A 72,089-nucleotide genomic window follows, 5' to 3' on the forward strand; every position below is an offset into this window, starting at 1 on the left:
ACAATGTGTGGACATTCGTTTGTGGGGGTTCACGGACTACACTGTACTTAAGAACCAGCCTGCATCACCTCCTGAGAAGCTAGGCCTTGATTGCTCGTCCATTGCTACCGTAATAGAGAATCTTGGCTGGGGTCTTCTGTGCCTCTCCTCTACCATATAGAGAGCAGAAGTACAGACACACCCTACCAGTCTTTACACTGGTGGCAGCGGTGGGATGCTTATGGTTTTAAGAATCAGTGTATAACCATGCCACTTACAAAATATCTGCACTTTATTAAATTAAGGTTTGGATGTGTACAAAATAACTGCATTACAAGCAATGGAGTCAATTGCAAATGGTAAATTGACTCGGATGAGCTTAGAGGCTCTCCAGAGTGCTTGTGAAGCCAGGGAGTTAGACTTTGTGGATAAGTCTAGGGCTGAGCTGATAGCTGCCCTGGTGGACTACCAGACCGATGGTGAAACTCTTGACGAGGGGGGGAATGCAACCAATGAGGACTCTGCCCCTGGGGTTTCTACTGAATCTGTTTCTGGGAATGCCACCATTCCTGCTGCCTCTATTCCGAACCCCAGCAATTCCTTGGAGCTTGAGTTATTAAGAATGAAATTGGCCTTTGAATATCATAAGTTGGAAATAGATGCTGAGCTAAAGAAGGAGTAGTTGGCTCAACAAGTTGAACTCAAGAATAGGGATCTTGAACTCAAAGACAAGGACACTGAATGTCAGAGAATCCAGCTAGAGAAAGCTAGAGTGGAGACTTCAGCGATACCCAGTGAGAATGTCAGGTCCCCAGCAACTAAATTTATGAAAGATTTGGTTGGTGTGTTTGTGGAGGGTTCAGATATCCTCCAATGGATTGAAGTGTTTGAAATGGCTTGTGCAATTCACGATGTTGACAAAAGAGATTGGGCTAAGTGTTTGCTAAGCAGAGTGCCCCAGACTGGGTATGACTGTATTCTGACGCTGAGTGTGGAAGAAAGGCGTCAGTATGAGGGTATGAAATCTGCTTAGATTGCCAAGTTTGGCAAGACACCTACCCGATATCTTAAAAGGTTCAGGGATTTTAAGAAAAGAGAGTATGTGTCTTGGGTTGACTGGGTGAGTGCTGCGCAGGGTGGATTGATGGTTACAAAGTGAAAACTTTTGTTGAATTATCCCACCTGTTGTTTTTTGAGCATTTATCTGAAGCCTGTTCACCGGAGCTGCATCAGTATGTTGCTGACCAGAACATTTTTGATCCCTTTAAGCTGGCTAGGTTGGCTGACAAGTGGGTCTCCCACCAGGTGTCCCCTAAAGACTCCAGTGGGAAGGACAAGGACAAAGAAAAGGGGGCCTCTCAGAAAGCTAAGGAGTCCCAAAAGCAGTCACAGTCGAATAAACCTAAACCCTCCTCTCCGAAGACCCAAAGATCTAGTGGGGATAAGTCATCTGTGGGTGGGAATAAGAGTAGTGGTCCACCTGCTGCAAAGCAGGCTCCCGGTGGTTCCAGTACCGTATCCCGCACTCCCGGCACTTGTTGGGACTGTGGGGCTCTGGATCACAAAAGGGGTGACTCCAAGTGTAAAGGTAAGGCACTTGGAGTACAGGCTGTCAGCCTGACCTAACCTTACCCCATGTCTGAGGTGGAGGCCTCTGTCCTCCCCTCCTCTACAGGGATCACATTTGGTGCTCCTGTAGAGATTTCCTTAGTGTCCCTTGGGGCCTGGGACCAGTACGCAGAAGTACTGGCGACTATCCCACAGAACATCTGTAGATTTTTGAGAAGTGTCCTCCTGAATGGTCAGCCTTCTACTGGTTTGAGAGACACTGGGGCAAGCATGACAGTGGTGGACAGGACCCTGCTCAAGCCAGAGGACTATGTAGATGCTCCTCTGAGAACCACCAGGTTAGCTGGTGGGCCTCCCAAATTATCACCTGTAACCTTAGTCACACTCGTAATTGGAGACAAGACAGCAAAGCTTCCTGTCCTGGTTCAGGACAATGTCCCTGCTAACATTATGTTAGGTAATGATCTAGTCGAGTTGGGATTGATCTCGGATGGTCTTCCCATGACTGCTGCTGCGGTCACTAGGTCACAGGTGACCCCGGGTCTGGCTGTGAGTCAGGTACCCGAGCCAAAGGCGCGGACTAAGGCAAGACGAAGGAAGAGCAAGAAGGCCACCTCTGTGGAGGGAGCTCCTTCTCTTCCTGCTGTTCCTACAGCACCCATTGGGATCCATGCTCCAGACGGGCTGGGTCCAGTGGTAAACCCCGTCTCAACTCCTGTGGGAGAAGAGCCAGAAGACTCTCCTATGGGAGAGGTTCTCAACCCGGAGGTTCATCCCGATCTTCAATGCTTGTTAGCTGAAGGGTGACCCTCCCGGGCAGACTTCTGTAAAGGACAGAGAGAGTGTCACTCTCTCGAGGGTCTGAGGAAACAGGCCCTGTCCCAGGCACAAGGAGAAGTGCCTAGGACATTCCGGATTTATTGGGAGGGTGAGCTCCTTGTTAGTGAGCCCACTAAGCCTAAACCTGGTGCCCTCAAGAGGTTGGTGGTACCCCAGGTTTACCGGCCCTTCCTACTGCAGTTGGCGCATGAGATGCCCTTAGATGGTCATCTTGGTACCAAGAAGACTAAGCAGAGGCTCTCTGCCCATTTCTACTGGCCCCGGATGGGAGTAGAAGTGGAGTCCCACTACAGGACCTGCCTAACTTGTCAGTCAGTTGTCTGGCAAGACTGGAGGCAGTGGCATTGCCCCACTGAAACCATTGCCAGTGGTTGGCACACCATTTGAGAGGGTGGGCATCGACATTGTTGGTCCCCTTGACCCTCCCACGTCAGGTGGACATCGGTTCATCCTGGTTTTGGTAGATCATGTCACCAGGTACCCTGAGGCTATACCCCTTCGGTCTGTTACTGCCAAGGTGGTTGCCAGGGCTCTCCTGGGCATTTTCACCCATGTTGGATTCCCCAAGGAGGTTGTCTCTGACAGAGGATCCAACTTCATGTCTAGCTACATAAAAACCATGTGGAAAGAGTGCGGGGTAACCTACAAGTTCTCCACCTCTTACCACCCCCAGACCGATGGTCTGGTCGAGAGATTTAATAAAACTCTCAAGGGCATGCTAGGTGCTTTGGAAGAGCCCCTTAGGAGGAAGTGGGATCTCCTCCTGCCATGCCTGCTGTTTGCTTACAGGGAGGTACCTCAAGAGGGTGTTGGTTTCAGCCCCTTTGAGTTACTCTTTGTACATCCCATGAGGGGGCCCCTCGCCTTGATCAGAGAAGGCTGGGAAGCCACCCCTCCAGGTCCCGCCAAGCAAGTGGGGGACTATGTGTTAGGCCTCAGACGGAGGATGACACAGATGATGGGTCAAGCAACAGCGAATCTCAAGACCAGCCAGGAATTGAACAAATACTGGAATGACCTTAAAGCATCGCAAGTGGATTGGACTCGGGGACAGGAGGTCCTCATGATGGAGCCTACCAAGCCTCGGGCATTGGCATATAAGTGGACTGGACCCTTCAGGATAATCTCCAAGATGGGCGAGGTCAATTATCTGGTTGACATGGGAATCCCAGGGGTAGCCCCTCAGGTATTCCATGTTAATAGGCTCAAGCCTTTCCACAGGCGAGCCGAAGTCTCATGTCTCTTGCTGGCTTCAGAGCAAGAAGACGATGAGAGTGAGCCCCTTCCTGATTTGCTGCATAGCAACCCTCAGGATGGCTCAGTGGAGGGAGTGCATCTCTCTCCATATCTGACAACCGAGCAGCAGAGCACCTGCAGGACTTTGCTCCAGCAGCATGCCTCTCTGTTTTCGCTGACGCCAGGCCTTACACCGTGGTGTAAGTACATGATTGACACTGGTGACAGCATGCCTGTCAAGAGCAGGAGCTACCGAATGTCAGATACGTGTAAGAACCACATCCAGGCTGAGGTCGCCAAGATGTTGGATCTGGGTGTTATTGAACCCTCAACCAGTCCCTGGTCCAGTGACGTGGTCCTTGTCCCCAAAGCAAGTTCCCAGGCAGGTACCAAGGATTGGAGGTTCTGTGTGGACTACCGAGGAGTCAATGCCGTCACCAAAACTGAGGCGCACCCATTGCCCCGGGCTGATGAGCTCGTGGACACCATAGGTGCTGCCAAATTTGTGAGCACCTTTGACCTCACCTCAGGCTAATGGCAAATAGCTCTGACGGACCATGCCAAGGAAAAGACGGCATTCTCAACACCAGAGGGACTCTACTAGTTTAGGGTCATGCCTTTTGGGTTGATGAATGCCCCTGCCACCTTCCAGAGATTGGTCAATCATGCTCTCAGTGGGCTGGAAGCCTTTTGTGTGGCTTATTTAGACGACATTGCCGTCTACAGTTCCACTTGGGAAGAGCACTTGACACATCTGGGTAGGGTGTTGCAGGCCTTGAAAAGGGCTGACCTCACTATCAATGCCACCAAGTGCCAGGTAGCTCAGGGGAAAGTCACGTATCTTGGTCATGAGGTAGGAGGGGGTCAAATCCAACCTCTCCCCAGTAAGGTACAGGATGTACATGACTGGGAGACTCCCACTACTCAAACCCAGGTGAGAGCCTTTTTGGGCCTCACCGGGTATTATCGCAATTTTATGGCGGACTATGGAACCATAGCTGCACCATTGACAGCTCTGACTTCACCCAAACAGCCTAGGAAGGTTATTTGGACTGAAGACTGTCAGAGGGCCTTTAGTTGCTTGAAAGAACGTCTGTGTAGGGCACCCGTGTTGTGTGCGCCTGACTACAGCCGACCCTTTATCGTCCAGACGGATGCCTGCAACACCGGAATTGGAGCTGTCTTGTCCCAGTTAGATGACAAAGGGAGAGAACATCCTATCATATTCATCAGTAGACAACTCAAGGGTAGAGAACTTGGGTGGGCTACTGTTGAAAAGGAGTGTTTTAGTATAGTTTGGAGCCTTAGGTATTTTAGGCCCTACCTTACGGGGTCTACCTTCAAGGTCCAAACAGCTCATAAGCCCCTGAAGTGGCTTATGCAGATGAAGGAGGAGAACCCGAAACTGCTCAGGTGGTCCATTAGCCTGCAAGGGCTAGACTTCACCATAGAGCACAGACCAGGGAAGAGTCAAGATAATGCAGATGGCCTTTCCAGAAGGTATGTTGACCGTCTGGATGAGAGTGTCTATCCCGTGGGAGATTAGGCTCCCTCCACCTCAGTCTGGGGGGGCGACTGTGATGCTGGAAATGCATCGGAGGGACAAAGCCTCCGTATCCTTGCCCTTTACTGCTTTTTATCGTGTGTTCTGTCGTGTTTTCCGCGCAGTAGTCTATGTGGGACTCCTGGCGGTGCAGAACTCTCTCTTTTGGTTTGGTGAACGGACCCGTGGGATACCCTTATGGCACCCATGGGTGGGGGTGCAACCCTGTGCCCCTAGTGTATGTTGTTGGGCACCTGTGGGTGGCCCGCAGAGCATGGTATGGGCTGGTGGTAGCTCCATGCTGAATTTGACAGGTGCGCGGAGTATCCTCCATTTTGGGATACCCCGGCCCTTCCATTGGGATCAGTTGATTCCTGATGGAAAACAAGATGGCCCCTGCGGCCTCTTGCTTTCTATTACCCATTACCTTGTTTTCCCAAAGTCCTGGGAAGCCCTGACTCTGTCCCATCCCCTGACGGGCTGCTGGATGGAAGTGCCATATATGGTGTTGTTGTGAAGGCCCGGCCAGACTAGCTGGAGCCTTCCCGGTGATGTATGTTGTGGGTACCTCCTGTGGGTGGGACCCGGGTGAATAGAGTGTGTGCCGAATATGCATTCTGTGTTGTGGATGTCTAGTATCTGGTGGTTCACACAATGACTGAGACAGCCCTGCCCGAAACCGGTATGAATGCAGTTTGGAGTGTTGAATGGCTCGGTACTTGTCCCAATACACATAACTTGTTGTGAGTGTCTGGAGAGAAGCAAATGGCCTGAATACCTTGTGTGCCTGATTGACTGCCTGCCTGTATGAATGCCCTTAGTCGTGATTGGATGCTTGAGTGTGACCCAGCGGAATGAATTGGAGATCAACAGTATATCTGGGGACCTCTCACTGCTAGGAATCGTGTTCAGAAGATGAAGTCCACTACGTCGAGTAACTGGAGAAACTGAAGCTTGACCTTGAAGCCCTGCTGGACGAGAAGAATTGCTGTTGCTCTCCTTCACAATCTGAAAGCTGCTGTGTCTCCAAGGACTGACCCAGAGAGGACCTGGTAAGGCACCCTCTTCCCGAGCTACGAGGGACCATCGTGCCCAGCTGATCTTTGCCAAAGCTCCCTGGTAGACAGACCTTCGACAGGCTGCCGACCCGAGACGGGGACTGCCGCGGAATCTCAAAGAGAAGCACTCGGACTGTTGTCTGCCACTGTCGAGGACCGCCGTCGCCGACCGGAGCCGCCGTGCTCCCGTTTGCCTAAGAACTTCATCTTGATCATCAGACACTCCCGTCCGCATCGTTGCCCGCTTTATCCCGCTGGAGAAGGCCCGACCATCGACACGCCGAGAAGCATCCGCCGGTGGGTTTCCCGCCACCTAAGGACCACAGAGACGCCGACAACTCGACGCCCTTGTTGGGCACAGTTCTTCATCATCTCTTTGTGGTCCAGAACTATCGTCACCGAGGTGCCCCGCACGCCTCTTCCTTGCAGGACGCCAACGCTCTGTCGTCGTCGAGCACCGCTAGGAACGAAGCTGCCACTTCCCTGCCGTAGTTCAACCTGTTCGCCGTCGGACGTTCGATGACCCGTGACTCCTGCCTGAAAGGGAGGGCACTCAAGGAGGGCCGTTGATTCTCCGACACCGAACGCCGAGCTCCTCGACGCCTCTCGACGATCCGTGGCTCCTGCTTTAAAGGGAGTCACTCAAGAAGGATCGGTCGACGCATCTTCGGAGAACTCTACTCCACCAAGTACATTGGGGGGGTAAAACCTTACTAGGAGGAAGTAAGACTATTGAACAATATATGGACTGGGGTTGTGCTATATATCTTTATTTTACAGGTTGCCCAGGTGGGGGGATCTCCACACAGAACTGTGTCTAGGTAACGGGGCCAGCATTCTGCCTATTGTTTCAACCATCTTACGTTCCTTCCTATCTCTATTGCTGGTGTCCTCGTTATTGATCTGTGTGACATTTTAACCGTACAGTTGATGCACTTTAATGAGATTCGATAACATTGGTGGTACCACTTTAGAATTGTATATATTTATCATTGTTGACTTCCGAGTGCAAAGTGCGTTATTGTGATCGTGTACATACCTTTGAATATTAATTATATAAAGACTGTGTTTTCAGTAATACAGTGTGTGGACATTCCTTTGTGGGGGTTCGGGGACTACACTGTACTTAAGAACCAGCCTGCATCACCTCCTGAGAAGCTAGGCCTTGATTGCTCGTCCATTGCTACCGTAATAGAGAATCTTGGCTGGGGTCTTCTGTGCCTCTCCTCTACCATATAGAGAGCTGAAGTACAGACACCCCCTACCAGTCTTTACACTCATCGCCGCCGTCAACGACAAGTTCACCATCTTCGACGCCTCTCGACAATCCGTGGCTCCTGCTTTAAAGGGAGTCACTCAAGAAGGATCCTTCAACACGTCTACGAAGAACTCTACTCCACCAGGTACATTGGGGGGGTAAAACATTAATAGGAGGAAATAAGACTAGTGAACAATATATGGACTGGGCTTGTGCTATATATCTTTATTTTACAGGTTGCCCAGGTGGGGGTATCTCCACACAGAAATGTGCCTAGTGGCAGGGGCCAGTAATCTGCCTATTGTTTCAACCATCTCGCGTTCCTTCCTATCTCTATTGCTGGTGTCCTTGTTATTGATCCGTGTGACATTTTAACCGTACAGTTGATGCACTTTAATGAGATTTGATAACATTGGTGGTACCACTTTAGAATTGTATATATTTATCATTGTTGATTCCCGAGTACAAAGTGCATTATTGTGATCATGTACATACCTTTGAATATTAATTATATAAAGACTGTGTTTTCAGTAATACAGTGTGTGGACATTCCTTTGTGGGGGTTCGGGGACTACACTGTACTTAAGAAGCAGCCTGCATCACCTCCTGAGAAGCTATGCCTTGATTGCTCGACTACGTTACCAATAATAGAGAATCTTGGCTGGGGTCCTCTGTGCCTCTCCTCTACCATATAGAGAACGGAAGTACAGACACCCCCCTCCAGTCTTTACAAAAACAACCCTCAGGATTGCATAACTCACCTCTCTCTTCTCCACGAAAGGTGTCTCTGTCGACGTCTGACATTTCCTGTGCCCAACTCGTATGACTTATCTCCTCTTCATCTCTGTGTAAAGTCAGTCTATCTAAAGGCAACTCCTTGGGCCTTGTGCTACATGAGGCTCCTTCTGTGTCGTACAACTGTGTACTCTTGAGCTAATAATTTTTTCCCTTCCCTTTTAATTCTGTCATGATAAACTTTATCAAACGCATCCCAAATGCTTCTAGAGTCAAACTCATCCTCCAGATTTACTCTAGATGGGCCTGGTAATGACTCACATTCCGGGAAGAACTCCTCGATGTCCTCCCATGCTACTTCTGGATCGGAATTCCTTACCTCCTTCTCCAGGCGATGAAGATTGCATGCTCTTTGCCTTCTTTTTCGTTCTATGTCATCATCAAGCTCTCTACACGTTCTTGCTTCCTCTCTCACCATGTCTTCCTCTTTTTCTTCACATCCCTTCTTTTGTTTGCCCTTCGTATCTCCTCATCCTTTCATCTTTGTATTCTCTTATCCCTTAACTTCTGTTCCTCCTCTTCTATTCTTTTTCTTTCTAACCTTTCCCGCTCATCAATTGCCCTTTGTCTGTTATCTCGTTTTCTTTGTTCCTCTGCTCTTTCCAGCTTCTTCAATTGTTCATCTTGATATAACTGCTACCGTCTGTGTCTATCTTTTCTTTTCACCTCTTCTTCTTTCGATCGTTCCCCCCTTTCTCTATCCTTTTTATCCTGCCCATCTTGCTCTTCTCTTTGTCTTACATCCTCGAAGCCTTTACCATCGAGTTTGAGCAAAATCTGTCCACCCATCCATTCGTTCTGTAGAAGTGCTAACTCATCAGCTTTTTCTCTTTCTCCCCTCCATCTCTTTATTTCTCTTCCTATATCTAAATATGTGCTTGCTCAATCACTTCTCTCCTGGTCACGTCTCTCCTTGTCCTTTGGGACCTTAGGGATTACATCTTTCTCAGTATTTTTCTCAGAGCCCTCGTCACTGCTTTGCACAGGTGACTCATATGCCGGGTTGCTATACCCTGTTGCTGCCTTAAGCTCCCTCAAAGGATACAACCCATTGTCTTTCTTGTTTTTGCCATCTATTTCATGCGGGGCGGGGGGACCAGAAGGCTCCTCTTCGCCCTCTTTGCATATAATAAGGATCCAATCTATGGCTCTTCTCTTTCCTCTTGGTACATTTTCCAAGGTTCTAAGCTCGCTAGTCGCTTGTCTAGCTTTTTCCCCATATATGCTACATACATATATGTCGTCATTTGCTGCAGAACTACCTTCGATAGTGACCCTCCTTGCGGCCACAGCATAACCATTTTGTCTGTGGTTCCATTAACCCATTCCGCACTATACTGTCTAAGCTTAGGTGCATGTTTCGGCAATTGCTTGCAAAGGTGCACAAGTGGTGTAACATCCTCCATTTTTGACTCGTCACTCTTGACCATCAATACTCCTTTGCTTTTGCCACAGATTTGGAAAAAATATGTTTCAGAAAAACAATATAATATGAGTGTGCACCAATCGTTGTAGGTTCCAATCCCTTTAAATCACATTTTTTTACTTTAATCTTGCTAAAAAACACCATCAACTTGAACTTGTACAAACAATTACATTTTCCAACCTCATGTTTCTCCTTTTTTCATCAATCACATTTTACTATTACATCATCACCAACACATAAATACACAAAACAAAATACACAAAACAAAACAAAACAGACAGGCATATCTCTTATATTTTACAATCTTTTCTCTAACACTCGTCTTGCCCTCTAAATCAATACTCGTACAGAGTTTAAATCAATGTCTTTCAGTTACGTCTTTAACCGAACTCGTCTCCTACGGCTGCCACTAGGGGATTTTAGGTTCAGATTTCTTCTGTTATGTTCTTTAAAACGCAGGCACAGGGCGTATCCTATTTTCGTGGCATTCTCCTCACAATACCTCTTAATTGCTTAGCCTCTCACAAGTTAATTTTTATTCAACATTTAACACTCTTATTCTCAAGTTACGTTTACCCCACCTCCCTCCGTTACACTTCTTTCCCTTATCACTTCTTGTCACTCATTGCCCATACACAGTTTTGCCACCTTCTCTCAGTTTTTACTCACCATTTGCATGTTCATCTTCCGACTCTCGGGATTGTACACCTCTTTTACTGCCTCTTCAACTTCCAAGTTCATTCAGCTTCTCGTAGACGTGGGAGGGGATTCCGTCTGAAACCGGAGGGACCCGTCACACCCTACTTGCAAGATTTTAGCAATTTAAACTAAACCACTATCTTCGGGGAGTTTCACGTCCTGCTAGCCGAATGGCAGAGGTCGTGCGCTATTGCCGGGACTCCAAATTTTACTTATGTCGATAGATTTTTTTAAACCATCCTCTCCACTACCAAGTGAACTGAATAACCTCAGCCCTTTAAAATGAGTAGCAATTACCCTGGAGATGGATGGGGATGCAGATTGTATTCATACATCAATAATCAAAATGACTCAGGTAGATGGCAAAAAGGATAACTGTTTTTTTCTCAATTATCTAAAAACTGAGCCTATATATCAAAAACTCATCATCATTGCCGTTGACCTACATTACTACCAACGTCATCCTACGTGGCAAACTACAAAAACCTAGTGGCAATTGTGATAGGCTATTAAGGAACCTCTAAGTATACGATCCATACTCATCTAAGAAAGTGAAGAAAAGTGATAGGTTTCTTAACATCAGGTGAGGCAACTAAGCCCTCCCCTCAAAATGACCACTATGAACGTCACTAAATACACAACGTCCCATTGGCTACACAAACTATAGGACCCTTAATTATGCGGTCCCCTACAATTGCTTGGCACTCTTACCTTCATCAGTACTTTTCCACCCACGTCTAGCAGCACGCAGACTGGCCTTTCAGGTGCTGGTGAGCTTGTCTTAATCATAGCTTCCCACCAATTAGCATATCAATCCATCATCACCTCAGTTGTCTGCTCAGTCAATTAGGCTTTGAAGCTCGGCCTTGAGTTTGTTATGTACTGTGGAGAATTCAGGGGAGTGAAGGCATGCAGTGTCACCCCGGAAAAAATTAAACATACTGCTTGATAGAATGTTTTAATATAATTTTTGTTGTCAACAAAACAGTAACATGTCAATTAATAGTGCCTGGTTTCCATTATGCCAACATTGGCTTCCTGTCTGTTCCAATTTGTGATAGACCTTACCACACAATACCATCAAGTACTGTAAAAATCTATGGGTGAAGGATGTTTATTCTGCGAAGTACCACAATGTTTTGTCTGAGCCTTACATATGTTTTCAAACTGTACAGAATCTTTTTCTGTTTGACATGAGATCCCTGATCGTGAACGTAAGAACTATTACATATTTTTCAGTGATGAAATAAGTGTCCCTCACATGTTTAAACATCAAACACTCACATTCTTTATTCACCCCGTCAGATGTCACTGAGTGAAGAACATAAAGCTTCATTCTATTGCATTGACGTAAATATCTCAATGTGCATGCGTGTAGTTTTCCCACTACCAGACAATGGACTGTGCTACAGCTCACCATTTCCTGGGTGGAAGTAAGCTGTTCCTCAAACAAGTTCTGCGCTGCCTGTCTTTGAGCGACGGCATCGCCAGCCCCATAGACTAGGTAAGCTGCTTACAAAAAGTACTTCATACACTCTTACAAGCCAATTTTCCACTGGCCCTTCGATCGCAATGGCTTTCAGTGTGGCAAACGCACACGTTACAACAATGCATACGCCACATTAAGCACCTCCGATGCGGTGTGTCCCATTTATTCTCAAATTTTTGTTTGTTGTTCTTCTATAAGGCCATGAGGTCCCAAAGTGCCATCTAACATCCACTCAGGCACGGTTCCCTTTTTGTAACAACATGCAGTTATATGGACACTACCCACGCCTCGAGCACCTATGGTCCAGTAACCTGACACTCCCCTATGTCTCACAGCATTTGGCAACAACCTCTTTCGTTATTCTTTAAAGTTGCCCAGATAGGACACAGTTACCTCTACTAACCAACTATGATACTCTAATATAAGTCAATTAACGTGGCACTGTTTCATGACGCCCACCATATGGCAACAACCATATCAGTGGAGCCATTTTGGGTATTACCTATAATCGCCTCTCTAAGACACAATTACTGCCACTACTAACTATGATATTAACATAATTGTTAGGTACAGCAGTGTACATCACTAATAGATGCACTCTTATTCTCTTTACTTGTAGGCGACCATACCTGACATTCCCAATCTAATGAATAATTCCATTGTGACAGCTTCAGTTTAACCTTTGTTTGCTTGGTCTAACAGCAAAGTGCCAGGTATGTGCTTCCTCTATTAATCACTCTACTGCTGTAATATGCACAGAAATCAAACAATAAGGTAACTGTTGTTACCCTCCTTCCTAGATCCACTATCCAATAGGATCCAATTAACTTCGCCAGAAGCATAAGCAGCTGACGTTCATTCATTTGAGTTCATAAAATGACAGTATCAAGGTAGGTCTCTGACCTGCAGCCTTTTTTCAATATATTTCATTCCTCTTGGTCACTTACCCCTGACACATCATGTCATCTGTTTCTGTAGGTAATTCACACTACCTGTTCTCCTACCAACCCCGTCCTGATGACAGTTCGGTCCCTTCAGCCACCTTGCTACAACACAGCAACTCCTGAGGGCCAATAATATTCCAAACCAGAAACACTGATCAGCTAATGTGTCGAGACTGGTAGAGCATCAGTAAAAGGAACTCTATGTTTAGCTCCTGTGAAACCATGAGTATTCATGACATTTCCAGACATCAAAAATGTCCCTTCTCGTATACATGAGTGCATTGCACCCGTGTCTACTAAAAATATCAAGTCTCCGAGTGAGCTGTCCTACTGCGGGTACATTCTGATTCCTGTACCTGTAGAAGGATTCCCTATCCTAGGAGTCATTAACTGTCCTCTGCTCATGCTTTGCTGTATCTCTAAAGGTGACTGCTGCGACTGCCCTTGTGGTGGATTCATTGGTGATTGCTGCGCTTGAAAGTCTTGCTGTACTCTCTGATTTTGGGCAAACCCAGCTCTATTCTGCTGCGAATATGCAGGAAGGTTTGACATCCGAACTCTCAAAAAGTGATTATTCTGTACAAATCCTTGCCTTCCACACAAACATGCAACATGCCCTGTCATTCCACATGTCCAACATACAGGAGGTCTCCTAATCTGTCCTTCCTGCATGCTTTAGTTATCATTTTACATGTTCTGGAACTCACTCTGATTATTCTGGAAGTTTCCTTAATTATTTTGGAAGCCTCTTCCTCGAAAACATCCCCTTCCATGTGGTATAAACCCATAATTACCTTGGTCAAACTGTTTTTCATTATTCCCTTGTGGCATGTTTGCTGATTGCTGATTGCTGTGAACCGGATCCGTCTCCACTAGTCAACATTGCCCCTTCAATGGCGTATTTGGAAAGTTTTTCTTCACTAACTTTGCCTCTTTACCATTCCTAGTATCATCTTTCTTTCGATTCTTTTCTTGCAAAAAACTACAAGAATGCACAATGGTCAGCTGAATCTCTGACCATGGATTTGCTTCCATGCCCACTAATTTCTTGAGCTGCTTTAGTACCGGGTCTGGCAGCCCTTGGCATAATATGTGATCGAACACAGGTATGGATTTCCCCCAAGCCTAGCGTGTCTCCAAAGCCCACTGCTCTTTAAAATTCTGAACATAAACCAGCTGATAATCCCCTTCTTGCATCGTCATTATAGCTCCCATATCCGATGTATCCAGATATAGCACTCTAAGCGCTTTCCAAACAGCCGCTCTACAATTATTGAACAGTGCTCCATCATGAGCAGTGTTAACTGTGGTAACACTAGAATATCCTGCTCTTGACCAGACATCATCAGCTCTTTCCCCAAGAATGGCAATCAGGAGACCATTAATGTCCCTATAGCTAATGTATTTCCTCCTGTCATTTCCTCTAGCTCATGTATCCACTTCCTAGCACCAGAAGTTAAACTTGGGAGTTTACACCTTAAATTATCTGTTTCCATTTGCGGACAAGGTATATACTGCGGTCTCATTCCTCCCTTCTCCAACAAAGGAAACTGTGAGCTCCCAAACTCATATTCATCACCCATCGTTTGCCTGTTCATAGCTGGGACAATAGTTCCACACTGCCTTCTACCTGGTAGGGACCTTAGCCTTTTCACATATGGTGGCGAGTCCTCCCTCTGACCATGGGGTCTCTCTTTAGGTCGATTTAGCTGCATCACGGAATCTGACGGCCGAGATATAGGGAGGTCTAAATCCGACCATCTTACTTCCTTGTCCATTGACAAACACCCTTCAGGCCCCAGGCCCACATATATTGCCTTCTTCCCCATAAGTGGATTCTCTATCTTCAACTGATATCTCTTGTCCCCAACTTCTGTGACCTCTTTCTTCATCATCTTTTCTCATAGACAGCTCCTTTGATTCAAAACTACAGGAGGCTCCTTCGTTATCATACAATTGCGTATTCTCAAATTGATCATTTTTACCTTTGCACTGCAATACTTTCTTGGACTTCATGAAATGGCTAGACTTTATCGATTGCCTCTCCAGTGCTTCTAGAGTCCAACTCATCCTCCAGATTTGCTCTGGACAGACTGGCTATTGACTCATGTGTCGGGAAGAATTCTTCTATGTCCTCCCATGACACTACTGGATTAGGATCCGTTACCTCCTTTTCCATACGATCAAGATCGCGTGCTCTCTGCCTTCTCTTTCGTTCCATTTCATCGTCAAATTCTCCCTTACCCCATCTTCTTCTTTTCTTTTCATGTCCCTTCTCTCATTTGCCATTCGTATTTCTACATCTCTGCGTCTTTGCATTCTTTTATCCCTTAATTTCTGTTCTTCTTCTTCCCTTTTTTTCCTTTCTAGTCTTTGTTGTTCTTCAATCGTTTTTTTGCTGTTATCATATTTTCTCTGCTCCTCTGCTCTTTCCTGTTTCCTCAGTTGCTCCTCTTGGTACAACTCTTCCTGTCACTGCCTATCCTTTCTTTTTGTTCTATCGCCTTTCAATCTTACCTCTCTTTCTTTATCCTTTTTATCCTGATCATCTTGATGTTCCCTTTGCCTTACGTCCTCAATGCTCCTACCATCAAGTTTGAGCAAAATCTGACCACCCATCCAGTCGTGCTGTATACGAGCTAACTCATCAGTTTTATCTTTTTCTCCTTTCCATCTCTTTATTTCTCGTCCTATACCTATAGATGTACTTGGTTGATCAGTTCTTTCCTTATCACGTCTCTCCTTGTCCCTCGGGACCTTAGAGATTATACCTCTCTCAGTATTTTTCTCCGGGCCCTCATCGATGCTTTGTGCAGGCAACTCATATGCCGGGTTTCTGTATACTTTTGCGGCCTTGAGCTCCCTCAGTGGGTACAGCCCTTCATCTTTTTTACAATCATCATCTGCTACAGGTGCGGCGGGTGGAGCAGAAGCCTCTTCATCCCCCTCTGTGCATACATTAAGTATCCAATCTTCAGGAGGCGGATCTTCTCTCTCCTCCTGGTAAATTTTCCAGAGCTCTAAGCTCGCTAGTCGTTTCTCTAACTTTTTCCCCGTGCATGCAGCATGCAAATATGTCATCATGTGCTGTAGAACTGCCTTTGATAGCGATCCCCATTGTGGCCACGGCATGAACATTTTGTCCGCGGTTCCTTTAACCCATTTCGAACTATACTGTCTCAGCTTGGGTGCATGTTTTGGCAATTAGTTACAAAGGTGTATAAGAGGAGTAATATCTTCCATTTTGACACATCACTCTTTGACCGTCAATGCTCACCATTTACTCTTTGCAAATTATGCTAATACTTTTTAATAAAAAAAAACAGCATGAGCGCATCTCAATCATCCCGGGCTCAAAACCTTTTATTATTTCATTTTTTACTTTAATATGCTAAAAATATCATCAAGTAAAATTCATTGAACATACGCTTAGTCCTTAACAACTCTTGCATTTTTCATCAACTTTGTTTTACTGTTTCATCATTTTTTATACAATCACATGAAACAGACAGATGGACAAACACACTCGGCCGGCCACATATGCTCTTGTCTTCTCTCATTCGACTAATCCTGCCCCTGCAAATACCCCATACGGAGAGTGAACAGCCCTATTTAGGTTTGTTTTTAATCGATCCCATCTCCTACGTCTTCCGCTGTGAGAGTTTAGGTGATGTTCCCTCTGTTATGTTCTTTAAAACGCTTGCACTAGGCGTACTCTTTATCATGGCGCCACCTCATGATATTTCTTAAATTGCTTGGCTTCCCCTGAAGTCAATTTTTACTCAATATTTAACACCACCTCCCTCAGTTACTTGGTTTCCCTTTTATCACTTTCTTCACCCACTGCCCATTCACTCGTTTGCCACCTCGCTCAGTTTTCTACTCACCAAATTTTTCAACTTCCGAATCTCGGAATCGCACACCTCCTCAGTGGCAACTTCAACTTTCCATCCGTTCAGCTTCCTGTAGACGCTGTGAAGGGTTTCTGCATGAAAACAAGGGGACCCGTCTAACCTAGCTTGCAAGACTTTGCCTTATTCTGAAAACCGCTATCTACAGGAAGCCACACGTCCTTTCTTTTGAATGGCAGAGGTTGTGTGATATTTCCGGGACCTCAAAAGCGTACTCAGGTTGATGGATCATTTTACCATCAAGTCTCTGCTACCCCGTGAACTGGATCTCCGAGCTCTTTAAGATGAGATAGCAATACCCTTGAGATAGATGGGGAGCCAGAATGTATTCAAACATCTATAACAGAAACAACTCAGGTATTTGGCAAAAGGATAACTGTTTTAATATCAATTATCTAAAACAGGGAGTACAACAGAAATCAGCACATGTCTCTCATCATGATCTGAAAGCACTTCATAAAAAATCACCTTTTTATAGTAAATATTTGTCATTAATGACGTTAACCTGCGTATCTCTAACGTCATCCCACGTGGCAAAATTTAAAAAGCTATGAGTGAATGTGATAGGGTCTAAACAGGTCATCTAGGTACACGATCCATACTTGTTTGGGCAGTGAAAGAAAGTGATAGGCTTCTTATCATCAGGTGGGGCAACTAAGCCCTTCCCTAAAATATGTCACTATGAACATCACTAAATATATAGAGGCCGATTCATGGAATAATTAGCGCGGCGCAAGTGGGCAAAAACGTGCGATTCGCAGTGGAATAGCGAAAATCGCAGTGCAAGTGCGAAAATCGCACGAAAAGCAGCGCACATCGATTCATGGAAGGCTGTGCGCGAGAAAACCATCGGATGTGCGCTAAAAAAGTGCGCGGCGCACGTTGGCGCACAGGCCATCTAACGGCATGCGCCAGGTCACAGCGAAAATCACACAGGCCACAGCGAAAATCGCACATAGCGTGGCGCACACAACAAAAGTAGGCGGAACATGGGGCGTAACACTCGGAATGGGGAACAACTTGCCAAAATGTGGGCGTCACGGGGGAAGTACAGGGTGCAAGTGCGCGGAACGCCCACACGCTCGCCTACAACACGTATTCATGGAATCGAATAGGGCAAAAAAGCGCACGGTCAAACCAGCGCACAGGCACAAACACGACTGCCACAAGAAAGCAGGCGGTAGCCTCTCTGCGCCTGTAATAAATGTGCGCCAAAAGGTGCGCCAACAAATAGCACCTATATACAGCTATGATGAATGTCCTATACTGTGGCCCTCCAGGACAAATGACGTGCAAAGGGGTACCCACAAACACGGACACCCGCTGACTGAAAAATAACGTGTGCGTGTATTCCGGGGTGCGCGGGAAGTTTCACACGCGATTTGGCAGGGTACGTGGATTTCAGGGGTGCGCGGGAAGTTCCACACGCGATTTGGTCGGGTACGTGCGTGGGAATTTCCACACGCGATTTGGCTGGGTACGTGGATCTCAGGGGTGCGCGGGAAGTTTCACACGCGATTTGGCAGGGTACGTGGATTTCAGGGGTGCGCGGGAAGTCCCACACGCGATTTGGCCGGGTACGTGGATCTCAGGGGTGCGCGGGAAGTCTCACACGTGATTTGGCAGGGTACGTGGATTTCAGGGGTGCGCGGGAAGTTCCACACGCGATTTAGCTGGGTACGTGCGCGGGAATTTCCACACACGACTTGGCTGGGTATGTGGATCTCAGGGGTGCGCGGGAAGTTTCACACGCGATTTGGCAGGGTACGTGGATTTCAGGGGTGCGCGGGAAGTCCCACACGCGATTTGGCCGGGTACGTGCGCGGGAATTTCCACATGCGATTTGGCTGGGTACGTGTATTTCAGGGGTACGCGGGAAATTCTACACGCGATTTGGCTGTGTGCTCCCAGGTATTCCCTGTACACCCTCCACGGCCCCTGCAGGCAGCCGACACCACAGGGGACTACCCTGCACACCTGCTCATGTCACCCAGCACCCCCACCCCCCAGCACTGTGGGGCATCCTCCACCAGGCCCCCACTCATGTCCCCTATCACCCCCACCCCTCAGCAGTGCAGGGGCAGCCTCCACCAGGCCCCCACTCATGTCTACCACCACCCCCACCCCCTAGCAGTGCAGGGGCAGCACCACCAGGCCCCCACTCATGTCCCCTATCACCCCCACCCCCCAGCAGTGCAGGGGCAGCCTCCACCAGGCCCCACTCATGTCTCCCACCACCCCCACCCCCCAGCCAACGGGGGCAGCCTCCACAAGGCCCCCACTCATGTCCCCTATCACCCCCACCCCCCAGCAGTGCAGGGGCAGCCTCCACCAGGCCCCAACTCATGTCTCCCACCACCCCCACCCCCCAGCCACCATGGGCAGCCCCCACCAGGCTAACAGCCCATGTCTACCACCACCCCCACCCCCCAGCAGTGCAGGGGCAGCCTCCACCAGGCCCCCACTCATGTCTCCCACCACCCCCACCCCCCAGCAGTGCAGGGGCAGCCTCCACCAGGCCCCCGATCATGTCCCCTATCACCCCCACCCCCCAGCAGTGCAGGGGCAGCCTCCACCAGGCCCCCACTCATGTCCCCTATTACCCCCACCCCCCAGCAGTGCAGGGGCAGCCTCCACCAGGCCCCCACTCATGTCTCCCACCACCCCCACCCCCCAGCCACCATGGGCAGCCCCCACCAGGCTCCCACCCATGTCTACCACCACCCCACCCCCCAGCAGTGCAGGAGCAGCCTCCACCAGGCCACCACTCATGTCTCCCACCCACCCCACCCCCCAGCCACCATGGGCAGTCCCCACCAGGCCCCCACTCATGTCTCCCACCACCCCCACCCCCCAGCCACCGGGGGCAGCCTCCACCAGGCCCCCACTCATGTCTCCCACCACCCCCACCCCCAGCAGTGCAGGGGCAGCCTCCACCAGGCCCCCACTCATGTCCCCTATCACCCCCACCCCCCAGCAGTGCAGGGGCAGCCTCCACCAGGCCCCCACTCATGTCTCCCACCACCCCCACCCCCCAGCCACCGGGGGCAGCCTCCACCAGGCCCCCACTCATGTCCCCTATCACCCCCACCCCCCAGCAGTGCAGGGGCAGCACCACCAGGCCCCCACTCATGTCCCCTATCACCCCCACCCCCCAGCCACCAGGGGCACCCTCCACCAGGCCCCCACTCATGTCTCCCACCACCCTCACCCCCCAGCCACCATGGGCAGCCCCCACCAGGCTCCCACCCATGTCTACCACCACCCCCACCCCCCAGCAGTGCAGGGGCAGCCTCCACCAGGCCCCCACTCATGTCCCCTATCACCCCACCCCCCAGCAGTGCAGGGGCAGCCTCCAGCAGGCCCCCACTCATGTCTCCCACCACCCCCACCCCCCAGCCACCATGGGCAGCCCCCACCAGGCTCCCACCCATGTCTACCACCACCCCCACCCCCCAGCAGTGCAGGGGCAGCCTCCACCAGGCCCCCACTCATGTCCCCTATCACCCCCACCCCCCAGCAGTGCAGGGGCAGCACCACCAGGCCCCCACTCATGTCCCCTATCACCCCCACCCCCCAGCCACCAGGGGCACCCTCCACCAGGCCCCCACTCATGTCTCCCACCACCCCCACCCCCCAGCAGTGCAGGGCACCCTCCACCAGGCCCCCACTCATGTCCAACTCATGTCTCCCAGCACCCCCACCCCCCAGCATCCAGGGGCACCCTCCAGCAGGCCCCCACTCATGTCTCCCATCACCCCCACCCCCCAGCAGTGGAGGGCACCCTCCACCAGGCCCCCACTCATGTCCTCCTGCACCCCCACCCGCCAGCATCCAGGGGCACCCTCCACCAGGCCCCCACTCATGTATCCCACCACCCCCCAGCAGTGCAGGGCACCCTCCACCAGGCCCCCACACATGTCCCCCTGCAACCCCACCCCCCAGCATCCAGGGGCACCCTCCACCAGGCCCCCACTCATGTCTCCCATCACCCCCACCCCCCAGCAGTGCAGGGCACCCTCCACCAGGCCCCCACTCATGCCCAACTCATGTCTCCCATCACCCCCACCCCCCAGCATCTAGGAGCACCCTCCACCAGGCCCCTACTCAAGTCTCCCTGCACCCCCACCCCCCAGCAGTGCAGGGCACCCTCCACCAGGCCCCCACACATGTCCCCCTGCACCCCCACCCCCCAGCATCCAGGGGCACCCTCCACCAGGCCCCCACTCATGTCTCCCATCACCCCCACCCCCCAGCAGTGCAGGGCACCCTCCACCAGGCCCCCACTCATGCCCAACGCATGTCTCCCATCACCCCCACCCCCCAGCATCTAGGGGCACCCTCCACCAGGCCCCTACTCATGTCTCCCTGCACCCCCACCCCCCAGCAATGCAGGGCACCCTCCACCAGGCCCCCACACATGTCCCCCTGCACCCCCACCCCCCAGCATCCAGGGGCACCCTCCACCAGGCCCCCACTCATGTCTCCGATCACCCCCACGCCCCAGAAGTGCAGGGCACCCTCCACCGGGCCCCCACTCATGTCCAACTCATGTCTCCCATCACCCCCACCCCCCAGCATCTAGGGGCACCCTCTACCAGGCCCCCACTCATGTCCAACTCATGTCTCCCATCACCCCCACCCCCAGCATCCAGGGGCACCCTCCAGCAGGACCCCACTCATGTCTCCCACCACCCCCACCCCCCAGCAGTGCAGGGGCAGCCTCCACCAGGCCCCCACTCATGTCCCCTATCACCCCACCCCCCAGCAGTGCAGGGGCAGCCTCCACCAGACCCCCACTCATGTCCCCTATTACCCCCACCCCCCAGCAGTGCAGGGGCAGCCTCCACCAGGCCCCCACTCATGTCTCCCACAACCCCCACCCCCCAGCCACCATGGGCAGCCCCCACCAGGCTCCCACCCATGTCTACCACCACCCCACCCCCCAGCAGTGCAGGAGCAGCCTCCACCAGGCCCCCACTCATGTCTCCCACCCACCCCACCCCCCAGCCACCATGGGCAGCCCCCACCAGGCCCCCACTCATGTCTCCCACCACCCCCACCCCCCAGCCACCGGGGGCAGCCTCCACCAGGCCCTCACTCATGTCTCCCACCACCCCCACCCCCAGCAGTGCAGGGGCAGCCTCCACCAGGCCCCCACTCATGTCCCCTATCACCACCACCCCCCAGCAGTGCAGGGGCAGCCTCCACCAGGCCCCCACTCATGTCTCCCACCACCCCCACCCCCCAGCCACCGGGGGCAGCCTCCACCAGGCCCCCACTCATGTCCCCTATCACCCCCACCCCCCAGCAGTGCAGGGGCAGCACCACCAGGCCCCCACTCATGTCCCCTATCACCCCCACCCCCCAGCCACCAGGGGCACCCTCCACCAGGCCCCCACTCATGTCTCCCACCACCCTCACCCCCCAGCCACCCTGGGCAGCCCCCACCAGGCTCCCACCCATGTCTACCACCACCCCCACCCCCCAGCAGTGCAGGGGCAGCCTCCACCAGGCCCCCACTCATGTCCCCTATCACCCCACCCCCCAGCAGTGCAGGGGCAGCCTCCACCAGGCCCCCACTCATGTCTCCCACCACCCCCACCCCCCAGCCACCATGGGCAGCCCCCACCAGGCTCCCACCCATGTCTACCACCACCCCCACCCCCCAGCAGTGCATGGGCAGCCTCCACCAGGCCCCCACTCATGTCCCCTATCACCCCCACCCCCCAGCAGTGCAGGGGCAGCACCACCAGGCCCCCACTCATGTCCCCTATCACCCCCACCCCCCAGCCACCAGGGGCACCCTCCACCAGGCCCCCACTCATGTCCCCTATCACCCCCACCCCCCAGCAGTGCAGGGGCAGCCTCCACCAGGCCCCCACTCATGTCTCAACCAAGCCACCCCCACCCCCAAGCCACCATGGGCAGCCTCCACCAGGCACCGACTCATGTCTCCCACCACCCCCACCCCCCAGCCACCATGGGCAGCCCCCAATAGGCCCCCACTCATTTCTCCCATCACCCCCACCCCCCAGCAGTGCAGGGCACCCTCCACCAGGCCCCCACTCATGTCCAACTCATGTCTCCCAGCACCCCCACACCCCAGCATCCAGGGGCACCCTCCAGCAGGCCCCCACTCATGTCTCCCATCACCCCCACCCCCCAGCAGTGGAGGGCACCCTCCACCAGGCCCCCACTCATGTCCTCCTGCACCCCCACCCACCAGCATCCAGGGGCACCCTCCACAAGGCCCCCACTCATGTCTCCCACCACCCCCCAGCAATGCAGGGCACCCTCCACCAGACCCCCACTCATGTCTCCCATCACCCCCACCCCCCAGCAGTGCAGGGCACCCTCCACCAGGCCCCCACTCATGCCCAACTCATGTCTCCCATCACCCCCACCCCCCAGCATCTAGGGGCACCCTCCACCAGGCCCCTACTCATGTCTCCCTGCACCCCCACCCCCCAGCAGTGCAGGGCACCCTCCACCAGGCCCCCACACATGTCCCCCTGCATCCCCACCCCCCAGCATCCAGGGGCACCCTCCACCAGGCCCCCACTCATGTCTCCGATCACCCCCACGCCCCAGAAGTGCAGGGCACCCTCCACCGGGCCCCCACTCATGTCCAACTCATGTCTCCCATCACCCCCACCCCCCAGCATCTAGGGGCACCCTCTACCAGGCCCCCACTCATGTCCAACTCATGTCTCCCATCACCCCCACCCCCAGCATCCAGGGGCACCCTCCAGCAGGCCCCCACTCATGTCTCCCACCACCCCCATCCCCCAGCAGTGCAGGGGCAGCCTCCACCAGGCCCCCACTCATGTCCCCTATCTCCCCCACCCCCCAGCCACCAGGGGCACCCTCCACCAGCCCCCCACTCATGTCTCCCACCTCCCCCACCCCCCAGCCACCATGGGCAGCCCCCACCAGGCTCCCACCCATGTCTACCACCACCCCCACCCCCCAGCAGTGCAGGGGCAGCCTCCACCAGGCCCCCACTCATGTCTCCCACCACCCCCACCCCCCAGCCACTGGAGGCAGCCTCCACCAGGCCCCCACTCATGTCCCCTATCACCCCCACCCCCCAGCAGTGCAGGGGCAGCCTCCACCAGGCCCCCACTCATGTCTCCCACCACCCCCACCCAACAGCCACCATGGGCACCCTCCACCAGGCCCCCACTCATGTCTCCGATCACCCCCACGCCCCAGAAGTGCAGGGCACCCTCCACCGGGCCCCCACTCATGTCCAACTCATGTCTCCCATCACCCCCACCCCCCAGCATCTAGGGGCACCCTCTACCAGGCCCCCACTCATGTCCAACTCATGTCTCCCATCATCCCCACCCCCAGCATCCAGGGGCACCCTCCAGCAGGCCCCCACTCATGTCTCCCACCACCCCCATCCCCCAGCAGTGCAGGGGCAGCCTCCACCAGGCCCCCACTCATGTCCCCTATCTCCCCCACCCCCCAGCCACCAGGGGCACCCTCCACCAGCCCCCCACTCATGTCTCCCACCTCCCCCACCCCCCAGCCACCATGGGCAGCCCCCACCAGGCTCCCACCCATGTCTACCACCACCCCCACCCCCCAGCAGTGCAGGGGCAGCCTCCACCAGGCCCCCACTCATGTCTCCCACCACCCCCACCCCCCAGCCACTGGAGGCAGCCTCCACCAGGCCCCCACTCATGTCCCCTATCACCCCCACCCCCCAGCAGTGCAGGGGCAGCCTCCACCAGGCCCCCACTCATGTCTCCCACCACCCCCACCCAACAGCCACCATGGGCAGCCTCCACCAGGCCCCCACTCATGTCTCCAACCACCCCCACCCCCCAGCAGTGCAGGGGCAGCCTCCACCAGGCCCCCACTCATGTCCCCTATCACCCCCACCCCCCAGCAGTGCAGGGGCAGCCTCCACCAGGCCCCCACTCATGTCCCTTATCACCCCCACACCCCGGCCACCAGGGGCTCCCTCTACCAGGCCCCCACTCATGTCTCCCACCACCCCCACCCCCCAGCCACCATGGGCAGCCCCCACCAGGCTCCCACCCATGTCTACCACCACCCCCACCCCCCAGCAGTGCAGGGGCAGCCTCCACCAGGCCCCCACTCATGTCCCCTATCACCCCCACCCCCCAGCAGTGCAGGGGCAGCCTCCACCAGGCCCCACTCATGTCTCCCACCACCCCCACCCCCCCAGCCACCGGGGCAGCCTCCACCAGGCCCCCACTCATGTCTCCCACCACCCCCATCCCCCAGCAGTGCAGGGGCAGCCTCCACCAGGCCCCCACTCATGTCCGCTATCACCCCCACCCCCCAGCCACCAGGGGCACCCTCCACCAGCCCCCCACTCATGTCTCCCACCTCCCCCACCCCCCAGCCACCATGGGCAGCCCCCACCAGGCTCCCACCCATGTCTACCACCACCCCCAGTGCAGGGGCAGCCTCCACCAGGCCCCCACTCATGTCTCCCACCACCCCCACCCCCCAGCCACTGGAGGCAGCCTCCACCAGGCCCCCACTCATGTCCCCTATCACCCCCACCCCCCAGCAGTGCAGGGGCAGCCTCCACCAGGCCCCCACTCATGTCTCCCACCACCCCCACCCCCCAGCCACCATGGGCAGCCTCCACCAGGCCCCCACTCATGTCTCCAACCACCCCCACCCCCCAGCAGTGCAGGGGCAGCCTCCACCAGGCCCCCACTCATGTCCCCTATCACCCCCACCCCCCAGCAGTGCAGGGGCAGCCTCCACCAGGCCCCCACTCATGTCCCTTATCACCCCCACACCCCGGCCACCAGGGGCTCCCTCCACCAGGCCCCCACTCATGTCTCCCACCACCCCCACCCCCCAGCCACCATGGGCAGCCCCCACCAGGCTCCCACCCATGTCTACCACCACTCCCACTCCCCAGCAGTGCAGGGGCAGCCTCCACCAGTCCCCCACTCATGTCCCCTATCACCCCCACCCCCCAGCAGTGCAGGGGCAGCCTCCACCAGGCCCCACTCATGTCTCCCACCACCCCCACCCCCCCAGCCACCGGGGCAGCCTCCACCAGGCCCCCACTCATGTCCCCTATCACCCCCACCCCCCAGCAGTGCAGGGGCAGCACCACCAGGCCCCGACTCATGTCCCCTATCACCCCCACCCCCCAGCCACCAGGGGCACCCTCCACCAGGCCCCCACTCATGTCTCCCACCACCCCCACCCCCCAGCCACCATGGGCAGCCCCCACCAGGCTCCCACCCATGTCTACCGCCACCCCCACCCCCCAGCAGTGCAGGGGCAGCCTCCACCAGGCCCCCACTCATGTCCCCTATCACCCCCACCCCCCAGCCACCAGGGGCACCCTCCACTAGGCCCCCACTCATGTCTCCCACCACCCCCACCCCCCAGCAGTGCAGGGGCAGCCTCCACCAGGCCCCCACTCATGTCTCCCACCACCCCCACCCCCCAGCCACCGGGGGCAGCCTCCACCAGGCCCCCACTCATGTCCCCTATCACCCCCGCCCCCCAGCAGTGCAGGGGCAGCCTCCACCAGGCCCCCACTCATGTCCCCTATCACCCCCACCCCCCAGCAGTGCAGGGGCAGCACCACCAGGCCCCGGATCATGTCCCCTATCACCCCCACCCCCCAGCCACCAGGGGCACCCTCCACCAGGCCCCCACTCATGTCTCCCACCACCCCCATCCCCCAGCCACCATGGGCAGCCCCCACCAGGCTCCCACCCATGTCTACCGCCACCCCCACCCCCCAGCAGTGCAGGGACAGCCTCCACCAGGCCACCACTCATGTCCCCTATCACCCCCACCCCCCAGCCACCAGGGGCACCCTCCACCAGGCCCCCACTCATGTCTCCCACCACCCCCACCCCCCAGCAGTGCAGGGGCAGCCTCCACCAGGCCCCCACTCATGTCTCCTACCACCCCCACCCCCCAGCCATCGGGGGCAGCCTTCACCAGGACCCCACTCATGTCCCCTATCACCCCCGCCCCCCCCAGTGCAGGGGCAGCCTCCACCAGGCCCCCACTCATGTCTCCCACCACCCCCACCCCCCAGCCACCATGGGCAGCCTCCAACAGGCCCCAACTCATGTCTCCCACCACCCCCACCCCCCAGCAGTGCAGGGGCAGCCTCCACCAGGCCCCCACTCATGTCTCCCATCACCCCCACCCCCCAGCATCTAGGGGCACCCTCTACCAGGCCCCCACTCATGTCCAACTCATGTCTCCCATCACCCCCACCCCCAGCATCCAGGGGCACCCTCCAGCAGGCCCCCACTCATGTCTCCCACCACCCCCATCCCCCAGCAGTGCAGGGGCAGCCTCCACCAGGCCCCCACTCATGTCCCCTATCACCCCCACCCCCCAGCCACCAGGGGCACCCTCCACCAGCCCCCCACTCATGTCTCCCACCTCCCCCACCCCCCAGCCACCATGGGCAGCCCCCACCAGGCTCCCACCCATGTCTACCACCACCCCCACCCCCCAGCAGTGCAGGGGCAGCCTCCACCAGGCCCCCACTCATGTCTCCCACCACCCCCACCCCCACCCCCCAGCCACTGGAGGCAGCCTCCACCAGGCCCCCACTCATGTCCCCTATCACCCCCACCCCCCAGCAGTGCAGGGGCAGCCTCCACCAGGCCCCCACTCATGTCTCCCACCACCCCCACCCCCCAGCCACCATGGGCAGCCTCCACCAGGCCCCCACTCATGTCTCCAACCACCCCCACCCCCCAGCAGTGCAGGGGCAGCCTCCACCAGGCCCCCACTCATGTCCCCTATCACCCCCACCCCCCAGCAGTGCAGGGGCAGCCTCCACCAGGCCCCCACTCATGTCCCCTATCACCCCCACCCCCCAGCCACCAGGGGCACCCTCCACTAGGCCCCCACTCATGTCTCCCACCACCCCCACCCCCCAGCAGTGCAGGGGCAGCCTCCACCAGGCCCCCACTCATGTCTCCCACCACCCCCACCCCCCAGCCACCGGGGGCAGCCTCCACCAGGCCCCCACTCATGTCCCCTATCACCCCCGCCCCCCAGCAGTGCAGGGGCAGCCTCCACCAGGCCCCCACTCATGTCCCCTATCACCCCCACCCCCCAGCAGTGCAGGGGCAGCACCACCAGGCCCCGGATCATGTCCCCTATCACCCCCACCCCCCAGCCACCAGGGGCACCCTCCACCAGGCCCCCACTCATGTCTCCCACCACCCCCATCCCCCAGCCACCATGGGCAGCCCCCACCAGGCTCCCACCCATGTCTACCGCCACCCCCACCGCCCAGCAGTGCAGGGACAGCCTCCACCAGGCCACCACTCATGTCCCCTATCACCCCCACCCCCCAGCCACCAGGGGCACCCTCCACCAGGCCCCCACTCATGTCTCCCACCACCCCCACCCCCCAGCAGTGCAGGGGCAGCCTCCACCAGGCCCCCACTCATGTCTCCTACCACCCCCACCCCCCAGCCATCGGGGGCAGCCTTCACCAGGACCCCACTCATATCCCCTATCACCCCCGCCCCCCCCAGTGCAGGGGCAGCCTCCACCAGGCCCCCACTCATGTCTCCCACCACCCCCACCCCCCAGCCACCATGGGCAGCCTCCAACAGGCCCCCACTCATGTCTCCCACCACCCCCACCCCCCAGCAGTGCAGGGGCAGCCTCCACCAGGCCCCCACTCATGTCTCCCATCACCCCCACCCCCCAGCATCTAGGGGCACCCTCTACCAGGCCCCCACTCATGTCCAACTCATGTCTCCCATCACCCCCACCCCCAGCATCCAGGGGCACCCTCCAGCAGGCCCCCACTCATGTCTCCCACCACCCCCATCCCCCAGCAGTGCAGGGGCAGCCTCCACCAGGCCCCCACTCATGTCCCCTATCACCCCCACCCCCCAGCCACCAGGGGCACCCTCCACCAGCCCCCCACTCATGTCTCCCACCTCCCCCACCCCCCAGCCACCATGGGCAGCCCCCACCAGGCTCCCACCCATGTCTACCACCACCCCCACCCCCCAGCAGTGCAGGGGCAGCCTCCACCAGGCCCCCACTCATGTCTCCCACCACCCCCACCCCCACCCCCCAGCCACTGGAGGCAGCCTCCACCAGGCCCCCACTCATGTCCCCTATCACCCCCACCCCCCAGCAGTGCAGGGGCAGCCTCCACCAGGCCCCCACTCATGTCTCCCACCACCCCCACCCCCCAGCCACCATGGGCAGCCTCCACCAGGCCCCCACTCATGTCTCCAACCACCCCCACCCCCCAGCAGTGCAGGGGCAGCCTCCACCAGGCCCCCACTCATGTCCCCTATCACCCCCACCCCCCAGCAGTGCAGGGGCAGCCTCCACCAGGCCCCCACTCATGTCCCTTATCACCCCCACACCCCGGCCACCAGGGGCTCCCTCCACCAGGCCCCCACTCATGTCTCCCACCACCCCCACCCCCCAGCCACCATGGGCAGCCCCCACCAGGCTCCCACCCATGTCTACCACCACCCCCACCCCCCAGCAGTGCAGGGGCAGCCTCCACCAGGCCCCCACTCATGTCCCCTATCACCCCCACCCCCCAGCAGTGCAGGGGCAGCCTCCACCAGGCCCCACTCATGTCTCCCACCACCCCCACCCCCCCAGCCACCGGGGCAGCCTCCACCAGGCCCCCACTCATGTCTCCCACCACCCCCATCCCCCAGCAGTGCAGGGACAGCCTCCACCAAGCCCCCACTCATGTCCGCTATCACCCCCACCCCCCAGCCACCAGGGGCACCCTCCACCAGCCCCCCACTCATGTCTCCCACCTCCCCCACCCCCCAGCCACCATGGGCAGCCCCCACCAGGCTCCCACCCATGTCTACCACCACCCCCAGTGCAGGGGCAGCCTCCACCAGGCCCCCACTCATGTCTCCCACCACCCCCACCCCCCAGCCACTGGAGGCAGCCTCCACCAGGCCCCCACTCATGTCCCCTATCACCCCCACCCCCCAGCAGTGCAGGGGCAGCCTCCACCAGGCCCCCACTCATGTCTCCCACCACCCCCACCCCCCAGCCACCATGGGCAGCCTCCACCAGGCCCCCACTCATGTCTCCAACCACCCCCACCCCCCAGCAGTGCAGGGGCAGCCTCCACCAGGCCCCCACTCATGTCCCCTATCACCCCCACCCCCCAGCAGTGCAGGGGCAGCCTCCACCAGGCCCCCACTCATGTCCCTTATCACCCCCACACCCCGGCCACCAGGGGCTCCCTCCACCAGGCCCCCACTCATGTCTCCCACCACCCCCACCCCCCAGCCACCATGGGCAGCCCCCACCAGGCTCCCACCCATGTCTACCACCACCCCCACTCCCCAGCAGTGCAGGGGCAGCCTCCACCAGTCCCCCACTCATGTCCCCTATCACCCCCACCCCCCAGCAGTGCAGGGGCAGCCTCCACCAGGCCCCACTCATGTCTCCCACCACCCCCACCCCCCCAGCCACCGGGGCAGCCTCCACCAGGCCCCCACTCATGTCCCCTATCACCCCCACCCCCCAGCAGTGCAGGGGCAGCACCACCAGGCCCCGACTCATGTCCCCTATCACCCCCACCCCCCAGCCACCAGGGGCACCCTCCACCAGGCCCCCACTCATGTCTCCCACCACCCCCACCCCCCAGCCACCATGGGCAGCCCCCACCAGGCTCCCACCCATGTCTACCGCCACCCCCACCCCCCAGCAGTGCAGGGGCAGCCTCCACCAGGCCCCCACTCATGTCCCCTATCACCCCCACCCCCCAGCCACCAGGGGCACCCTCCACTAGGCCCCCACTCATGTCTCCCACCACCCCCACCCCCCAGCAGTGCAGGGGCAGCCTCCACCAGGCCCCCACTCATGTCTCCCACCACCCCCACCCCCCAGCCACCGGGGGCAGCCTCCACCAGGCCCCCACTCATGTCCCCTATCACCCCCGCCCCCCAGCAGTGCAGGGGCAGCCTCCACCAGGCCCCCACTCATGTCCCCTATCACCCCCACCCCCCAGCAGTGCAGGGGCAGCACCACCAGGCCCCGGATCATGTCCCCTATCACCCCCACCCCCCAGCCACCAGGGGCACCCTCCACCAGGCCCCCACTCATGTCTCCCACCACCCCCAGCCACCATGGGCAGCCCCCACCAGGCTCCCACCCATGTCTACCGCCACCCCCACCCCCCAGCAGTGCAGGGACAGCCTCCACCAGGCCACCATTCATGTCCCCTATCACCCCCACCCCCCAGCCACCAGGGGCACCCTCCACCAGGCCCCCACTCATGTCTCCCACCACCCCCACCCCCCAGCCATCGGGGGCAGCCTTCACCAGGACCCCACTCATGTCCCCTATCACCCCCTCCCCCCGCAGTGCAGGGGCAGCCTCCACCAGGCCCCCACTCATGTCTCCCACCACCCCCACCCCCCAGCCACCATGGGCAGCCTCCAACAGGCCCCCACTCATGTCTCCCACCACCCCCACCCCCCAGCAGTGCAGGGGCAGCCTCCACCAGGCCCCCACTCATGTCCCCTATCACCCCCACCCCCAGCAGTGCAGGGGCAGCCTCCACCAGGCCCCCACTCATGTCCCCTATCACCCCCACCCCCCAGCCACCAGAGGGACCCCCCACCAGGCCCCCACTCATGTCTCCCACCACCCCCACCCCCCAGCCACCATGGGCAGCCCCCACTAGGCTCCCACCCATGTCTACCACCACCCCACCCCCCAGGAGTGCAGGGGCAGCCTCCACCAGGCCCCCACTCATGTCCCCTATCACCCCCACCCCCCAGCCACCAGGGGCACCCTCCACCAGGCCCCCACTCATGTCTCCCACCACCTCACCCCCCAGCAGTGCAGGGGCAGCCTCCACCAGGCCCCCACTCATGTATCCCACCACCCCCATCCCCCAGCCTCCACCAGGCCCCCACTCATGTCCCCTATTACCCCCACCCCCCAGCAGTGCAGGGGCAGCCTCCACCAGGCCCCCACTCATGTCTCCCACCACCCCCACCCCCAAGCCACCATGGGCAGCCTCCACCAGGCACCCACTCATGTCTCCCACCACCCCCACCCCCAGCCACCATGGGCAGCCCCCACCAGGCCCCCACTCATGTCTCCCATCACCCCCACCCCCCAGCAGTGCAGGGCACCCTCCACCAGGCCCCCACTCATGTCCAACTCATGTCTACCAGCACCCCCACCCCCCGGCATCCAGGGGCACCCTCCAGCAGGCCCCCACTCATGTCTCCCATCACCCCCACCCCCCAGCAGTGGAGGGCACCCTCCACCAGGCCCCCACTCATGTCCTCCTGCACCCCCACCCCCCAGCATCCAGGGGCACCCTCCACCAGGCCCCCACTCATGTCTCCCACCACCCCCCAGCAGTGCAGGGCACCCTCCACCAGGCCCCCACACATGTCCCCCTGCACCCCCACCCCCCAGCATCCAGGGGCACCCTCCACCAGGCCCCCACTCATGTCTCCCATCACCCCCACCCCCCAGCAGTGCAGGGCACCCTCCACCAGGCCCCCACTCATGCCCAACTCATGTCTCCCATCACCCCCACCCCCCAGCATCTAGGGGCACCCTCCACCAGGCCCCTACTCATGTCTCCCTGCACCCCCAACCCCCAGCAGTGCAGGGCACCCTCCACCAGGCCCCCACACATGTCCCCCTGCACCCCCACCCCCCAGCATCCAGGGGCACCCTCCACCAGGCCCCCACTCATGTCTCCGATCACCCAAACGCCCCAGAAGTGCAGGGCACCATCCACCGGGCCCCCACTCATGTCCAACTCATGTCTCCCATCACCCCCACCCCCCAGCATCTAGGGGCACCCTCTACCAGGCCCCCACTCATGTCCAACTCATGTCTCCCATCACCCCCACCCCCAGCATCCAGGGGCACCCTCCAGCAGGCCCCCACTCATGTCGTCCACCACCCCCACCCCCCAGCAGTGCAGGGGCAGCCTCCACCAGGCCCCCACTCATGTCCCCTATCACCCCCACCCCCCAGCCACCAGGGGCACCCTCCACCAGGCCCCCACTCATGTCTCCCACCTCCCCCACCCCCCAGCCACCATGGGCAGCCCCCACCAGGCTCCCACCCATGTCTACCACCACCCCCACCCCCCAGCAGTGCAGGGGCAGCCTCCACCAGGCCCCCACTCATGTCTCCCACCACCCCCACCCCCCAGCCACTGGAGGCAGCCTCCACCAGGCCCCCACTCATGTCCCCTATCACCCCCACCCCCCAGCAGTGCAGGGGCAGCCTCCACCAGGCCCCCACTCATGTCTCCCACCAACCCCAACCCCCAGCAACCACGGGCAGCCTCCACCAGGCCCCCACTCATGTCTCCAACCACCCCCACCCCCCAGCAGTGCAGGGGCAGCCTCCACCAGGCCCCCACTCATGTCCCCTATCACCCCCACCCCCCAGCAGTGCAGGGGCAGCCTCCACCAGGCCCCCACTCATGTCCCTTATCACCCCCACACCCCGGCCACCAGGGGCTCCCTCCACCAGGCCCCCACTCATGTCTCCCACCACCCCCACCCCCCAGCCACCATGGGCAGCCCCCACCAGGCTCCCACCCATGTCTACCACCACCCCCACCCCCCAGCAGTGCAGGGGCAGCCTCCACCAGGCCCCCACTCATGTCCCCTATCACCCCCACCCCCCAGCAGTGCAGGGGCAGCCTCCACCAGGCCCCACTCATGTCTCCCACCACCCACACCCCCCAGCCACCGGGGCAGCCTCCACCAGGCCCCCACTCATGTCCCCTATCACCCCCACCCCCCAGCAGTGCAGGGGCAGCACCACCAGGCCCCGACTCATGTCCCCTTTCACCCCCACACCCCAGCCACCAGGGGCACCCTCCACCAGGCCCCCACTCATGTCTCCCACCACCCCCACCCCCCAGCCACCATGGGCAGCCCCCACCAGGCTCCCACCCATGTCTACCGCCTCCCCCACCCCCCAGCAGTGCAGGGGCAGCCTCCACCAGGCCCCCACTCATGTCCCCTATCACCCCCACCCCCCAGCCACCAGGGGCACCCTCCACTAGGCCCCCACTCATGTCTCCCACCACCCCCACCCCCCAGCAGTGCAGGGGCAGCCTCCACCAGGCCCCCACTCATGTCTCCCACCACCCCCACCCCCCAGCCACCGGGGGCAGCCTCCACCAGGCCCCCACTCATGTCCCCTATCACCCCCGCCCCCCAGCAGTGCAGGGGCAGCCTCCACCAGGCCCCCACTCATGTCCCCTATCACCCCCACCCCCCAGCAGTGCAGGGGCAGCACCACCAGGCCCCGGATCATGTCCCCTATCACGCCCACCCCCCAGCCACCAGGGGCACCCTCCACCAGGCCCCCACTCATGTCTCCCACCACCCCCACCCCCCAGCCACCATGGGCAGCCCCCACCAGGCTCCCACCCATGTCTACCGCCACCCCCACCCCCAGCAGTGCAGGGACAGCCTCCACCAGGCCCCCACTCATGTCCCCTATCACCCCCACCCCCCAGCCACCAGGGGCACCCTCCACCAGGCCCCCACTCATGTCTCCCACCACCCCCACCCCCCAGCCCCCGGGGGCAGCCTTCACCAGGCCCCCACTCATGTCCCCTATCACCCCCGCCCCCCGCAGTGCAGGGGCAGCCTCCACCAGGCCCCCACTCATGTCTCCCACCACCCCCACCCCCCAGCCACCATGGGCAGCCTCCAACAGGCCCCCACTCATGTCTCCCACCACCCCCACCCCCCAGCAGTGCAGGGGCAGCCTCCACCAGGCCCCCACTCATGTCCCCTATCACCCCCACCCCCAGCAGTGCAGGGGCAGCCTCCACCAGGCCCCCACTCATGTCCCCTATCACCCCCACCCCCCAGCCACCAGGGGCACCCCCCACCAGGCCCCCACTCATGTCTCCCACCACCCCCACCCCCCAGCCACCATGGGCAGCCCCCACCAGGCTCCCACCCATGTCTACCACCACCCCACCCCCCAGGAGTGCAGGGGCATCCTCCACCAGGCCCCCACTCATGTCCCCTATCACCCCCACCCCCCAGCAGTGCAGGGGCAGCCTCCACCAGGCCCCCACTCATGTCTCCCACCACCCCCACCCCCCAGCCACCGGGGGCAGCCTCCACCAGGCCCCCACTCATGTCCCCTATCACCCCCACCCCCCAGCAGTGCAGGGGCAGCACCACCAGGCCCCCACTCATGTCCCCTATCACCCCCACCCCCCAGCCACCAGGGGCACCCTCCACCAGGCCCCCACTCATGTCTCCCACCATCCCCAGCCACCATGGGCAGCCCCCACCAGGCTCCCACCCATGTCTACCACCACCCCCACCCCCCAACAGTGCAGGGGCACCCTCCACCAGGCCCCCACTCATGTCCAACTCATGTCTCCCATCACCCCCACCCCCCAGCATCAAGGGGCACCCTCCACCAGGCCCCCACTCATGTCTCCCATCACCCCCACCCCCCAGCAGTGCAGGGCACCCTCCACCAGGCCCCCACTCATGTCCCCTATCACCCCACCCCCCAGCAGTGCAGGGGCAGCACCACCAGGCCCCCACTCATGTCCCCTATCACCCCCACCCCCCAGCCACCAGGGGCACCCTCCACCAGGCCCCCACTCATGTCCCCCTGCACCCAGGTCCTCACAATCCCCAATCATGTGCGTTATGGTCAGCCTCCACAGCCAAAAGGCCCTACCAAGTAACCCATTCACCCACATGGAAATGGAAATTACATGTTACACCCCCAATGTTCATAAAGCAAATGAACCCATGTCCGTCACACACATAATGGTTGCAATTTAATGGGAAAACACCCAACATGACATGCATGAAACCAATGAGATGATACCACACAGTGAAGTATGAAAACAAAATTGTATTAACAAAAATTGAATGCAAATGAAATGAAACAAACTACAATGGCAATGAAAAAAAGATAAGCTGCATGTCCGTCAAAAAAAATTAAAACTACAAATCCAAATTCAAAAAAATGTTGTCCAAAGTCAGATTAAAAATAAAATCAATCCGAGAGAGAAAAATAAATGCAAAGACCATTGCTCCATGGTGAATTAATAAAAACAAAAAAAATAAAACAATCCAATGAAGAACTATGTACAAAACATCCAAGGGTCCATGAGCCCAACTGAACAAAGGAAACCTACAAAAAACCCTAACTAAAATGCAACTATATACAAAAAGTGGAGCAGTGTTCCGGGCCAGGGCATCATCAAACTCCTCTTCGATGTCCCGGAGGCGGTCCTGTTCCATGGCCCCGAGGGTCCGCAAGGACGACGCCATCTCTCCTCCAACCCCCTGCGGATTGCCTCGAGGCACTCGGCCCGCCTCAGGGCCCTCCGCATGGAGTTCTCCGCCCTGACCATCGTGAGCCGCGCCTCTTCCGCCCGCCGCCGCTCCACACCTATCTGCTGGCCCAACCGCAGCCACACGGAAGACACTTCCCGTCCTGAGTCCTCCTGCCCTCCGGCCGATGCCTGCCCCTCCGATGTTGATGGGCCCGAGCCATGATGCCTCCCACGTTGACTCTGCTGCTGCCTCCGACGCAACCGCCTCTGCCAGCACGAAGGCATCCAGGCTGATGGAATTCACCGACGCCGTTGTGCACGTGCCCTGCCTGATGATGCCGGCACATCCTCCATCTGCTGGGGTACAGTTGCTGTGGTGTCCACCCCTGCTGGACCTCCGACTCCCGACTGTGGCAGGGATGGGATCCCCACCGAGCTGGCTGCATTGGTCAGGGCAGGTCCACAGGGGGCCCTGGTGGCATCTGGGCGGGAAGACGGCAAGGAGAACGACCGGCGTATAGCCTCCACAGAGGAGGAGAGGGCCGCCAGATTGGCAGACACATGCAGGAAACCCCCGAACATGGAAGATCCCAATTGGGCCACGTCAGCACGGTGCTCTTCGTGATGACTTGCGTGCTCCTCCCAGGAAGCACGCACGTCATCACGAATTGCACCGGCGCGCATCGCGACCCCAATCAGGACCTTCTCCATACGGCCACGGGTCCCCTCATCCACAGGTGGAGGGGAGTCAGGTGACATGGACATCCCCTCTACCTGCGGACGGGCCTGGGACGGGGCATCCCTGCTGGTGCATGGTGGTGCACTCACAGGGTCAGGGACAGAGACATGCACAGGCCCCTCCACGGTGACCTGTGCTGCCTCCTGCCCCTGCCCCTGGACTGCACCACTTGCACCAGCAGGGATGCCCCCACCAGGCCCCATGTGTGCCTCAGTGGCGGCCTCCTGAAACCACCAACCTGGATGGCTCCTCACCGTCTTCCGCCGTACCAGGCCCCTGTGGGGGCTCACCCACCCCTTCCGCTGCAGCCGTGGGGGCATCCCCGCCGCCTTTCTCCACATCGCCGTCTCCGCCCTCTTCTTCACTAGCCGCTACGTAGAGGGAGACATAGAACACAAGCATCAGGGTACTGTACAATGGTCCCCTAGACAGGAAGCAATAGCAGATGAGTACCACTGTCAAAGTACACTTCCATCATGTCCCTCCACAACACATGGGTCAGTCCAGGCAAAACACACACAGTAACAGGCATGGTGCTTGCCATGGACATTTCCATACATGTCCAATGGACTCTTGAAACATACAATGATATGGAACTCACATGCATCATGGGTCATGCCTATCACATGCACACACTACACATCAGTCACATCCATCTGGCCTCATACACCCCAAACACAGCGGATACAAGGATAACTAGGCGGCATCAGTGAATCTGTGCATTGTCACACATATGTGTCATGCATCCATGGCATTCACAAGTCACAGACACGCAGGTCAGGCACACAGACATGGCTACCATATATGTACCTGGCATCAGCACCCATCCCTCACCCCCACCCATGTCCAGGAACAGAGACTGGCATGCTCTCATGTGTAAAATCTGCATAGGGCTCCCCATGTCGCATTTAAACACATGCAACGACCATGTGGTTCACACATCACTGGTCGCACATGCATTACCATGATGTCCCTGCACACATACATGCGTACATGGCCTATGTCACACATACAGGCAAGTATCAGACAACCAGCACACCGCAACATGCCCTGTCTCACACAGCAATGCTTGGCCACTTACCGCTCAACTCCAGGCGGGTCTCCCTCTCAAGGATCTGGGCGTGGAGCGCTGGGCGTACACGTTCCAGGACCCTCATCTGGATGGAACTCATGCGGCCCCGGCCCCCCTCCACAAGGGGCCGGGCCTTCACGAGGGTCCTGGACCTCAAGTCCTCCCAGCGCTTCTTGATCTTCTGGATGTCGCGGGTTGCCACCCCCTCCGCGTTGATGACAACCACACAGTCGGCCCAGATCCTCTCCCGTCCTTCCTTGCTGGCGCGGGACGATCCGAAGAGGGCATCATACTGCCCCAGGACATGCTCCACCAGGACACCAACTTCGGTGGCAGTGAAGCTGGTGCCCCTCTGCCTCTCTGGCCTGGGGTTGCCACTGGTGCCAGATGTTGAAGTGCCCGACATGGCAACCCCAGAGGCAGGAGTGGGTGGGCAACTGGGTCCGGGGGCTGGGCTGTGGAGCGATGTTATCCCATTCGGGAGTCTTCTGTTCCAGCAGGGGTGGACACAGCAACTGGACCCCTGCAGATGGCTGATGTGCAGGCACCAAATGGCAGGGCACGGTATCAGCAGGCAGGCAGGCAGGCAGGCAGGCAGGCAGGCAGGCAGCAGCAGATGGCACGTGGGAGGCTGCTCGGGGCACTGGGGGGCAGTAATTCGGCCTTCTGGGCAGGAGCGTGGTCTTCCGTGTGTTTTCGCATGGCCAGCTTGATACGGAGTGATTTGGCACGTGAAAATCCTGCACGTCAGCGTGAAATTCGAGGAAAGGCCCTTAGCGCATAAGCGCGTCAGCACGCATACGCGATTCTATTGGACCAAAGGCCCTCAGCGCGTAAGCGTGTCTGTGACGTGACCCGCACCTGTGTTTCCCTCATAGCACGTGATGACGGAGCACACATGGAAAGACTGCACGTCAGAGTGTCATCGCGTGTAATTGGCCAAAAGTGCGCGTACACGCGATTGGCCTATGTACGTGTATTTCAGGGGTGCGCGGGCACTTACACAAACGAGTACATCAGCGCACGTGTATTCCGGGGTGCGCGGGAATTTCCACACGCTATTGGCCTGGGTACTGGATTTCCGGGGTGCGCGGGAAGTTGCACACGCTCGCCTACAACACGCGCAAAGAAACACGTACGCCAGTAGTAAGCAGGCATACGTCGACCCGCAACGCATAAATTTGCGCGCAAAAAACTAACAAGCTCAGACGCCAGGATGAATATACCGTTCCTAGCAGCAGTGTCCGTGGGCTACCAAAGGAGGAGGAGGAGGATAGTCAGGGCCAGAATTTTCACACCCAGATCCAGCCTTTTCGGGATGCCTGATGACCAGGTGTATGGGAGGTACAGGTTTCCACCACACATAATACTGGACCTGGTGAGTGAGTGGGAGGATGACCTCACATCACCCACCCTGTGCTCCCAAGCACTCAGCCCCCTGGAGAAGGTCCTCAATGTACTGCACTTCTTAGCCACTGGATCATTTCAGCGAACAAGTGCCATAGTGGGTGGGGTGTCACAGGCCACGCAGTCACGCTGCCTACACCAGGTCTTGAACATCATCACTGCACGCCCATCAGTCCGCAGGCACATATACCTGCCCAGAACACCTGCAGAAAGGCATGCTGCCGCCCTGGATTTTTACGGTGTGGCACGATTCCCCAAAGTGCTAGGTGCCATCGACTGCACCCATGTGGCTCTACGTCCCCCCAGGGCATCTGAGCACATTTATAGGAACCGCAAGCACTGGCATTCCATCAACGTGCAGGTAGTATGTAATGCCAAGGGAATCATCACCTCAGTATATGCCAACTATCCCGGGTCCACCCACGACAGCTTCATTTACCGAATGTCCACCCTAAACCGGGACCTAGAAGCTGGGCGGCATGGCGATACATGGCCGCTTGGTGAGTATGAATGCCACTGCACATGCATGCATGTCAGATACTGAGCAAGGTCACAACCCCACCAATGATACCCATCACCACCTCCACAGGGGACAGTCCCTACCCTCTCAGCCCCCACATGATGACGCCAATTCGGAACCCCACCACACCACCCGAGGTAAGATATAACACAGCCCACATTGCAACCCGGGGCATAGTGGAGCGCACATTCGGAGTGCTTAAGTCACGCTTTCGCTCCCTTGACCGTTCTGGCGGGCAGCTGTTATACGCTCCCCCAGTAGTGTGCAGGATCATAGTGGCAGCATGTGTCCTGCACAACGTTGCAACACGCCGGGGCCTGGCCGTGGACATGGTGGTGCCCCCACATCCCCAACCACATGCACGCCCGCTGCGCATGGGAGGGGAAAGGGCACGGGGGGAGGCAGCCCGTACACAGCTAGTGGCTAATTACTTCACATAGAAGTCACACCCCTGTGGAGTGCACACTGCCCTGGCACATACCATCTGACAATCAATGATGACTCAACCTGACAATGATCCTGAATGTCTGGAGAATCAACCGTCAAAACCATATCAGCCTGAGATTGTTCACCTGGAAGTGTTACAGTATGTGCATCCCTACCTACACAGACACCACCAATGCAGTTTCGTGAAAAAACACAATCATGCAGCTAAAATGAATACCCACTTGCAAAATGCAACATGAGGACAGTGCCATGTCACCCAACCCATCCCCAGCACGCCACACGACAACACCATGCCATGTCATGCTATGTGCGGGTAAACAAAGTAATCCCCACAACATGACACAAGTGTCACAAAGTACAGTGTCCCTAATTGAAACTCGCGACACCTGAAATGCTCACAGTAATGCAGGACCAACAACACACTTGAGCAGGTATTTAGCAGTAACACTTATCAGCTACTGACCCTCAAAACTACCATTAACATGACATTACGAATGTAAGGAATTAGTAGTCTCACCACCTGGAAATGCCTGCACTCCCACCACTTCCAACTGTACAGTGTTGCCGCCATGTAGAGTTGTAGGTGCACTGCTGCCAACATGGACTCCATCTCCAAAGTAGAGGGCCTTGTGTAGACATGAGGAAAGGACCTGAAAATTAGGAGGTAGACATGGATGATGAGTTACACATCTATGCAACATGCAGTGTACAACACAACAGCAATATGCACTAGGAATGTATACACAATATTGACTAGACTACCCACACATGTAGTGGGAGTCCAATGTCACCATGTACGTCAATGTCACTTGGGCACACCCTTTGCAAGCCCATGGAAACGGGAAGCAGGAGGGGTGTGTGTGACAAAAACCCAAGCATCTGAACCAAATACATGACAAGCCTCCATGTGCCCAGCCACAATGCAGCGTATGCCCACGGGAGCCACACAAGGCAACACACTGTCCCAAAAAAAAAATCAAAAATGGCCATTAATGGGCCCGGGGGGTTGGGGAGGCCATCCAGGAGGTCCGAGGACAGGGTGCACACCAAAACCCACCTGTGTGGATCTTGCGAAAAAAAAACACCTCCATGGGCTCATGGCCCACACGGCTACCCTATTGTGGGAGTATCACTGCTGTCGCTATTCTCACCCTGTGGAGCTGCATCCGGAGGTGGTGGCACTATGGGAGGCAGCCCACGCAAGGCCCTAGTCTGTTCCTCCATGGCTGCAAGCATGCGGGTGTGGTAGGTCTCATTCTGGAGAATGAGTGTGCGGAGGTCCCCATGCAACAACTCACGGGATGCCCGGACCTCCGCCCTAGTTTCCTGAATCTCAGCTGAGAGTGTACGGGTGAGACGCTCCAGCTGCTGTTCTGTCCTTCGGTTTGTTGAAGCCTCAAGCTCAACAAGAGTCGTCCTGAGGTGAAGGAGTTCCAGCCTCAGGGCTTCCCTGTGGCCCTGGGACTCTATGGAGATGGCTTCCTGCAGAGTCGCCAGTGCCGCCCGCCTGTCCCTGTTGGACGCCAACATGTCCTCCCTGTGTGACTGGCAGATGGAGTCGGTTTGTCTGCTGTAGTCGCTCCATCAGCCTTTCGGGGGGGACAATGGAAGTGGCCACCCTATCCATGGCCTGAGCCATCATCTCTGATGTTGCTGCCTGTTGGGTTGCCATACCGTAAATGGATTGCTCCCATGCGGTATTGCCAGGTGGCGTACGGCCACCACGTCGGTGGGCACCACACCTGTCTGGGGCAAGGCAAACTGCGCCTTGCTGTGCCGGCACTGCCTGAGGCTGCAGGACTGCATTCCCCCTCTGATCTGCTGGGCCAGGAACAGGATCAGATGTCGCAGAGTGTGACCCTGCATCCGTAACCACCAAAGGCGTAGCTGCCAACACTGACATCCCCATTGAGGGTTCTGACCCTGGTGCAGGTGGGTCGGACAGAACAGAATCCCTCCCAGGAACACTCACCTGCGACGGCACGTAGGTCTCATCATCCGAATCAACACCTGAGTACAGCTCGGGGGAGGTGCAGCCAGAGACACCCCTTGAGAGCACGACCTGCAGCAGTTGTGGGTTCTCACCCACCACCACACCACATCCCTCACTGGTGGTCGGTCGGCCCTCAGACCCCTCCTGGGTCTGCACCATCTCCACAACCCCAGCAGTATCAGGTGCGTCTTCCCCTGCAAAGACATAAAAGAAAACAAATGCAGGCATTAGCACCATGGCACACAATGAGGGCTGAGAAGCTACAGAACCAGTACTTGATTGACACATGTCCCACATGACTAAAACCCTCCCATGCATGCACCCTCACTGCATATGAAGGGGAGGCAAATGGCACACATTGATGACACCAAGATGGAAGATGAACACATTTGCTGCATGTTGCCTAGCAGTGGCATCACACATTGGCATGTGATTGCCAGGTGAAATACACATGCCATCACACAGATGGCATGTACCATTGCTATTGAGTGAAGATGGAGAGGAGGGCAGCACTTATTCATTCAGTCCAGTTCCCTCATGTAATAGCTTTTCTAATACAAACAGGTCTGATTTTTCACCTGGAGCTGCCAGTCCAAAATGGTCCGATTGCACAGGGACATGTCTAAACAAATGATATCCAGGTAACAAAGTCACTCCACTTTACCATAGCCATGTCAGACATGTGACTAGAGGACTGAGAAATGCCTAGTAAAAGTGGTGGAATGCAAACAATCTGCCTGAATGAACAGTGAAAAATAAGCAACAATGTTGGTGCAAGCTGACACTTCAAGGGCAACTGGCGTGCTGTTGGGCTAGATGTCTACTGTTGGCAGAAGGGATACTGCTATGGCCAAATGCTGCTGCGCAGAATGTATTGCATGAAGCACATGTGTGACCCAAACAACTCAGGCGCACACACCCTCACCTGGCACACAAACAGAAGCCCTCACACACACACCATCCACATGGATGACAAACACATGCATGTGCACTCACCGGACAATGCCTCATAATCAGGCAGATCTCCCACGCCTTGGATCTGTTCCTCCGTGACGTAGGTCCTAGTGACTGACTCATGTGGAGTGAGTTCCATGTCTTCTACTGGAGACCCACCTCCAGTCACTAGAGTTGCGGCATGACTTGAGGCCAGCTTATTCTTTGCCCTGCGCTTTAGGTCATTCCAGCGCTTATAGCAATCATTGGCTGTGCGCCTCACGATTCCAAGGGCACTTACGATGTCCGCAACGGTCTGCCAGTGTGCCTGGCATTGTGCAGGTGTGGTCTTGGGTCCTGCAACAATGACCATCTCGTTATCATGTGCGGACACATACTCGACAAGTGCATTCAGTTCGGCATCCGTGAAGCTGGGCTTCCTCGATGGGCCGGACTGTGTAGCCGTGTCTGGGGCATCAGCCTGTGCCGGACGAGCACTCTTCCTCTTCCGCTTGGAAGGTGGTGGTGATCCTGAGTGTCCTACGCCGCTCTGGACACTAGGGGCAGGAACCCTGGTGGACTCTGTATCAGGAGTGTGGGATTGCACACTCAGCATGGGAGTTGGTGCAGGCATTGGCTCAAGTGTAATGGTGTCAGGGGGAATGTCAGCAGGATGGACAAGGACCGACACTGTCCTGGCTGGGTGTGTGAGAGCTGGGGTGGATGGAGCCGCAGCTGCCCCTGCAGCCTCTCCACCCTGCCTACTTGGGGCAGCAGATGACCTTGCTGCCCCTGATCCACGTGGCCTGATGACATCAACGTGCACCAGCGCACGTGTCATAGGCCTGCTGACCTGGAAGTCAGCCATGGAGTCAGCCAGGTCTGGTGCCACAATGGGCTGGTCCAACAAGGGCTGAGCATGGATGGTGTCAGCCACATCACCCTCAACCAGGGGGGGGTGGGGGGGGATTATGGGTGCCCTTGACTGGTCCTCCACACATGGGGGGACAGGGTCACCCTGCAAGTAACAACCACGTCCCCTACCGGATCCACCACGGCCACCACTTGTGGCTCGTCCACCTTTGCCACCCTTACGGATTCCTCGCCTCCCAACCATGGCACTGATGTTAATGTGCGTATGGGAGTGGCTGTAAACTATTGTCCTGGGCAATTGGGGGTCAAGGGGTTTGGGTACCAGATGTTAATCGTACCCTAGTGCTCTAGCAAGGCTGAATGTGACCCCTGGGGAAAGATGACGGGTCACGCAACGCACAGGAAGCCCAAAAAAGGGAGATAACGTGCACGCAACCCCTCCTAGACCACGTGTGCGGAAAAAAAAACCTGCACTACGCTGTGGCACCCAGTAACACAAGAATGAACGTATGCATGTCACACGCAGCCTAGGATGACCTCTGAAGGGGTAGGCTACACACGGGGCAAGCACAGATGTTAGATACGTGCGTGACTCACCGTCTGCCAGGAAAAAGAGCGTGAAAAAGAAGCGCGTGTGCGCGTTGGCAACACCCCCGCCAAAAGAAGAATTGTACGCTGTCTGAGGAGACAGGACAACAGTAGAAGGGAACGCTGTTTGAGGGAACAGGCCCAGGAAAACCAGAAAAAGAGAAAAAAGAGAAAAAGCTGTCAGAGGTAACAGGGAGTACGAACTTGAAACGCCGTGAAGTAAATCGCGTGTGAAACGACAAGAAGTACAGATTTCACCCACTCGCTCTCCACGAAAAGCATGTACAAGGAAATGGTGTTCTACACGTACCTTTTATGCAGGCCAACACGTCCAGCGTCACTTTCGCGTGTACGCGCTAGGGCCATTTCCACTAATTACACGCTTTGTCACTTCCGCGTGTACGCGCTAGGGCCATTTCCACCAATTACACGCTTTGTCACTTCCGCGTGTACGCGCTAAGGCCATTTCCACCAATTACACGCTTTTACACTCGGACGTGTCTTTCATTTTTTTAACACGCAACATTTCAAACGTGTGCCATATTCAACGTGCATGTGACTTCATAGACGCGCATACGCTGGTGGCCTTTGGGCCAATGAATGTACAGACGTGTGCTGACGCGCTTACGCGCTAAGGGCCTTTCCTCGAATTACACGCAGACGTGCTGGATTTTCACGTGCAAAATCACTCCGTGTCAAGCTGGCCACGCGTTCACACACGGAAGACCACGCTCCTGCCCAGAAGGCCGAATTTCTGCCCCCCAGAGCACTGAGCACGCTCCCACCTGCCATCTGCTGCTGCCTGACTGCCTGCTGCCCACGTGCCCTGCCATTTGCTGCCTGCACATCAGTCAGGGGTGCTGTTGCTGTGACCACCGCTGCTGGAACCGAAGACTCACGACTGCTTTTCCATTGCCCCACAGCCCAGCCCCAGGACCCAGTTGCCCACCCACTCCTGCCTCTGGGGTTGCCATGTCGGGCACTGCAACATCTGCCACCAGTGGCAACCCCCGGCCAAGGAGGCAGAGAGGCACCAGCTTCACTGCCACTGAAGTTGGTGTCCTGGTGGAGCATGTCCTGGGGCAGTATGATGCCCTCTTCGGAAGGTTGCGCGCCGACAAGGAAGGATGGACTCGGATCTGGATGGACATCGTGACTGCCATCAACGCGGAGGAGGTGGCAGTCCGCGACTACGAACGTGTCAGGAAGCGCTGGGAGGACTTCAGGTCCAGGACCCTCAACAAGGCCCGGCGCCTCCTGAAGGCAGCGGATGCTAAGGGGCGCCGGGGCCACTTGTCGGAAGATCAGATGAGGGTCCTGGAACGCATATCCCCAGCGCTCCACGTCCAGGTCCTTGAGAGGCAGACCCGTCTGGAGTCGAGCGGTAAGTGTACATGCATACTGATTGTAAGCTGTGCGTGTGGTGTGCCAGGAGTGTGCAGGTTGAACATGTATTTTTATGTGGGCAAGTAGGGGGGGGGTGTACAGGGCCGTGAGGGTGACACATGCGAGGGGTCTCATGTGTGACACATGGATGGTGCTTGTGTGTGGGGGATTGCTTGGCACAGGATGTGGAGGAATGATTGTCAGGTGTGACATGGATGTCGATCGGAACACTGCGACAGTTGGCGGAGGTGTACACATGCATGCAAGTTTGGTGGTGTGTGTGCATGTGTAGTGTACTCCCTATGTTGCATGTGATGTGTGGATGACCTTTGGCTGCTCATGCTGTTGTATGTGAATGGATGGTGCTGGCTGTTGCAATATGGCTGTGGTATGGCTCATGTGTGCAAGTTTAAATGACATGTGTGTTGGGGATTGTGATGCCATGTCTGAGGTTTACCAATGCCACTCATGTATGACTGTCATGTGTGTATGAGTCCATTGTACAGTGCCCTGATGCCTGTGTTTTCTTTCTCCCTGTCTGCAGCGTCAACTGATGAAGAGGGCGGAGAAGGTGCTGTGGAGCACAGCGGCAGGGGTCGCACCACCAGCCGGAGACGCAAGGCCCAGATCCCCTCACAGGTTCTGATCTCGTCGGGGAGTGAGGAGTCCGGTGCCGTGTCCCAGGCCGCAGCTGCCAAGGGGAGGTCCAAGAGGCGGAGGTTGGAGTTGGACTCCTCGGCAGCAGAAGGGGCAGCTGGGACCCCACAGGGCCCAACGGAGGAAGATGGCACGGAGTCATCCAGGTTGGAGGGGGGTTTGGAGGAGGAGGAGGCCGTGCAAGCGACAGAGGCGGGGTCTGGAGGTGGGGATTCCACTGGTGCTAGTGGTGCAGTGCAGGATCAGGGACAGGAGGCAGCACAGGCCGCCGCGGAGGTGCCTGTGTGCAATCCTGTCCCTGCTCCTGTCACTGCATCATCTTGCACCAGCGGGGATGCCTACCTCCAGACCCGTTCTCAGGGAGGGGATTGGCTTACAAAACCTGGCCTTCCTCTCCCTGCGGATGTGGCTATCCTGCACCAGGTTGAGCCTGTCCAGGGTGGGGTGGCGTTGCGTCAACGGGCCATGCGAGCGGACCTGCAGTCTTTTCATGATGAGTCTGCACGTCTTCTCGCATGGCTCGTTGACCGCGTTGACCCACTGGGACAGCTCACCAGGGCTGGATTCCTCCATTTCCTGGACCTTGTTCCGACCCCCTCCTCCACGGAACCCCCTATGCCCCAGTCGTCCTCCATGCCATCTTCCCACCCATGTGTCACCTGGGTGCCCTGTGGAGCTGCCTCCGACCGTGCTGCCTGGCTGGTGGACAACAGATCCATGCCACAGTCGGGAGTCGGACGTCCAGCAGGGGTGGCCACATCAACGACTGCACCCCAGCTGGAGGAGGATGTGCAGGCACCATCGGACAGGGCACATGGACAGCAGCAGCTGCAGCAGCAGGAGGCTGTAGGTGGGAGCCACGATAGCTCGGGGCCTTCAACATCGGAGGGGCAGGCATCGGCCGGAGGGCAGGAGGACCCTGGACGGGAAGTGTCTTCCGTGTGGAAGCGGTTGGGCCACGCCATAGATACGGAGCGGCGGCGGGCGGAAGAGGTGCGGCTCACGATGGTCAGGGCGGAGAACTCCATGCGGAGGGCCCTGAGGCGGGCCGAGTGCCTCGAGGCAATCCGCATGGAGTTGGAGGTGAACATGTCGGCGTCCCTGCGGACCCTCGGGGCCATGGAACAGGACCGCCTCCGGGACATAGACGAGGAGTTCGATGATGCCATGGCCCGGAAAACCACTAAGTGAGCTGCTGGACTGGCCCGCCGTCATTGTATATAGTTATTTAGTGATAGGTTTCCTTTATAGTTTATTTTTATTTGGAGTCGACGGACACTGCTCCACCTTTTGTATATAGTTCCATTTTAGATTTTTTGGTAGGTTTCATTTCTTCTGTTGGGATGATGGACCCTGAATACTTTGTACATAGTTAGACTTTGGATTTGGATATTTTTTTTACTATGAATATTTTTTTCCATGGAGCAATGGTTTTCTATTTCTTTTTTCCCTTCATTTCCTTTTTATGGACTTGAACTTTGGAAGACATTTTTTTGGATTATCATTTATTGATTTTAATTTGAAAAGGGACAGCCAGCTTAATTTTGTTATTTTTTTACTTGTGTATTTTGTTTAATTTTGATTGCCATTACTGTTGTTTTTAATACATTATTTTGATTTTTTCATTCTTCAATGTGTGGTTTCATCTCATTGTTTTCAAGCATGTCATGATATGGGTTTTCAGGTTCACTTGCAACCATTGTGTGTGTGTGAGACACATGTGTTTTTTACATTGTTTCCATTGGAGTAGTATCATGGGCGCATGTAATACTTGGTTGTGTCTTTGGGCTGTGGTGGCTGGCCATGAGGCCCATGCTTGTGGATTGTCAGGGCCTGCGGGCAGGGGGACATGAGTGGGGGCCTGGTGGAGGCTGCCCCTGCACTGCTGGGGGGGTGGGGGTGGGTGGGAGACATGAGTGGGGGCCTGGCGGGGGCTGCCCATGGTGGCTGGGGGGTGGGGGTGGTGGTAGACATGGGTGGGAGCCTGGTGGAGGGTGCCCCACGGTGCTGGGGGGTGGGGTGGGTGGGAGACATGAGTGGGGGCCTGGTGGAAGCTACCCATGGTGGCTGGGGGGTGGGGGTGGTGGGAGACATGGGTGGGGGCCTGGTGGAGGGTGCCCCACACTGCTGGGGGGGTGGGAGACATTAGTGGGGGCCTGGTGGAGGCTGCCCCTGCACTGCTGGGGGGTGGGGTGGGGGTGATAGGGGACATGAGTGGGGGCCTGGTGGAGGCTGCCCATGGTGGCTGGGGGGTGGAGGTGGTGGGAGACATGAGTGGGGGCCTGGTTGAGGCTGCCCCACAGTGCTGGGGGGTGGGGTGGGGGTGATAGGGGACATGAGTGGGGGCCTGGTGGAGGCTGCCCCTGCACTGCTGGGTGGTGGGGGTGGTGGTAGACATGGGTGGGAGCCTGGTGGGGGCTGCCCATGGTGGCTGGGGGGTGGGGGTGGTGGGAGACATGAGTGGGGGCCTGGTGGAGGCTGCCCCACAGTGCTGGGGGGTGGGGTGGGTGGGAGACATGAGTGGGGGCCTGGTGGAGGCTGCCCATGGTTGCTGGGGGGTGGGGGTGGGGGGAGACATGGCTGGGGGCCTGGTGGAGGGTGCCCCACACTGCTGGGGGGTGTTAGACATGAGTGGGGGTCTGGTGGAGGCTGCCCCTGCACTGCTGGGGGGTGGGGGTGGGTGGGAGACATGAGTGGGGGCCTTGTGGGGGCTGCCCATGGTGGCTGGGGGGTGGGGGTGGTGGTAGACATGGGTGGGAGCCTGGTGGGGGCTGCCCATGGTGGCTGGGGGGTGGGGGTGGGTGGGAGACATGAGTGGGGGCCTGGTGGGGGCTGCCCCTGCACTGCTGGGGGGTGGGGTGGGGGTGATAGGGGACATGAGTGGGGGCCTGGTGGAGGCTGCCCATGGTGGCTGGGGGGTGGAGGTGGTGGGAGACATGAGTGGGGGCCTGGTTGAGGCTGCCCCACAGTGCTGGGGGGTGGGGTGGGGGTGATAGGGGACATGAGTGGGGGCCTGGTGGAGGCTGCCCCTGCACTGCTGGGTGGTGGGGGTGGTGGTAGACATGGGTGGGAGCCTGGTGGGGGCTGCCCATGGTGGCTGGGGGGTGGGGGTGGTGGGAGACATGAGTGGGGGCCTGGTGGAGGCTGCCCCACAGTGCTGGGGGGTGGGGTGGGTGGGAGACATGAGTGGGGGCCTGGTGGAGGCTGCCCATGGTTGCTGGGGGGTGGGGGTGGGGGGAGACATGGCTGGGGGCCTGGTGGAGGGTGCCCCACACTGCTGGGGGGTGTTAGACATGAGTGGGGGTCTGGTGGAGGCTGCCCCTGCACTGCTGGGGGGTGGGGGTGGGTGGGAGACATGAGTGGGGGCCTTGTGGGGGCTGCCCATGGTGGCTGGGGGGTGGGGGTGGTGGTAGACATGGGTGGGAGCCTGGTGGGGGCTGCCCATGGTGGCTGGGGGGTGGGGGTGGGTGGGAGACATGAGTGGGGGCCTGGTGGGGGCTGCCCATGGTGGCTGGGTGGTGGGAGTGGTGGTAGACATGGGTGGGAGCCTGGTGGGGGCTGCCCCTGCACTGCTGGGGGGTGGGGGTGGGTGGAAGACATGAGTGGGGGCCTGGTGGGGGCTGCCCATGGTGGCTGGGGGGTGGCGGTGGGTGGGCGACATGAGTGGGGGCCTGGTGGGGGCTGCCCATGGTGGCTGGGGGGTGGGGGTGATGGTAGACATGGGTGGGAGCCTGGTGGGGGCTGCCCATGGTGGCTGGGGGGTGGGGGTGGGTGGGAGACATGAGTGGGGGCCTGGTGGGGGCTACCCATGGTGGCTGGGGGGGTGGGGGTGGTGGTAGACATGGGTGGGAGCCTGGTGGGGGCTGCCCATGGTGGCTGGGGGGTGGGGGTGGTGGGAGACATGAGTGGGGGCCTGGTGGAGGCTGCCCCTGCACTGCTGGGGGGTGGGGGTGGGTGGGAGACATGAGTGGGGGCCTGGTGGGGGCTGCCCATGGTGGCTGGGGGGTGGGGGTGGTGGTAGACATGGGTGGGAGCCTGGTGGAGGGTGCCCCACAGTGCTGGGGGTGGGGTGGGTGGGAGACATGAGTGGGGGCCTGGTGGGGGCTGCCCATGGTGGCTGGGTGGTGGGAGTGGTGGTAGACATGGGTGGGAGCCTGGTGGGGGCTGCCCCTGCACTGCTGGGGGGTGGGGGTGGGTGGAAGACATGAGTGGGGGCCTGGTGGGGGCTGCCCATGGTGGCTGGGGGGTGGCGGTGGGTGGGCGACATGAGTGGGGGCCTGGTGGGGGCTGCCCATGGTGGCTGGGGGGTGGGGGTGGTGGTAGACATGGGTGGGAGCCTGGTGGGGGCTGCCCATGGTGGCTGGGGGGTGGGGGTGGGTGGGAGACATGAGTGGGGGCCTTGTGGGGGCTGCCCATGGTGGCTGGGGGGTGGGGGTGGTGGTAGACATGGGTGGGAGCCTGGTGGGGGCTGCCCATGGTGGCTGGGGGGTGGGGGTGGGTGGGAGACATGAGTGGGGGCCTGGTGGGGGCTGCCCATGGTGGCTGGGTGGTGGGAGTGGTGGTAGACATGGGTGGGAGCCTGGTGGGGGCTGCCCCTGCACTGCTGGGGGGTGGGGGTGGGTGGAAGACATGAGTGGGGGCCTGGTGGGGGCTGCCCATGGTGGCTGGGGGGTGGCGGTGGGTGGGCGACATGAGTGGGGGCCTGGTGGGGGCTGCCCATGGTGGCTGGGGGGTGGGGGTGATGGTAGACATGGGTGGGAGCCTGGTGGGGGCTGCCCATGGTGGCTGGGGGGTGGGGGTGGGTGGGAGACATGAGTGGGGGCCTGGTGGGGGCTACCCATGGTGGCTGGGGGGGTGGGGGTGGTGGTAGACATGGGTGGGAGCCTGGTGGGGGCTGCCCATGGTGGCTGGGGGGTGGGGGTGGTGGGAGACATGAGTGGGGGCCTGGTGGAGGCTGCCCCTGCACTGCTGGGGGGTGGGGGTGGGTGGGAGACATGAGTGGGGGCCTGGTGGGGGCTGCCCATGGTGGCTGGGGGGTGGGGGTGGTGGTAGACATGGGTGGGAGCCTGGTGGAGGGTGCCCCACAGTGCTGGGGGTGGGGTGGGTGGGAGACATGAGTGGGGGCCTGGTGGGGGCTGCCCATGGTGGCTGGGTGGTGGGAGTGGTGGTAGACATGGGTGGGAGCCTGGTGGGGGCTGCCCCTGCACTGCTGGGGGGTGGGGGTGGGTGGAAGACATGAGTGGGGGCCTGGTGGGGGCTGCCCATGGTGGCTGGGGGGTGGCGGTGGGTGGGCGACATGAGTGGGGGCCTGGTGGGGGCTGCCCATGGTGGCTGGGGGGTGGGGGTGATGGTAGACATGGGTGGGAGCCTGGTGGGGGCTGCCCATGGTGGCTGGGGGGTGGGGGTGGGTGGGAGACATGAGTGGGGGCCTGGTGGGGGCTACCCATGGTGGCTGGGGGGGTGGGGGTGGTGGTAGACATGGGTGGGAGCCTGGTGGGGGCTGCCCATGGTGGCTGGGGGGTGGGGGTGGTGGGAGACATGAGTGGGGGCCTGGTGGAGGCTGCCCCTGCACTGCTGGGGGGTGGGGGTGGGTGGGAGACATGAGTGGGGGCCTGGTGGGGGCTGCCCATGGTGGCTGGGGGGTGGGGGTGGTGGTAGACATGGGTGGGAGCCTGGTGGAGGGTGCCCCACAGTGCTGGGGGTGGGGTGGGTGGGAGACATGAGTGGGGGCCTGGTGGAGGCTGCCCATGGTGGCTGGGGGGTGGGGGTGGTGGGAGACATGGGTGGGGGCCTGGTGGAGGGTGTCCCACACTTCTGGGGGGGTGGGAGACATGAGTGGGGGCCTGGTGGAGGCTGCCCCTGCACTGCTGGGGGGTGGGGGTGGTGGTAGACATGGGTGGGAGCCTGGTGGGGGCTGCCCATGGTGGCTGGGGGTTGGGGGTGGTGGGAGATATGAGTGGGGGACTGGTGGAGGCTGGCCCACAGTGCTGGGGGGGTGGGGGTGATAGGGGACATGAGTGGGGGCCTGGTGGAGGCTGCCCCTGCACTGCTGGGGGGTGGGGGTGGTGGTAGACATGGGTGGAAGCCTGGTGGGGGCTGCCCATGGTGGCTGGGGGGTGGGGGTGGTGGGAGACATTAGTGGGGGCCTGGTGGAGGCTTCCCCACAGTGCTGGGGGGTGGGGGTGATAGGGGACATGAGTGGGGGCCTGGTGGAGGCTGCCCCTGCACTGCTGGGGGGTGGGGGTGGTGGTAGACATGGGTGGGAGCCTGGTGGGGGCTGCCCATGGTATGGTGGGGGGTGGGGGTGGGTGGGAGACATGAGTGGGGGCCTGGTGGAGGCTGCCCCTGCACTGCTGGGGGTGGGGGTGGGTGGGAGACATGAGTGGGGGCCTGGTGGGGGCTGCCCATGGTGGCTGGGGGGTGGGGGTGGTGGTAGACATGGGTGGGAGCCTGGTGGAGGGTGCCCCACAGTGCTGGGGGGTGGGGTGGGTGGGCGACATGAGTGGGGGCCTGGTGGAGGCTGACCATGGTGGCTGGGGGGTGGGGGTGGTGGGAGACATGGGTGGGGGCCTGGTGGAGGGTGCCCCACGCTGCTGGGGGGGGTTGGGGGTGGGAGACATGAGTGGGGGCCTGGTGGAGGCTGCCCCTGCACTGCTGGGGGGTGGGGGTGGTGGTAGACATGGGTGGGAGCCTGCTGGGGGCTGCCCATGGGGGGTGGGAGACATGAGTGGGGTCCTGGTGGAGGCTGCCCCTGCACTGCTGGGGGGTGGGGGTGGGTGGGAGACATGAGTGGGTGCCTGGTGGGGGCTGCCCATGGTGGCTGGGGTGTGGGGGTGGTGGTAGACATGGGTGGGAGCCTGGTGGAGGGTGCCCCACAATTCTGGGGCGTGGGGTGGGTGGGAGACATGAGTGGGGGCCTGGTGGAGGCTGCCCATGGTGGCTGGGGGGTGGGGGTGTTTGGAGACATGGGTGGGGGCCTGGTGGGGGGTGCCCCACACTGCTGGGGGGGATACATGAGTGGGGGCCTGGTGGAGGCTGCCCCTGCACTGCTGGGGGGTGGGGGTGGTGGTAGACATGGGTGGGAGCCTGGTGGGGGCTGCCCATGGTGGCTGCGGGGTGGGGGTGGTGGGAGACATGAGTGGGGGCCTGGTGGAGGCTGCCCCACAGTGTTGGGGGGTATGGGTGGTGGTAGACATGGGAGCCTGGTGGGGGCTGCCCATGGTGGCTGGGGGGTGGGGGTGATATGGGACATGAGTGGGGGCCTGGTGGAGGGTGACCCATACTGCTGGGGGGGCGGTGGGGGGTGGGAAACATGAGCAGGTGTGCAGGGTAGTCCCCTGTTTTGTGGGCTGCCTGCAGGGGCCGTGGAGGGTGTACAGGGAACACCTGTGAGGACCCACCCAGCCTAATCCGTGTGTAACTTCCCACGCACCCCTGTAATACACATACCCAGCCAAATTGCGTGTGATAATTCCCGCGCACCCCTGTAATACATGTACCCAGCCAAATCGCGTGTGATTATTCCCACGCACCCCTGTAATACACGTACCCAGCCAAATCGCGTGTGATAATTCCTGCGTACCCCTGTAATACACGTACCCTGGCTAATCGCGTGTAAAACTTCACGCGTACCCCTGTCATACACGTACCCAGCCAAATCGTGTGTGATAATTCCCGCGTACCCCTGTAATACACGTACCCTGGCTAATCGCGTGTAAAACTTCATGCGTACCCCTGTCATAAACGTACCCTGGCTAATCGCGTCTAAAACTTCCCACGTACCCCTGTAATACACTTACCCTGGCTAATCGCATGTAAAACTTCCCACGTACCACTGATATGAACGTTACCCGCTTTGCGTTCCTTGTTTGGCAGCTCTGTAAACTGGTCCAGGGTTAGCGCAGCCCTTTGCGATGATTTAGCGATTTTGATAGCTTTTCCTTGCGCGAGGGCGTTCTTGGGGGCGTTACTGGCGCTGCTGCAGGGTCGCTGCGATACTCTGCGCCACGGCTGGTTTGGGAGCCTAAAATCCATGAATACGCTGTGCGCGGAAATCGGTTTTGGCGCACGCGCCTGGCTCAGACAATCGCACGCGGACTCTCTGCGCCAGCCGCTTGCGACACTTTTCTGCAAAATTCTATGAATTACCCTGATAATGTCTAATTGGTTATTCAACTATTGGACCCTTGATCATGCGGTCCTCTATCATTGGTTACTTTCTAACCTCCATCTGTACCTTCCCAACCTAGGTTAGAAGCAGGCAGGCTCAGCGTTCAAGTGCAGATAAGCTAGCCTTAACCATAGCTTCCCACCAATTAGCATGACCATCCATCACCAAAGAACTCATCACTTGGCATCTGGAATCCATGGCAATCACAGTACGGCAGAATGCAGCTGTTCAGAAAACGTAATAAAAAATACGTATCAATACCCAACCTTTACCAAACAATTGCAAAAAAGACAAAAAGAATGTGGAAAGTGATACAGTGCGCTGCCGTGCACTGCTAACACTAACACCCAGGACATCAAAGATGACATCACAAATGTCATTGAGGACATCACTGGTGACATCACATGTGCATTTACTTTTCATGAAAACTCTGTAGGAGCGATTCTTATAATGTTGACCAAAAAGTGTCAAGGATCATTTGAATAAATATCATGAGCTAATTAGTGCATTAAGCAATGCATTGATATAAATAGCATTCTATTATGAAGTTCTATCCAGTATACTAAGCAACTCATGCCGAAACCTAGGCAGTGTGTGCAGTATACATGATGAAGGTGCAATATTCATAATCTTGCCTTGTAGAATAATGAAATGATAACTGCTTTCTTATTAGAGTTTTGCGTACTGTGTAACATGTAATAAGTAGCTAATAAAACCCACTTAATACATAATTACACTTAATACAGACAAAACACAAAGAGACAACAACACATACAAATATGAGTATATACAGGGACAGAGAAGTAAGCAAAAAAGCAGAAGTAGTAGCAGAAAGAGTTCATAACCTAACTGATTATCTTTATGCAGAGAAATGATTGCTCTGTTTCAAAGCTGCTACTTACTGTATGTATGTGTATCAAATGATGTCAGTGAACCCTAAGGAAAGGAGTGTGAGTACAATGTATACAAATATGAGCATATACAGGGAAGGTATAGTAATAAAAATAAAACTATGAGAAAGTGCTGATAACTCTAATGATTATCTTCATGCACAGAAAGGATTGCTCTCTTTCAAGCCTGTGTCTTCCGCTATATATATGTTTTATATAATATGACTTGACCCTAAGTCTACAAATATAGTACCCTTTCAATTTTTAGTTCTTGACTGTTACTGAAGAAAGCTACGTGGCTTAGATACGTCATTAAAGGAAAAAAAGGGAGAGCCAGCCATGTGATGTCATCAGTGATGTCATCAATGACATTTGTGATGTCATCTTTGATGTCCTGGGTGTTAGTGTTAGCAGTGCACGGTGGCTCGAGTTATGGTTGCTTATCTTACCATAACTGCCGAATTTCAGGGGTTTTTCGGTTTTACTTTGAACCATAACGTCCCTTTAATGTTTTTTTACTGAATTTCATAGGTTTTTATTAGCGCAACTTAACCATAACGTCCCTTTAACAAAAAAAATGTACTGAATTTCATAGGTTTTTAGTAGCGCAACTTAACCATAACGTCCCTTTAACAAAGTTTTTTTACTGAATTTCATAGGTTTTTAGTAGCGCAACTTAACCATAACGTCCCTTTAACAAAGTTTTTTTACTGAATTTCATAGTTTTTTAGTAGCACAACTTAACAATAATAACTTTAACTTTATGTACATGTAATATGGAACATACTGAACCCTTTCTACTGAATTTGACTGTCTGCGCACATGTTCGAACAACAGTACCACCACCTAAAATCTCTGGGGGGGTTATGTGTAATTGTTATATCATAACATAGGAACATTTAACAAATTCACAAAGCAGCACACATACAAAAATATATGTAGTAATACTTAAGAAATGTAACCCATGTATGTAACACACTAACAATTCATTTAAATACAATATGTTCTAAAATGGAATATACCAAAAGAAGATAAAGTGGCTTCCAACATAATTACCTCACAGACACTCCACAACTAAGAGCAAGACCAGATGTACAGACTACTCATCACATACTTTCCTGAAATAGTAAGTGCACTTCATTTTACTCATATATTTATAAACTTTCTGTATTAGATTAAAAAAATATATTACTTGTTTGTTTTCTCACAGAAATGTGTACTACTCTGGAGTGGCTAGAGGAGCATTTCCCACAAGACGAAATGTCAGAAGATAGTGCACCTAATGGTACACACTTTACTATATAAACCAATTAATAAATATTATTTTGTATACATTTAACATATATATATTTTTTTTACAGACCATACAAAAATTGCCACTACCACAGAAAAAGAAGCGGTGGATAACACTCTGGAACACATTAACCAAAAAATGGACCAACTTATGGCAAATTTTAACGATTTAAAGATCTTTGTGGAAGATCACCTAAAAGTACTAACAACATACCATTGTCCCACCTGTACTTGTCCCCCCTCACCATATCCCACTCATTTAACCCCAAACCCTCTCCATGGACCAAAACATTTTGATGACATTTCCATCCCTTCTTCACCTGATCCCAATTATGTTGAAATCCCTAATTCTCCTGTTTTTGTTTCCGTTTCTGCCCCACCTTCTCAGTCATAAATTGTTTATATATGTCAAATAAAGTTACTTTTTTATATTGTGTTGTAATTACTTTCAGTCCTTTGTGTTAAAACCAATTTAGGTGTCCACCGACAGCACGGTTGTTCGGAAATGTTCATAAATAAACGAAAATGTAAGTGTCCTGAGGACACTATATCTGTCCGTAATGTTCTCATGCAAGTTGAAACTGTTCTAAGAACACTCGTACTGTCCTGAAATGTTCGTAAATAAACGAAAATGGAGGTGTCCGTAAGAACACTATGCCTGTTGTTAGTGTTTTCTAGCAAGTTGAAACTGTTCTAAGAACACTCCTGGTGTCCTGTATTGTTCGTAAATAAACGGAAATGGAGGTGTGCTGGGGGCGCTATGTCTGTCCGTATTGTTCGCAAGTAAGTTAAACTGTGCTAAGAACAAACGGCTGTCCGTAACTGTACGTTTTACGTGTGATGCACTTTTAATTAGTCCAGGACCGGAACACTGTCCGTAGAACATCCACACGCATGCGCAAAACAATGTCCGTACATTAGGTGTCCTGCGGACGGCCGCTTCCTTAGCGAACATGCTCACGAAGTAATCATGTGACCGCGCCCATGCTGATCCCGTGTTCTGAATGCGGACACTGTTCGTATCCCCGAACAGTTTAAAAGTACATTTCCAAGTAATCCACAATATTTCTCATTAAAAACTCACCATACCACAAATCCCACATACTAATCCTAAGTTTCCACATAGTTTTTGTGACTTTTTTAACCTTTTTTTGGTGTTCGATCTGTCTTACGGACAGCGCCCATGTCCGCGAACCGCGTACAAGCACCCCTATAAAAGACCGAACCCTAGAGCTCATTCTCATTGTGTTTCTAGCTATTCCACAGAGCACACTCCATTTTGCTGCATACTTTGCAGATTTTGAGATTTCCATCTCCAAGACAATGACATCCATGGCTCCACTATTGCCACCTGGTGCTACATCTGCCTCAGCATCACCCCCACCCCCTCCACCACCACCATCTCCCCAAGGGCCTGAAGAGGGGAACAGGAGTGAGGATACAGAGGAGGAAGAAGAGGATGACGAGAATGATCTAGAGGAAATCCCTACTACCCGCCCTCAGCGTGATTCTTGGATGTGGCGGTTGTTTACCGTTCACGGGAATGTTCCTAAGGCTCGTGCGAACCGTGTCACCTACAATGAGTGCAAAATGGTACTCAGTCGTGGGAGGCATGGTGCATACAGCTTTGGGACCACAACCATGAATTGACACCTGAACTCATTCCACACTGGGACCATTCGCCAGGTTGTACCTTGCGAAGAGCGTAGTAGATTGATTGCCTCTACTTTATCCTCTGTTTCTGATCCTGTCACCACAAGGAACACCTCTGTGGGACAGCGTCTTCCTCAAGCTGCCTCACAGGCCATACTGAATTCTGATGACCCTTACCTTTCGAGGGTTACAGTTGTATGTATGTACTGTGACACAGTACTCTGCAGGGGGGAGCGACTTCGGAGTGCTTTTGAGACTATCGTCTCAGAGCACGAGAAGACCTGCTCACTCCCCAAATAAAACCCACTCTTCATCTTCCTCTCTCAGCTCGCCCTTTCTTATCCCTGTGGTTGGTGTCCCCCCTTTACCCTCCTTTCCCCTCCTCTCCTAGTGTGTCGTGTATAAAAAACCAAAAAGAATACAAAATAACAAAAAACAACAAAACAAAATAATGCTCTTTTCAGAGCCGCCTTTCATCGTTAAAAAATAGAAGTGAAGATAAATAAAGCAGGGCCTTTTGTATATCTTAAAAGTCTGCGGACAGTTTGCAAACATAAATAAAATTGGGGTGCTACCCTATTGTAACCATTGCATTTTTCTCTGGGAGCAAGTGGTGGCTCTGAAAATAGCCTTTGGGAGGTGTTTGTATGTCAAACATTATAAATACTTAACACCTACTTCAAAATGGATGCTGTATTTCTAATAAAGGTTGCAATGCATTTTGTACATTTCTCAGAAAAATCTGATTGCCAGCATAAGTAAGATGGACTCCATCTCTGCGAAAAATGTATGTACTACGAAACATAATATTTTCATTGTGAAAAGAGGACATGCCAAAATCTCTTAGAAAGGCACTAACAGCCTTATTGAAATTACGCCTTGCTTTCTCCATTTGTGGACCACATGAGACAGAACAAAGCCACATTTGTCTCTGCGCAATCCGTGAAAAAATTACTTTGGAGTTTGGAAACATGTCCATGATCTTCTGAAGTCCTTCTTTCATTGCAAATTGCAAAGAAATTCCAGACACATGTCCTAAACTGTTCCCTCCACCATGAATTACAATTATGTCTGGATGTTCCTCTATCTTCAAAGTTGCACAGAGAGGTAGCAAGTCCAACCACTTCATTCCATGCACTCCATGCCAGTGCACTTCCACATGTGGGAATCCAAGATCTATAGATACTCCACAGCTTTCTGCATGCACCTTCAACCAATGTATCCACGAGTCTCCCAAAATCCACACAATCTGTTTTTTGAAACACTCAGCCATATCTGTTCTTCTCTCAGCAAAAAGAATATCTGAGAAAACCTCTCCCAGCACAGCACACTCACTACACTTTACTGACCAATCCCTTCCTACATTCAATCTCATTTGCATGCCTCCCCACCCCAAATTCCCCGGATGTAATACGCGGTGTCCTAGAACTACCGCCATGTCCGCGAACATATCGTAACATGGATAGCCCTTCTACCATTTCGACTTCACTCTCTGTACCATTCCCTCATTGGATGTAGCTAAGAAATCACATGACCATCCACCAATCAAATCCAAGACCTCTACATGTAACTGCATCATCATAGATCAGCACTGCAAATGTACGGTGAATCTCTCGGAGTACAAGTCTCATACCATTGGCAAGCACGATCTACGAGAAATACTATACAAGTCTCCAAGATTCTACTTGCAACTTCGTCCATATCCATATGCATGAACACAAACTACAGGTATGCATATTTTCTATACAGTACATGAACACATTTTCTAACCGACTTTTACCTTGTATAATCTGTAAAATTAATCTACGATCATTTTTTCATTGTCCTAAAATGAACTGTGACTTACAAACCTTTATACCGTTTAATTTCTTCATACACACACACACACACACACGCAAATAATGTTAAACCAACAATTTTGAAATAAAATATATAGACTACATATAATCAAACAAAAGTACATGCACACTCTATGATCAAATCTCAAACAATAATATTTGTACAAACACATAATTGGTTTTAATTTTTTCAATTTATATAATTACTTACATTTATATAGGACAAGCAGGCTATGACATAGAGTCACTATTACGTGGAAAAGTAGGCTTTGCCATTGACTCACTATTACGTGGAAAAGCTTAGTTACAGGAATAGTGGTATACAGTGGTACATTATGAATTTCACAAGCCATAGTAAAGATATTGGGCCTCATTAGGACCCTGGCGGTAAGGGGTTAGCGCCAGCGTTAGCTGCGCCGACCCCTTACCGCCAACTACGAGTTCCCAGAGCGCCATGGTCACTTTTCCGCCCGCTTTTTGCGGGCGTAAAAAACCATGGCGCTATGGGACCTCGTTGTTAATTACGCCACCGTAGTGTACGGTGGCGTAATTAACACCTTCCCCACTCCCATTGAGCCCTATGGGGCCGAAATGGGAATGGGGAAGGGTAAATGGGTCAATGGGGACTTACCGCCCCGCCGACCTCGGAATGGGGCGGTAAGTCCGCCATCCGCCATGGCGTAAAGGGACTTTGCGCCATGGCGGAAAAGTCCGCCGACGGCGGAAAAAATCCGCCAGGGTCGTAATGAGGGCCATTGTCTTTCCTACAGTTAGTCATAAGATAGTTTTAATGGTTTTGAGAAAGGCGCTGAGCATTTCAATTTAAAAAAATCTGTCTAAATTAAAAACAGTGCTATATACAAACCAAATTACTAATTTCTATCTTTTACAATTGCAGTGAAGACCATTCGCCAGAAAAGAAGCAGCCGAATTTGAAGTACAAAGAACAACTAAGAAGTAAACTGCTCATTTTAGAAAAAAAGTAAGTAAAATGTTACCATAATATTTGAATTATTACTCAAACACACTGTAAGGTTAATTCATGCTATTTATGTGCCTAAAAATAGAGATTCTGCACCATTCTGACCAAAAATCCCCCCGTCTTAAACAGTGATTTACTGGCAGAATGGTCCACAACTTCCTATTTTTCGACACACAAATTACCCAACTCAGCCGCTAGAATTTAGATGTTGTAGAACAAACAACTGTTTTAATTGTATAGCTTTAGATATACTATTTATACTTCTCCAAACCACTGGCTTACTTTTTTCTGTCATCTGAACCCCAGTTTAGTAACACATTAATTCAAGAATACCCATCCCTAGTAGTTGTACTTCCCAAAGCACAATCACACACCATTACATACATCTTTATCATCTTACTCAAACACTCATGCACACAACACACATGCATTGCAGAACACCCCAACCCATACCTTCTGTATTTTTTTCAAAAGACCCTAAAGAATGCCTACCAAAAAGCAACTCCGTAGAAAAGAACGCAGGAGTAGAGCAAATGAAAACAAAACTCCCTCTACAGCAGAATTTGTAAAAAAAGTTGAAACCCAACAGCTAATACAGTCATGTAGTGAAACAGAAGAAGTTTCTAGTACAAAAACTTTGCCTCCTCTATCAAAAAGTAAAACAAACCAAAAAACAATTAACTGAATAACAACTATCACTACAAATAAAACTTCTTCTATATATCTTGATGTAGTACAAAGTAAGCATACCAAGAAAAGTATGTTAGCCAAAATGTTCCATCACAAAGTCCTTCAAAATCTTATGAAAACAGGAGAGAAACCAGGTTCAACACTTCAAACCTATTGTAGAAAAGTAATCTTAGAAGCGTTGATAGACAGTGCAATTCTTCTCAAAAGAAAGTTATTTATTTTAGTGTTAAACAGAATAAAACCACTAACAAAACTAATAACTAAATTACAAAAAAGACTTCTCAATAAACGAAATGTCAACAGAAATAACTTCTTAAATATCTGTGGAGGTGAATGGAGTCACACTACAAGCACAGAACCATACTTTAATGAAGAAGCGTACAAACAAAAGCAAACAAATACAATTGCCATACATAGCAGTGGTTGAGGTTATGAAAAAGTTAATAATACCATAATGGAACAAGAAGTACTCCTTACAAAAATATGCCCGAAAACGTAGATTTACCCCTCCATTCAACTGAATCAGAACATCTAATGTACAAATGGACATGCACGTCAATGTGTAACATTCCCAAAAAAAGGTTCAAGTCTTTACGCCAATTCCTCAATCAATATGTGAAAAGCAAAGACAAAATCAAAATTAAACTACTGCAAAATGTGGATGCTTGTCCAGTACGCAAGTACACAGGACTACAAGGACATTCATTGGCCTGCATTACAGGACCTACTTGCAAAACAACCTTCCATGATATCAAAAGGATATCAACACATCAGGCATGTATAAGGAATTTAGTTTATAAACTGTACTATGCTAAAAGTCCTGCTTTAGCACTAGCCAATTTAAATAACATTCTTCTACATGGTACAGCAAAAGACCTACTAAAAGAAATCGACTATATCCAGACAAAATATTTTGGAAGTGAAACCCACTTACAAGATGAATTAGCTGTAAACCAACTTCGTAACAATTCTGCACATGGCAACCTTTCACTACAAACATACAAAAAAGAAATACTAAAATTTGAAAGTACTTCAGCTGAAGTACCAAACCACGTGTGTGTATGTTGCCGCAGATCTTTTTATAAAAATAACACAAAAACTGTAGACCTATCATACAAAATAGAAGACAATGAAGAATCTAAATGGTTTGAATTAGCTCTCTACCTTATAGCAGAAAACAAATACGAAATAACTGACCCCATAATACTTTGCTGTTACTGTACTACAAAACTTGACAACAACCAAACTCCTTCACGTGCTATCACAAATAACTTGGAATTATATCCACTACCAAAACCCCTTCAACAACTTAATTTATATGAGAGCATCATAATTCAAACTGTGCACCCATTTCAAGGCATAATACGCCTTCAACCAAAAACTGCAAAATTACCTCCCTCTGAATTAGTGAAAGGTATTTGTGGAAAAGTAGTGTATTTACCATTAGATCTAAAAGAAAATGTGCACACTCTAGGAGTGCAACGTCCAATGCAACAATCTTTAATTATCTTAGTAATGGAGTACCTACAAAAGACAAATAAAATGGCAACAACTGGTAGATTTGCATAAAGTTAGAGAAGCCCTGCAATATCTTAAAGAGAATAATGAATATTACAAAGAAATTAATATTGAAGAAAACTTGAAAGATACAACTGAAATAATTCAAGAAACACAAGAAGCTGGTCAATTTGAGCTCCTAGATCCTGCTACAATATCAAACACTTTAGACCATTATACAATTCATCCATTGCACTCTAATGACACCATAGAAGATGCACTGGAAACGTACCAAATACGTCAAACAAAAGGATCACCAATCAGCATATGGGAAAAAAGTATAGAAGCACGTGCTTTTCCTCTACTCTTTCCGACTGGCAAAGGAGGAAGATACGATGATAGACCTATTCAAATATCAGCATCAGAATATCGCTCATTACGAATGTATTCTGAAGATCCCAGATTTCGACAAAATGTGGAATACATATTCCACCTACTCTTTGAAAGTGAACTAGCAACTTTATGTTACAGAGTTGCACACATATTTAAATCAGGATCACACTTTCAAAATATGACAGCTACACAATTATTACAAAAAGTTCAACAAAAAGATGAGGTTTTACAAGGAAATCTTACAACTCTATAAGCAAATATGTGTGGTACTAAAGAGTACTGGGTTCGACGTCATGGAGATGTACGTTGTATGATCAGAAACCTTGGCCCACCCACTTGGTTTGTTACATTAATTTGTGCAGAATATGCATGGGAAGATTTACATGCTTTCCTATGCATATCAAACGAAAACAAAACAAACATAGATATACTAACATCTGGAGAACTTTGTTCTCAGGATCCTGTTAATGTTTCAAGATATTTTCACCATCGCTTCATTGCTATGCTACATTTTATTTGTAATAAAACTGTTCCTCCCCTTGGAGAAGTGCAACATTTCTTTTGGAGAAAAGAATACCAAGCCAGTGGAGCACCACATGTCCACATGCTTTTATGGATTAAAGATGCTCCTAAATTTGGTCAAGACAGTGATGCCACTGTTTTACAGTTTATTGAAAAATATGTCACTTGTGAAATTCCATCAGAATCCACAAATAGTGATCTTCATGGAAAAATTTTACAATTCCAAAGATACAAATGTGGCAAATATTGTCGTCGCAAATACAAAAACAAAGGGAAATACTACACCAAATGCCGATTTGGTTTCCCTAGACCAGTTACAAATACAGGTCAAGTGAACAACCTCATGTCTTCAGTTAGACATAGGGCCTCATTACGACCCAGGCGGTAAGTTACCGCCTGGGCCGTGACTTTACCACCATGGCGTAAACTACGTTTACGCCATGGTGGTTGGCGGACTTACCGCCCCATTCCGACCTAGGCGGGGCGGTAAGTCCCCAATCCCCATTTACCCTTCCCCATTCCCATTTTTGCCCCATAGGGCATAATGGGAGTGGGGAAGGCGTTAATTACGCCACCGTAAATTACGGTGGCGTAATTAACTCCATGGTCCCTTAGCGCCATGGATTTTAACACCTGCTAAAAGCAGGTGTTAAAAGCACCATGGCGCTAGGGGACCTCGTAATTGGCGGTAAGGGGTCGGCGCAGCTAACGCTGGCGTTAACCCCTTACCGCCAGGGTCGTAATGAGGCCCATAGTGTTAAAGGTAAGTCACCTAAAAATACATATTGCATAAAAAAGAAAAGAAGAAGAAAAATATATCAATGATTACAATGCAATCATTGCCCACTTATGGAATGCAAACATAGATGTGCAGTACATTGCAGACAATTCTACTGCAGCTGCACGATATGTCACAGCATACTTAACCAAATCAGAAAAGACAGAGCTCCAAGACCTCTGGAATGACCTGTCATCAGATAAAACAGTGTCTCAGAAATGATACAGCTTGGTCATAAAAATGCTGTCCCATAGAGAATGTGGATCCTATGAAGCAGCTGATCGATTAACTGGTACTGCATTGTATGGTAATCTGCAAATATAGTATGGCTAAGTCTTGGTCCAGCTAAATCTAGAAAAAGAGTTCTAAAATCATACCAAGATATAGAAACAATAGCCAAACATGATCCCAACAGCCAAGACATTTTAAAAAACAATTTATTGGACACATAGTACCCAAACAGGGGTACCATTTTGGAAACCAGGTGTCTATACCACATAGCCCAAAACTACACATACAAAAATAATATAAAACCTGATGAACAAAACCGTAAATACAAAGTGACAAACTGTGAAGGCAGCTTAGTAAAACTCACCAAACCAAATGTATTTAATCATATCAAATTGTCATTAAAGACTCCTCAACATAAAGAAGTATATTACATGTTCCTGCTAAAACTCTTTAAACCATGGAGAAAAGAAGAAGAAATACTAGATAACTATGACTCATATGAAGACGCTTTCAAAGCAAATGAAAGCAGTATAACTGATGTAAACTTTGCATAGTACAAAACAATGTTGCACAATGAACAGCAACACGAAGAAGAACTCCAGGCCCAATTAGATAAGGACACTCCTGACAGTAGTCAACCTTCTGTCACAGGAAGCCAAGAACCACTGGGAGACCCACTAATAACAAATTAGGCAGAATTAGCTATGATAGAAGCAGAAAACACCATGTGTCAGTATGAAGATAAAGAAGACTTAACTATACTACAATCAAAGCTAAACAATGAGCAACGTAGCATATTTCAAGAAGTAACAAAAGAAATTGCACATGGTGTACAACATGAAAACAAAGACTGCACCTGTCAAAATTACAAACCGATACTATTGTATGTCAGTGGTGAAGCTGGTTCTGGCAAAACATTCCTAATCAAAATCATCAGTAAGTTCCTTCAACAATTGACAAACAACAAACTGTCAGCTGTTGTCACTGCCCCCACAGGTTTAGCTGCCTACAACATAGGTGGTGTCACTTTACACTGATTAGTACTCCTGCCAGTAGAACACCAAAACAAATTAGATTATTAGAAACTTTCTGCAGAAGCTGCAATGGAACTACGCAGAGTATTGAACAAAGGAAAATGCTACTAATAGATGAAGTGAGCATGGTGTCCAACCTAATGTTGGCTTTGATTCACCTCAGATTACAAGAAGTACTCAAAACAAACTATGAAGAGCTCTTTGCAGGAAAACACATTATTGTTTTCGGAGATCTTCTTCAATTAACACCAGTAAAAGGTGAGCCTATTTTTAAAACATTAGGACACAAACTCTGCAATAAAACTGTTGGCAGCATAGGAAATGTCAACCTTTGGCAACATTTACAATACGGAGAATTAACAGAAAACATGCGCCAATCTGCAGATCTCACTTATGCCAACATCTTAAAAAGTATCAGAGTTGGTATACTTTCTAAAGAAGCAGAAGCAATATTGAAAACCTGACACATTCATGCACTTTATGGTGATAATGCATGTGCTACAGATGATATGGAACAATTAGCCCACAAAAATGTCAATTGTATGGCCCTAATGCCAACTCTTGCAAGCTGTTTCAAATTCAATGAAATAATGTTAAGTAAAGAAATGCAACCAATAATGGAAATTAGCGCCACAGACAAACTAGATGTACATGGAATGATACTACCCATGTGTGACCAAGCCACAACAAGACTAAATAGTTTAGAAAAATCAATCTCAAACACAGCAGACTTTGAAAAGATATTAAAATATAAATTGCAGAGTAATGCTGAAACGTAACCTTGATGTGGACCAAGGACTGCTTAATGGAGCACTGGGTATAGTTGTTGGCTTTCAAACATACCCACGTGACAACAAAATTCAGTTGGTCAATATTCTCCCTGACAAACTTTCAGAAGTAAAAAGAATAGGACGCTCAACAGCTTGATTCCTTCTCTTCAAAGACATGTATGTACGCAGAGAACAATTTTCTCTAACTCTTGCATACGCAGTCACCATTCATAAATCAAGGTCTTACCCTAGACAAAGCCATGATAGACATTGGTAACAAAGTCTTTAAAGAAGGAATGAGCTACGTAGCACTATCACGCTTACATACACTTGACGGTCTATTTCTAATCAACTTTGATGCAAGTAAAATAAACACTGATATTCGTTGCATTTTTTAATACAATAGACTTCGTTCACTATACACTCCCCATCTAAACACATATTCTGTTCCACAAAAAGTAAAACATTATAAAAGAAAAATAAATCAAACAGAAAAGCAACAGGATGTCACTGCAAATCCTCCAAAGAGAGTAAAAGAAAGTACTATTTCATCAAGTGCCACAAACAAAAAAGAATCAATTAGGGAAAGTAAACCAGGTACTTCTTCAAAGAAGGAAGACAAACTCCAAAAAAAGCATTCAGATACAGAACTACCTGGTCCATTTAAACTCTCAACTTTAGTTGGTTTAAGTTGCTACGCAAATGTAGCAATGAATATTCTATTTCAATTACCACCAATTGTTGAGAACATTTACTTACACAGTACAGACCCATTGTGTTTGCAAATGTTAGTACTTCACAGAAATGCAGCACACAATCCTGACAACACGTATAGTGTTTATGGAATAAGACAACAATTGGACTACTGTGCTGGAATGGTGAAATTCATATAAACTCACAGGAAGATCCACAAGAATTTCTAATGTACTTACTATTAGTACTGGAAAACAAAAACATACCTATAAATGAAATCTTCCAGATTTCATACATGTGGAAACATACATGCACTCTCTGCAACAATGTGACACAAGAACATATCCCCAATGAACGCTTTGTGTATATATCAATACCTAATTGTGAATCTGCTCCATTTCAGCCACTTGTACAAAATGCAAACCATGGTAGATTATGTTCGACCTGCAATTCAGATAATCGCTCCACGTTAGTAATACAAACACATAGTAAATACGTACTACTAATGCTTCTACGTTACAATGCAGATGGTACCTAAAACAACTGCAAGCTGACTGGATTCACACATGGTCAAATATCACTTGGTAGGAAAACCTTCACAACAATAGGTATAATCTACCACGCAGGAGCCACAACCAATTCAGGGCACTACACTGCATGTATAAAAAAGAAATGTGGATGGTTTGAATGTAATGATAGTACCATTACTCTAAAGCAGAGATTGCCAGCAAATCTTACAAACACTTATTTAATGTTCTTAAAACCAAAATTTGATAACTAAACTGTACTTAAACCTTAAGTACACTTGTAGTAAAAAAATATAAACTGTCACAATATTCCAAAAGCTATCTAACTGCCCAAAGATGCTACAACAACTAATCAGATAAATTAATACCACTCAAATAGAGAAAAAAACAGACAGTTAGAATACGCCAATTGGTATCTAACTGTCCCAAAATTTAGAACTATCCAAACAGATAAATCAATACCACGAAATTATATAAAAAAATAAACAGTTAGAATACGCCTACCGGTATCTAACTGCTCCAAAATTTTACAATATCCAAACAAATGCCTAATATCTTACTGCTCCCAAAAACTGGAACAATCCAATGTATAAAGCATTAGCCAGAAACAACAAGTAAGCACTGAAAACAAACAAACAAATAAACTGTAGCATAACACAAACTTTTTTTAATCCAACATGGATTTTTTTTCTCCCACAGACCCAATGATTTTAGCAACAAACACAGAAACTGAGCAAATTGCACAGTACTCTGGTTTGTCATCTACTAAATATGAGGGTCAAAAAAAAAAGAAGAAAATGTTGATTGTACAATGTAATATGTCTTTATAAAATACTAATACTAACATGCTATTTTCTTTTTATCACAGAAATGAACAAGAAAAACATGGACTCCCGTTACTAAACCAAATAGTAAGTATAACATGATAAATACAACCATCGCAGCATATCACACCCATACTGGCTTATAACAATGTTCCTTATAAATTTGTTTTTGACCCAAAGTTATAAGCCACTATGAGTGTGATATGCTGCGGTGCTTGTGGCCAGAGCATAGACTCTTGGGTGCATGACATATGAGTGTGATATGTTGCGGTGGTGGTGGCCAGGGCATAGAGTCTTGGGTGCATGGCCAAATGGCCATGCATCCAACATTCTATACCCTGGCCACAACCACTGCAGCATATCACACCCATAGATTCAAGCATTGCAACCATTTTAATGTCCGCGGACACAAGGAAGTTCCTAGAACACATTCAACTTGCCAGAGGACAATACGGACAGCGTCCTCAGGACACCCCCATTTTCTTTATCTACGAACATTTCAGGACACCGCGAGTGTTCTTAGAACACTTTCAGCTTGACAATGAACAATACAGACAACGTATTCAGGACACCCCCTGCGAACATTCCAGGACCCCACAAGTCTTCTTAGAACACTTTCAACCTGACACCGAATCCATTCTGCTTATTTACAAACATTTCAGAACAGCCGTGTTGTCCGCAGACAAATCGAACACAACAAAAGCATCTAGCACATTAAAAAAATACAACATTGCACCTATCTCATACTCCCCCACCCTCCCCAAACACTCTTACAACCCAACACACTCCACTAAATACAATTTTTAAACCACGTTTCACCTCGCTGTCCGAGGTCGTCCGCGAATGCAAGATGTCGTGCGCCACCAGAAATGAACAAGAAAAACATGGACTCCCGTTACTAAACCAAATAGTAAGTATAACATGATAAATACAACCATCGCAGCATATCACACCCATACTGGCTTATAACAATGTTCCTTATAAATTTGTTTTTGACCCAAAGTTATAAGCCACTATGAGTGTGATATGCTGCGGTGCTTGTGGCCAGAGCATAGACTCTTGGGTGCATGACATATGAGTGTGATATGTTGCGGTGGTGGTGGCCAGGGCATAGAGTCTTGGGTGCATGGCCAAATGGCCATGCATCCAACATTCTATACCCTGGCCACAACCACTGCAGCATATCACACCCATAGATTCAAGCATTGCAACCATTTTAATGTCCGCGGACACAAGGAAGTTCCTAGAACACATTCAACTTGCCAGAGGACAATACGGACAGCGTCCTCAGGACACCCCCATTTTCTTTATCTACGAACATTTCAGGACACCGCGAGTGTTCTTAGAACACTTTCAGCTTGACAATGAACAATACAGACAACGTATTCAGGACACCCCCTGCGAACATTCCAGGACCCCACAAGTCTTCTTAGAACACTTTCAACCTGACACCGAATCCATTCTGCTTATTTACAAACATTTCAGAACAGCCGTGTTGTCCGCAGACAAATCGAACACAACAAAAGCATCTAGCACATTAAAAAAATACAACATTGCACCTATCTCATACTCCCCCACCCTCCCCAAACACTCTTACAACCCAACACACTCCACTAAATACAATTTTTAAACCACGTTTCACCTCGCTGTCCGAGGTCGTCCGCGAATGCAAGATGTCGTGCGCCACCAAAAATCTGACGCGCTCCACACCCCACGCCGTCCAATCAGCGAATACGTTGGATGTCCGCAGACATTGCGCAAGCCGCTCGGCCAATCAGGGCATTGTCCGCGGAGCGAACCGGGAAGTCCGTCCGCGAAGCGAACGGAGATATCACTAATTTTTTTCCTTACATTTTGGTCATTTTAAAAAAAAACTACTGGACGGATTTACACCAAAATTGCAAAAGCACGCTTTTGGGACCAAGTCCCCGCTCCTGCTGCAAATTTGGTCTAAATCCGTCTAGCGGTTTGGGCTGTAGGCGTGCGCAAATTTTTTTCCCATTATGTCTATGGGAAAAAACTAAAGTTTTGGGTACCCCCCTATAACTTTGCCCCCCCTGGACCAAACCTCTCCAACCTTTGCAAAGTGGGCCATATACTTTTTTTTGCAAAGTTTGGTGAGGATTCGTCCAGAGGGAGCGAAGTTATAAGCCACTCAAAAAATGCTCTTCCTATGGAAACACCAACTTAACCATAACTACATATATATATATATATATATATATATATATATATATATATATATATATATATATATATATATATATATATATATATATATGTACATGTTGGCGCATGCCACACTCTATTCACTATAAAGCTAGCCTTTAAGAATACTTCATCTGCTTGCATTTCTTAGTATATTTACACGTGTGAAATAACTCGATATCTTCATTATTTCTGTAGCATAAGTTTCTTCATCTTGATCCCAAGATGTCATGTATCTCGATACTTTCTTGATGCCTTTATAGAATTGCCTGCATTGTCTGGTCTCTGCATCTCTTCTCTATATACGTCAGCTTTGCTCTGTATGACGTCATTATCTTTCTTCATCTATTCGGTTGTCCTGCTTCCTTCCGGACTATCCCTCGGACAGGCATCATACTGAATCATATGCG

This window comes from Ambystoma mexicanum, chromosome 11, assembly GCF_040938575.1.
Source record: "Ambystoma mexicanum isolate Mex_15411 chromosome 11, UKY_AmexF1_1, whole genome shotgun sequence".
NCBI classification, from domain to species: domain Eukaryota; kingdom Metazoa; phylum Chordata; class Amphibia; order Caudata; family Ambystomatidae; genus Ambystoma; species Ambystoma mexicanum.